Source organism: Crinia signifera, chromosome 1 (genome assembly GCF_055691185.1).
Source record: "Crinia signifera chromosome 1, ASM5569118v1, whole genome shotgun sequence".
NCBI lineage: Eukaryota > Metazoa > Chordata > Amphibia > Anura > Myobatrachidae > Crinia > Crinia signifera.
The window spans coordinates 323,068,239-323,140,327 of NC_139217.1; the positions used below are offsets into that span (position 1 = coordinate 323,068,239).

At 42.9% G+C, this 72,089-nt stretch overlaps 2 protein-coding genes across 2 annotated transcripts; one reads left to right on the forward strand and one right to left on the reverse strand.

The window, feature by feature from the left end:
* Nucleotides 1-22,825: 22,825 nt before the first annotated feature.
* On the reverse strand, nucleotides 22,826-42,885 carry NFIL3 (nuclear factor, interleukin 3 regulated). Its single transcript, XM_083187705.1, has 2 exons — nucleotides 42,467-42,885; nucleotides 22,826-24,714 (listed from the first exon to the last, which is right to left on the reverse strand). The coding sequence occupies exon 2, from the start codon at nucleotides 24,524-24,526 to the stop codon at nucleotides 23,138-23,140; it is 1,389 nt and encodes a 462-aa protein (XP_083043831.1). The 5' UTR covers nucleotides 24,527-24,714; nucleotides 42,467-42,885; the 3' UTR covers nucleotides 22,826-23,137.
* A 632-nt stretch (nucleotides 42,886-43,517) lies between these two features.
* On the forward strand, nucleotides 43,518-52,775 carry LOC146080425 (5'-AMP-activated protein kinase subunit beta-1-like). Its single transcript, XM_083187717.1, has 8 exons — nucleotides 43,518-43,679; nucleotides 45,030-45,321; nucleotides 48,123-48,289; nucleotides 50,464-50,557; nucleotides 50,700-50,814; nucleotides 51,650-51,783; nucleotides 52,480-52,548; nucleotides 52,630-52,775. The coding sequence occupies exons 2-8, from the start codon at nucleotides 45,178-45,180 to the stop codon at nucleotides 52,705-52,707; spliced, it is 801 nt and encodes a 266-aa protein (XP_083043843.1). The 5' UTR covers nucleotides 43,518-43,679; nucleotides 45,030-45,177; the 3' UTR covers nucleotides 52,708-52,775.
* The last annotated feature ends 19,314 nt before the right edge of the window (nucleotides 52,776-72,089 follow it).

A 72,089-nucleotide genomic window follows, 5' to 3' on the forward strand; every position in this document is an offset into this window, starting at 1 on the left:
GGACTTAGAGAACCATAAGTCCCAGCATGCGGGGCATTAAAGGGCCCGCTGGCACTTGTAGTTCCAAAGTATTAAAAATAGTCAAATAAACACACACTGACACATGAAAAATAAAACTTGAATACATCCAAAGCCCTTTCATACTGATACCTATCTTGAGCCCGTAGGTAGGTCCCTGGGTCCGGAGGTCCAGGGGTCTGGCTCCGGGGTCCGCCGAAATCCATAGGGGACCTGTGAAAGTAAATTATACTCACGGGTCGGTACTTGGCAAAAAAAATTATGACATCCCGGCACCAGCGAACAGGAGAAGCGCTGAAGGTTCATCTTCAGTGCCTCTCCTCCGAATGATTCTATTGGCCGCCTATCAGGAGCCGCAAAATTCGGCTTTTTGCGGCTCCTGATTGGCCGCTAGGCGGCCAATAGAATCATTCGGAGGAGAGGCGCTGAAGGTGAACCTTCAGCGCTTCTCCTGTTCGCTGGTGCCGGGATGACGTTTTTGTTTTTTTTGCCAAGTACCGGAGGACTACTGCAGGAAAGAAGAGGACAGATCTACACCGGAGGAGACCCGTGAGTAGAATTTCCTTCCACAGGTCCCCTATGGATTTCGGCAGACCCCTGGACCCCGGAGAAGGACCCCTGGACCACGGAGCCCCGGACCCAGGGACCTACCTATGGGCTCACAATAGGTAAGTATCAGTATGAAAGGGCTTTGGATGTATTAAAGTTTTATTGTTCATGTGTTAGTGTGTGTTTATTTGACTACTTTTAATACTGTGGAACTACAAGTGCCAGCGGGCCCTTTAATGCCCTGCATGCTGGGACTTGTGGTTCTCCAAGTCCCAGCATGCGGGGGAGGCTTGCTGGGTCTCATAGTTCCACATTATTAAACAATAGTTTATTCTTTTTTTTTTTACACCAGATCATCAGCCCGGTGACCACAAGGTCACCAGGGACAGCACCAGGCTTCAGTCTGGTTTGGTAAGTCCTGGAGGGGGGCTTTATTGGGGGGGTCCCCACTCCCCCAGGGCCCCTGGTCAGGCTGACTGGTCGGTAGGGATGAATGCTATGGCCGGAGGGACTTGTATAAAAAGTCTCCCCCCCGACTTTACCCTGCTAGCTGGTTGGGCCTGGGGCTGGTTCTTAAAATACGGGGGACCCCTACACATTTTGTCCCCCATATTTTGGGAACCAGCCCTGGCCCTGGAGCCTAGGGCTGGTTGTAAAAAATTGAGGAACCCCTATTTGCCGGGTTTCCTGATTTTTTATTACCAGCCTCACCTCTTTCAGCCTGGTGCTGGTTACAGCTGTGGGGGGGGGGACCCCACGCCGTTTTTTTATTTATTTTAATTTTTTTTACACTGAAGCCTGCACAGATCTGACTGATCCATGCAGGCTAAAGCCAAATTCGACAGGAAAATGAAGTGTATTTTCCTGCCGTATTTGCCCAGCCATTCGCGGCCGTTTTACGCCAATTAGCAGCTGGATTTTCAATATGGCCGCTTAGTAAATCAGGAAACACCATGCTTTTGAATGGTGATTCCTGTCGTATTCTATCGATGGTGTATTCATTCGTATTTGTGAATACATATACGAATGTCCCATCAATATGAATACGAAAATTCTTATTTTTGGCATAGTAAATGGCAAAAATACAAATACGCCAAAAAAAATCGTATTTTCCTATGAAAATACAATTTTTTTCTACGAATTCATCTTAGTCAATTTCCCCCATTATATCAAATGAATAAAAAAAAAATGATCTACACAAGCAAAGGGAAATTTGCTACAAGAAGCTGACACAAAATCTGTCATTTAATTAATACAGTGTTAATTATGTACACCATTAGCCTTAATTACACCTTTTTGCTCTTTACAACATGTTAATTTGCAGAGAGTAGCTGTGGCTCATTTACGCAATATAGAGTATAGTAGTAATCGATGTAATGTAGGTCAGTTTACTTTATATAGGTCAGTGTGTTGATAGCATTATTGCTGCATTTGCTTCAGTCATCGGTTTACATGACCCGCTAAAATGTTCTTCTGTTGCAGTTTCAAGTTAAATACCAACATATGCAATTTGACACCTTAACATACTTAGTGCTGATCCTTTCTCAGAAGAAGACTAAAGCTAATGAGGCTGTTGATATATATTTTTATCTTCCCTTGCAGAGGAATTTTAGAGCTTATAGAAAGATTCCTTTAAAGCTGCAGTTACATAAACATGTGTCTATTTGCTTATCAGATCCCCCAAGTATAGCTCAGGAGATATTAATGCATGTTCCTGTTTTGCTTTGCAGTGTCATGGTTTGCATACCAATAATACCTAGTGTTAAAAAAAAAAAAAGTACCTAAACTGCTGACAGCTATAACAGAAATTATTTACATAAATATGATTAAACTAAGCATGCTAATTAACCACAGAGTTTGATGCAGGAAAAAGCAAAGGGTTTCTCATCCAGAGTAATTCAATGAAACAGTTTTCTCCCCCTGTGGTAAACATATGATTACTACGCAATAACCCATTAATTCTGTGTAAAATGTAGGATCCACTGGTGTATCTGTATAGTGCACTGTGGGACATGCATTCAGCAGGGGATGGGGGCATCCGGTGCCATTGAACGGCTACCTGCTAATAGAAACAGACCTGTCTGAAATACTCTTAGTGCAACAACTGTTATGCACAAGGTGGATGTTGACAAAAGGTGGACATGCACACAATCATCATTGATCATTGACAAAAGGTGAACACAGGCAAAAGGTCTACATGTTTTGTTTTGTTTTCAGTTATCTTTGGTGTCAATGTCAACACCTAAGCATATTCCCAATTAAAGTCATGAATGGTAAGGTAGTATGACATAGGGTATACATAGTGCACATGGGCACCTGAGTCCAGGAGGGGCCCCCGAGTCCAGTAGGGACCCCCCACTGCACATGGGGAACCAACTTTTTTAATACTTACCCCTCCAGAGTCCCACAACGATGGCAGCAGCGCTGCGTAAATAGCTGGAAAAATTGACGCAATGCCATTTTTCTGTAGATCTGTACATGAGCATTAAGCCCTGTAGTAATCAGACTCTATAGCTCTGTGTGCTGCACTGCTGCCGGCAGAGGGGAGGGGTCCCACTTGGAGGAGGCTGCACATGGCCCTCTTTATATCATGACACACCCCTGGTGGAATCAATGACATTTGTGGTGCATTAAACAGCCAGCCTTTTATCGCTGACTTTTCCTAAACCATCCAGTAATGCCAACTGCTCTTTTTAAATATATTGAGGAGAATATCAGGGCTGTAACTAGGGTTATGCGGAGTGTACCACCACACGCAGTGCTACAGGGTAGAGGGTGCTGTTGGCAGCAATTGTCAATTTATCTGGGGGGGGGGGGGGTGTTAATAAAATCTTTCATTGAAGCATTACAGATCATCGTTTTAGTTATACATAATACATAGTAAACGGTTGCAACAGAATTCAGTATCACTTGTATTATATGTAACAATGAAACATAAGGTGCATTAGTCAAAATAACAGTGTCACAATATTCTGGTTGAACAGATACAGTTACAGTAATAAAATGTTTTAGAACTTGGTTGTGGTTACAATCTGTCAGATATCATCAACCTACAATATTACAACTAGACAAATCTAATTTGTTGACATATAAAGTTGTTTACCAATCCAACATACAGTATATATAAAGAGCCTGGGAGAGGAGGGACAACTTCAATAATCTGTTTTAATTGTAGCTTAAAACAGTAGCTCTGTTTTAATTGTAGCTTTGAGGACTGACATTTCCTGTCTTTCCCTGTCTCCTATCCCTACTCCTTCCATCACTAATACCTATACAACATTGAGAGCTCTTTGTTATTCAGTCACACTTTTAAGCATCCTTTTTTAAAATTCCTCTCCCCTATGTGTAGTAAAAATTTGGAATTTAGAATCAGAAGCTGAGATACAAATAGCATTGTTTTCTGTGGAAAAGAGATAGAGATCTGGGAGAGATTTATCAAAACAAGTGGACATGGTATCCATAGCAACCAATCTACTTTGATCATTTATCAAGTACATTGTATAGAATGATAGTAGCAAGTTCATTGGTTGCAGTTGTCAACATCACCACCTATCGTCTTTAAAAGGTTTATTACAATTTCCCACATTTGATTTATGTAGGGGGAAGATTTAATTAAGGGGGCAAATAAACTGATTTTAGCACATTTTCTAAGCGATCTGTCTAGATCTGGGGTAGCCAACCCTAGCCCTCGAGAGCTACCAACAGTGCATGTTTTGTAGGTCTCCTCACAGAATCACAAGTGAGCTAATTAGCTCCATCTGTGTATCTTTTAAAATGTGTCAGTGATTAATGAGTGCAGCTGTGCAGCAGCTAGGTTGTCTGGAAAATGTGAACTGTTGGTAGCTCTCGAGGGCTAGGGTTGGCTACCACTGGTCTAGATCGTTTAGAAACTAAGCACAAATCGCTTTTGTGTATGCCCCTGAGCAACAGCGATGTAGTCAAGATCTAGTCAGATCATTCTGCATGTAGCTCAAGAAACTGAGTAGCACAGATCACTCAGCACCAACATTTTTAAAGTCTTCACATTTTCATGTGTATAGTATGTCACCTTTTTTAATATTACTATCCCTTTAAAGTTTTGTTATCAAAAGATGTATTATTGTGTCTATTCTGTTTTTCTCGACCTGTCATTGTCAATCTTCATAATACACATCTGCATGATACAAATATAACAATGCATTTCATCAGCATAAGTAACAAAACAAGATAAAATAAGAATCACAAGAAACATGTCAGGAGACCAAAATAAATCCCCAAATCAATGTAATAGATGAAACCATATTTATCTCCGCTGTGAGAACAAAGTACAGTACATGTCATGATGCTTAGGTCATTTTTTATTTTTAATTGCCCTCTAGTTCCAGATGTGAACATATACATTTATAAGGTCGAAAAATCTGCAAACAAACTATCCTGCTATAAATAGCAAGGCAAACAAACAAATTTCCAAGAAACGACCATGTTTTCCGATGAGCTGTCTTTACATCAGTACCTTGCTTTTGTTTACTTATTTACAGTGGCTGGTTAGTCATGGCTTTAAATAGAATTAGCAATAGGCACATATATTAACCCCCCCTCTCCAATTCATTGTAAAATCTTGCTTCTAAAGGAGCTGATACTGAGTTCTCAACGTTAAGGATATTGGGTGTACACACTAGACGATATTGTGAACAATATCACTCAGAAGTCCCTTTCTGAGCGATATTGTTCACAATATCCTCTAGTGTGTATGGGGCGTGAAGAAGAGATTTTTAGAGGACAAGTTATTTATAGCATCTAAATATGACTATTGGTTACATATAACGGTACGTTTCTCAAAGGATTCTCCACATTTGCTTTCTGTAAGTTGGTATTGACCAAATGTGGACTTTTCCTTAAAACAAATGAAGCAAACGTAAAAACATTGGAAACCTTGGTCGTTTCTTGGAAATGTTACCATGTGCTTGACATGATTTTTGAAAGCCTCCTGGTCATTCTTAGGGCGGGATATATTAAGCTGAAAATGTGGTAACCCCCCCCGTTTTACCGCATTTTCCTATGTACTTATACCCCGCCACTACGTTACCGCATAGTAGGGTATCGCCACCTTTGGCGATACCCTATAGAAGCCTATGGGCTTCTTTTCGCCACCTCCCCCGCAACCCCGCCGACCGCCCTCTCCCCTCCCTCCGGCTTACCTTCCTGTAGGTCCTCCTGGACCCCAGAAGGTAAGCCCTTCCTCCCCCTAGCAACGCAGCCGGATGTCCTTCCGGCTGCAGGGGGGAGGAGGCGGCGCCGGGGACAGCCACGCTGAGTTGTCCTGGCGTGAAGGGAGAAGGAGGCGGCTGGGAGGTGACGGAGACACCACATAACAGGTATCGTGGGGGCCTCCGTCACCGCACCTCGATGTCAGCTGTCTATGTTAGTACATATGCGCTGGCATCGCGGCAGGCGGGTGGCAAAGGGCGGCGATGTATATTAATACATCCCGCCCCTAGTGAGTAGGCAAGTAATGCGTTGGATGCCTGTCGCTTACAGTGACAGGCCCACAAGATCCTGGAATCTGCTTAACCATTCCCCTTACCTCCCAGGAAAGCCCCACCGAATTCTACAGACTCTGCATCCTAATTTCACTGTGTTCCTGAGCGCTAACAATTCTAAAGGCATTCGCTGTGGGGTTTATTTACTAAGATGGGAGTTCTATTGAAAATGGGATGTTGCTATGGGCAACCAATCAGATTTTATCTATTATATTCTAGACACTGCTAAATAAATAATAAAAAAAATTCTAATTGGTTGCTATCTTCAATGGAACTGTGAGAGATTTTGGGAGAGATTTCTCAATTGTTTAAAGCAGCAATCAATTACATGGAAAAAAACAACAACCTGGTTTTGCGGTGTAAATGATTGCTGCTTTAAACAAATGAGAACACTCTCCCAAAATCTCTCACTTTCTGATTCTCACACCCTGTTACATTTGACTCCCATTGTTTAATAAAAATACAGCTAATTGCCAATAACAAACTTGACAAAAACATGTTGGGTGAGATTCAATAGGATGAGAGATTCAGAAAGTGAGAGATTTGGGAAGAAATCTCCAGTTTTAAAGTGTCAATCATTTACACTGCAAAACCAGTTTGATTTTGCAGTGTAAATGCTTGCCGCTTTAAATAACTGGAGATTTCTTCCCAAACCTCTCATTTTCTGAATCTCTCATCCTATTGAATCTCACCAATTATATTGTTTGTGTTTGGGCTCTCTTCATCAAAGTTTTTCATACAGTAGAAGATACTCTAGTTGCCACCATTTGCATTCATTTCTTGTAGTTTTCCTGGTTGGCTATATGAATATATGCACATCACATTTGGAGAACCAAGACAAATCTCTGCTTTCACCTTTCAACAACATGTAAGGATATGGTATAATGTTTTAAATCTTAAAGAGCTTTAAAAACAGTATTATGACATTTGAGAAGGTGGGACAGAAACTCCCAGAGCAGCTCACAGAGCGCTGACCATGCTCCCATAGGCAGGACCACACCGCTTTATTGGTGCCGACACAGGGGTCCATGTATTTTAAAGACCCGCTTTTGTTGTTTAACTTTTGCAGTATACCAATATAGTGTTTATAGCATTTACCGCTCAACTTTTTAAAAAAGAGACATGGGTCATGCTCCGCTGGAGGTGCGACCAAGGCCAAAAAGGGGTGTGGCCTCAGGTGGGATAAGTGATTTGTTGGATGGGTGGGGCGGGCCTCACCCCATGACCCCCCTCCAGTTTTGCGGGAGTATACAGTGCTCCCTGAGCAGCTTGTCAGCCCCCAGCTTTCCTCCCCGCTGTGTCCGATGCAGAGCAGCGCACATCACAGGAAGAGCAGCGCAGATCACAGGCAGAGCAGTGGTGATCACATGCTCCCCAACTATCCCCCCCTTCCCGCATGACACTGTTAGTAGGTGTGTCCATACAGAATATAGACAGAAAATAATAACAGCATCTAGAAGGAGGAAGTGGTACACAATATAAAGACAGAAGGGACATAATTTTGCAGTGCAGATCTTAACAAAATAGGAGTATACTAGAAAATGGAGTGCTGCTGGTACTTAGTAAAATGAATTGGCAGGACCAGAGTAATATTAAGAACAGGTGCAGGCTAACAGGATAGCGGATGGCTATCAGATACACTGGAACTGGGTGCCAGGAGTCCAACTTCTGTGAGACTGCAATGAAATATGCTGCGAAGCCAGTCCAGAGCTGGTTTCTGTATAGCACTGGAGATGATGCTGTGAAGCAATACTGGTGCAGATACTGAACCAGGGAACCAGAGTAATGATCTTCAGAGATGTTGTCCTGGCAATGATCAGGTAGCAGTTCTTGGTTTAAATAGGATGTCCATAGAACTGAAGGATGAATCATGTGTCCTGAGTTGCCTGAGACTACTTTATCAGAGCAGATCATATTATACAGGCCAGTTTGGTGGCTCTTATGATACAGAACAGCAAGAACCAAGAAGAGATAATTTTACATATAAGTAACCACAGGTCTCAGGAATGCCACAGGCAGCCATCAGGGAAACACAGGGACATCAGTAAGTGACAATGCAGCACCCAGTATCGGGGAAATGGACACTGATGTGTGACACACAGAGGTGCAGTAGACCTTTTTTTTTAGATCTATGCAGGAGGACCCATTACATTACAGCTGGCAAATAGTATCTAAGTCAGAGTCATTTATGTGACTAATGAGGAAAACCTGGCCGTTGTGTTAACTAAAGGTCTGATGTCACTTGTACTAAATAACTTTCTACAAATATGCAGATTGGAATGCATTTGTAATGTTCATGTGTTATGTTGTATTTTGTGTTACATAACACCTGGTGTTTTTGACAATAGGTGGGAAGCCCAATATGTGGAATGTAATCAGATACAGCCTTGAGCGTGTTCTAGAAAGTGCTCTGTGCTGTCTTTGGGTACACTCTGTGGGAGCACACAATCACCCGTAAACACTGAGCGATTTAGGCATTTTGTCATTACGTAATGGCAAAACGGGCTGACATTGCTCTAGTATGTACTCAGCGTAAGATGCAGATGGAAAGGCACCATAAAATTTCTCAACATTGGTTTATGGGCAGCATGTATGGTATAATGGTTAGCAACTGCCTCACAGTGCTGAGGTCATGGCTCCCAACAAAATGAACTCTAGAATGTCTGTATGTGCATGTACATGTGGTAGGGAATATAGATTATAAGCTCCACTGGGGCAGGGACTGATGTGAATGTTCAAATATTCTCTGTAAAGTGCTGCGGAATATGTGTGCGCTACATAAATAACTGTTTGTAATTATATATATATATATATATATATATATATATATATATTTGTTAACCTTACAACATACTTTGTTTTATCATATTTTAGTTGTGGTTGTCCTTCATATCCCAGTTTGTTATTTTTACTTCAGAAAACTGAATGTGCTTAGTAAGCATAGACCTTTAATAACCCATACATTCCCTGTAGCAACTGTTTTCTATTATACTTTTTAGGTTACAGCAATTAAGCTCACATACAGCCTGTCAAATTCAATTCAATTAATATATCTTCTTCGTTAAAGACCAACATAAGGAACAACAGTAGAGTAATCATGTAACTAATTGGGGTTCTGCAATAGAGTGCAGTGGTGGCAGTTAAACTGTGGTCCTCCAGTTAAATATAAAGTGCTTGTCAATAACGCGCCTCTGTGGTGCAGAGTATGCCAGCAGTGCCAATACTGTTGGTTGTGAGGGAATGGTCCTGTTCTCTGCTGGATACCTGCTTGCTCAGGGATGGTGTGCTGCAGAATCCAGGTAATACAGTATTTGCTTTATAGGCAAAACATGAAAAGTAGTCCTGTCACTATGCAAAATAGTAGTAATAAGGCATAGTCAATTTTTTTTGCAGTTACTGTTGACAATTGATAAAACAAGTAATAAGCCACTACTTATGGTACTGTGAGACACCACTAGTAGTACTGCTGGAGTGCTAGTGAGCAACCATAATAAAAGCAGCACCCAATAATTAAGCTGTAGTAGTGTCTTATAATATGGCAGTAATGATTAAGCCACTAATATGTCCCAAAAAGTCATATATCAAGGTAAATGTCACAGTTAACTAAGATAAATTTATATTCCAAAATAGAATAAATACATATTTATCTCAAGATTCTACACACAATACCCCATAATAACAACGTGAAAAAAGTTTTGGGGAGATTTTGGTAAATTCATTAAGAATAAAAAGCTAAGAAATTATATGTATATAAGTATTCACGGCCTTTGCCATAAAGCTCAAAATTGAGCTCATAATTTAATAGCTTGGAAAGGCACACACATGTCTATGGAAGGTCCCACATTTGACGGTGCATATCAGATCACAAACCAAGCATGCAGCCAAAGAAATTTCTTGTAGACCTCCGAGAAGGGTTGTTTCGAGACACAAATCTGGGGAAGGGTACAGAAAAATATCTGCTACTATGAAGGTCCCAATGAGCACAGTGGCCTCCATCATGCATAAATGGAAGAAGTTCGGAACCACCAGGAGTCTTCTTAGAGCTAGCTGGCCATCTAAAATTACCGATCAGGGAGAAGCGCCCTAGTCAGGGAGGTGACCAAGATTGCGATGGTCACTCTTTCAGAGTTATTGCATTCTTTTGTGGAGAGAGGAGAGCCTTCCAGAAGGACAACTATCTCTGCAGAAATCCACCAATCAGGCCTGTATGGTAGAGTAGCCAGACAGAAGCCACTCCTTGGTAAAAAGCACCTAACAGCCTGCCTGCAGTTTTCCAAAATGCATCTGAAGGACTTCCAGACCATGAGAAACAAAATTCTCTGATCTGATGAGACGGCCCTTATTCTGATCGGTGCGGCCAGAGCCGATTATGCGGCCAGGACCGTGCGTGCGAAACCCCGCCTTCCATACGGATCGCCAACTCCGTCCGTATGCGGTAAGAAGCTGGCCGAACGGACCGCACGTGTATTTTTCACGGAATACCATCGAATGCAGGACCGAGTGCTCCACCAGCACCCGCAACCTCAGACCACACAGGCATTTTTCCGTGCAAAAGCAGGGATCTGGGCGGGCAGCTGACATCCGGCGATGTCATATGTCCGCCCCCTACACGTGCTTCACGGCCGCATTACCATACGTACGCCCAGCGTTTTCATGGGAACTCCCATGAAACGCGGGGCGTATGCATATGGTAATGAGCCCAAATAGCCCTTCACGCCCCTCTCCACCCCCTGTTCGGAGTGTTCACATATCATGCGGGATTTGGCCATACGCCCCGCTCGCACATGCGCAGAGACGCCTCTGCACATGCGCAGACACAAAACATCGGCGGCCCGAACGCACGCGGATATATCCGCACCGATCAGAATAAGGGCCAAAGATTGAACTCTTTGGTGTGAATGCCTGGCGTCAGGTTTGGAAGAAACCAGGCACCACTCATCACTCATCACCAGGCCAATACCATCCATACAGTGAAGCATGGCGGTGCTGTGGGGATGTTTTTCAGCAGCAGAAACTGGGCAACTAGTCAGGATAGAGGGAAAGATAAATACAGAAATATACAGACATCTTGACCTCAGACTGGGGAAACATTTAAAAAGAAGGAGGAATGGTACTGTAACTCAGTTACCAAATAAGGCGCAATAGATGAGTGGTTCTGCCAAGCTGCAGTGTACAGAAACAAGGGTTGTCACACCCGTACAGATACAGAGAAAAAGGAGAATGGTTGTACACTGCACTAATAAATTAAGTTCCAAAATGGAAAATATTGTGGTGCCAAGTTATAGTAGGCAATAAAAAGACAATTTAATGAGAATTTTTTAGCATGATAAAATGACAATTAATGAAATTTAGTTAAATAACTAAGAGCTGCTCAGTAACATTAAATTAAAACGCTGGGACCTATATAAGGAAAAAATGTGAAAAACCTGCTCTGGACAGTTTCAGTTCCCATGGTGTAGTCCAATTGAATTCCAAATTAGTCACTTGTGTCCAATGTAGACCAGAGAGTCCTGAGGGGTTTCCCAATCTCGTGATGTGTTTTTAGGAGTACCAAGAGGAGATCCTCTCCAGGGTGCGAGAGTACTTGGAAGGTCACCAAGCTGACCACTGGGGGTTTCCTGATCCAATGGTGGACTGGTTTGGCCACAGTGGGTCCTCCTTAGAGAATACTTATACTTGGTCGTCGTGGACGATTACCCAGTGGGGAAAAATTAAAGTGAAGAGTCCAGATCAATTTGTAGGTTGCAGTTAAGCCAAAGTAGGTCCCAGCAGTGTCACCAACACGTTTCACCCATAGATGTGGCTTTGTCAAGGTGTCACCTTGTGAAGTCTTCTTCACAGGACATTTGGAAGGATGCTGGGAATTTGTTTGTTGAGCATCATCCAAAGGGACATCTTCGTCTTTGTTCATCATTACCCCTTTGCATGTCACTTTAACAACAGGTATTGTTACCATTATCAGATGTTAACATAACACCACAATCAGTTATTTCTCTATGTCCAGTGAGTTAAGTAACTTGAATTACTCTTTCTTATATATTGTAATGAATCTTAGATTACTTTCTATATGTTTGAATTAGTGTGACATCTGCAGGTGTGGGCTTGTGTTCAGTGATTTCTTTCATATAAATCTATTTATTGACATAGAAAATGAAAACAGTGTTGGGTACAATAACACAATGAAGTACAATGCGCACGGACCAAAATCCAACAAGTTATGCAATTATATTAATTTATCACAAAAACATGTAAGGTATTAGAAGAAAAAAATTCAGCCCCATCACTGGAGGAGACACAGACATCAGTGGCAATATCGCATGCGGTATATAGAAATGGAGTCTTTTGCATGCAATGTATTGCATGCAATCCCATACCCCTCTGCTGGAAAGCTGCCGTGTCAGAGGTTGGAGCTGCAAGCAGGAACTGCACATCGCATGAGATGAGATGTCAAACACATCAGATTTGTCCATTTTTCACCTGATTTCTCTGCCCTATCCGTCGGAATCGGATGAGAAGAGGCCAATTCAAACAAGTCTATGGCCAGCTATAGCCAACAGGGTTAGAAGAGTGTGAGATCATTGTATGCAACCGATCTCAGAAGGACAAAAGAGTTTGAATCATACTTTATAAATCAGTGACAAATTTTAACCTAGCCCGCCCACCTCAATGAGCCCCATTAAGTGCAGTGGCTTTGCACTGTAAGTTGTGTCTCCTACTCACATGTGGTGTTTACTTCCCTGGTACTGTGATAAGCGGAAAGTTAAAAAAGATACTCAAGTCCAACCTCATCAGACAATAACAATTATTATAGGACCCCAGTAAGTTACCACAGATTCACAGTAGCATTGCAGAGACACAAAATAAGTGAAGTGACTGCTAATGTGTGACAGGAAAGCAGTTGGTAATGGGAATCGGAAGAGGGAGGCAGTTGGTGTTTCCCCTGTTCCCTCCTCCACAGACACATTACATAAAGTCTGTGCTCAGTGCTGCAATCCTTCTTCCGTGCTGCTGCTTGTAAGAACCAGCCCTCCAGGAGCCAGAGGAGGACCTCCCCATGCTGCACTTACTTAAAATAGGTTCTTCACAGATCTAAAGTCCTTGTTATTGGAGCTGGTTACTCTCTGGCTGCGGTATGACTGTTTTATCTGTAAGTTTCCAACAGCTCAGAAGCCCCAAGACCCAGGAGTGCCCTCACTGCCAGTCATGTGTATACGCATGTAGATGAGGGATCTAGGAGTGGCAGCTGCTGGGGGGGGGGGGGGGACAGGAGAGGCAGGGCAATGGAGCGGATGACACCTTGAATCTCTAAGCCAGTGAGCCAAAGAATCTAAAGTAACAGAGTTTTACTGATTTTTCAGACTCCTTGGATCCCTGACTGAGAGGTAAAATGAGCATGATGCATAGCAATATGAAGTTTTGTCCCCATGCTGAGATGGTCATGTTTCAGAGTTTTAGAACCACTGAGTATGAGACTACAGCTCATAAAAATGCAACAGATGTAGATTGAAACACTGTAGATATTTGTTATTATAACCAATGGGCAGGCCATCTAATCCACAAACTTTCTGTGGAGATAACGAAGTGGCAGACATGGAAAAGAAAGACCCGCTAGCCTAGATATATGTCCTCATTTAGCAGTAGAGGTGTATTGTGGTCTGTATTATTGTTGCATCACAAGCCTCATCAATAAATGCAAAGGGGCTGATGCTAAGCTGATCTTATTCCAGTTTTAGCAAATACTCAAAAACTTTCTGAAGGGAGGCCACACATACATGCAGATTTGATGCTTGTGCCTATTTGGCAAATGGAAGAGCCTCCTATTGCAGGATGAGCACAGAAAATGCATGAAATAATGACATTGAAATGCATTTTACATCTGATAAATAGGACACAAATACAGGGCCATCTTAAGAGCAGTGTGGGCCCCTGGGCAAAGTAATGCACTGGGGCCCTTACCCATTCTCCCCTCCTAGGGGTGGGGGGTGCTGCAGCTTTGATGTCCCATGGGTGGCAGGGGGTGCTCTATCTTCCACTCAACATGTAGGACCTGGAGCAGTAACTTCTGCTAATTACTCCTTTACTGCACAGGTGGTGGGAGGGAGAACACTAACGTGTGGAAGGGTGCACTGAGCTGAATGAAGGGTCCCTTGTAAATGACTTCCAGGGAGGTAGGGGGTGTTTTGTACACAGGCGAGGGTTGGATAATGGAGTGGGCTTAATATTCGTCATTTTCCGGTGGAAGGGCAGCTTGTTTGACTGCAGCTTTCGCTATTATCTGGAAATAGATTTCTTAGCTTTCAATAGTATAAAAACCTAGAGTCCCAACTTTCAGGCGGTGCTGGAAACTTGGGGATCAGAGATCAGGAGCCAGAGCAATCCATTGACAAAAATATAAAACTGTACACCAGACGTCTGAGCTGGACCAGGGACCGGCTGCTGGGAGACTGATATCTCTGGTTCTGGGCATGATAGAGACAAGGCGCTAGTGTCACAAGAAAGGGGAGAGTCTCTCAGAAAAACTCTAAGTCAGAGGCAACCTGAGAAATATGACTGGTAATTGCAATTAACAAGTCGGATGTGGACTGCTGCTTTGAAGTTGGATATCTCCAGTTCCCCAGGGCCGATTTTCAAAATTCTCGTATCCCTGGAAAAAGGGGATCCTCAGCTATCAGAATAGTGCCCTTATTCACCTGGGGCCCCTGGGCAAGTGCCCATTAAGCCCATATGAAAAGACGGCCCTGCACAAATAGCTACCATTCCTTGTGCCATGCTGCAGTGAATGAACAGAATTATTGGATGTTATTATGGATGTTAACTTTAAATGTTGCGGACACATTTAACCCTTGACAGTGTAACTCTTAGTTCACTTTCTTAACTAATATCTTGTGCCTCCACCCAAGCTTTTGTTATAATGGGGGTTATTCTGGTTGAATCGGTCCGCTACATGAGTGGACGGAACGCAATTTTTATCCACTGCCCATGCGTACCTTTCGCAATGCGCATGTGCGGCAACAGCACACCGCTAGCGGACGGGACTCACCAATAAAAAAGACGAGTCTGATCATAGATGGACAAAGTGGGCGTAATGTGGGCGTTTTTATAGGAGAGGCTAGAAAACAGGGCGAAACTGGGCGGACACGGGGGTGTGTACTGAAACTGCATGGAGGTGCATCCGCTTGGCTCGGCAAGCGGTCGGGACACTTTTGCCCCAAAACCATCGGTCCGCCAAAAACTGCCCCATAGCACTCCGGCTGAGTAGGTCCGCAATCGGTTGGCTAATTAACGTGAACCACACCTAAAATACTGACACCTGAGCGCAATACTAAGCAATGCTGCAGGCAATTTACTATAATTACCCAATTGAGTAACTACAAGCCATACACACGCCAGATACACATTGGAAGGTTCACTTTCTACACTTGCCACAGTTCCAAGGTAGGATTATGGATATATTTGTAGTAGAGTAACGTGGCGCTTATTGTAGAGGATCTGCCTGATCTGCACCGTACGAGCTCTCCCAAAAAGAGCCCCAAAATTAACAATGGTAGAAATTACTGGGTGGTGCTGAATACTGGGCGCTCCCCCTTGTTTGGGAAAAAAAAAATAAAAAAATATGAAATTTCAATTCGACTTCCCTTTTCAATCTTGTCGTGGACCTCTTCGGGTGTCTTCAGAAATTGTGATGTCAATGTCCAGATTACGAGGTACATGAAAAAAACAGTACACACAATTCACAAAAGTCGACATGTGTCAACACTCACACTTGCACCTAAACATACTTCACGTCATTAAATTACACACCTCTATCAGATCTAACAACACCACTGATGTGTTTCTAAGCCTCTTTTCCTTTCAGTGGTTTGGAAATAGGTGCCTTTACTCTGTCCTGCTCATGCACACATTAGGGGACACAAGTACCAAGCTTACAAATTTTTAACTGGGACACTGATAATCAAGCAGCCAATCTGCTCCTAACTGTCTTTTTCTAACTCTGCATGTAACATGGCAGGTAGGACCTGATTGCCACCACGTATCTCTGGTTAAGACTTTCTACATCTGCCCACCACTCTGTAACATGGAATTTGGGAGCTGTTTAGATGGCTGTTGAACACTCTCAATGTTTACACTTTTGGAGCAAACAGACATCTGGCCCTCTACCACTCACTCTCACCATCCATCACTGCTGTTTGGGAACTGTGCACACATGTTTATTCCTCTCTTACAAATGCCACATAAACCCATCACTTCATCCACTTGAAGTCCCTACACAATGTGTGTGACACATACACACAAATAATAAATTGATGTTCAACACTGCACAGTAAACATTTTACATCAAACTCGTTGACTTAACTGTTTTTTAAGCTTTTATTGCCGTTAAGCTTCACAGCAGAAAATATATATACATTTTTAATAATAATATACAAAATAAAAATAAAACCAGACAGAACAAAATGTGCCATTAACTGAAACATCTGAGACACAACAGCTGCGTGCTGAAATGAAAGTCCACCCCAGCATAGGATCTGCATAATCCAGGAATTATGCTAGGCAGGATACACAACATCAAAAAAAGACCTTACATTTCCAGAGTGTGAACTTGGGATTTTGGTACCCTTTGCATGGGAATAAAAAGAGTTTGCCCACAGCAAGTGGCCCTCTGCAACAAAGGACAAGATTTGGGACAAAACCATAGACAAACTCAATAACGTGGCACCACATTATTTCTTCCGCCCTTTTTTGCCCTTGGGTGGTGGGGACTTCGGTGTGGCCGGTCTGAGCCTTCTTCGGACAGTGGGGTTAGGAGGCTCAGCTGCTGAGGAAGGGGGTGGTTGTGTTTCCCTTCTAGCAGCATGGGGTGGGGCAGCTGGTGTATTGGCTGCGTGGGCCGCTGGTGCAAGGTGTGTTTAAGCATGTGTACGCCCGTGTAGATGTTATAGTCTGGCGTAAATGTAAACACACACGCATACTGTTAATATTGAAAGGATTAATAAAGTTTATACCAAATAAGAATGTTTGCAACCAATCAGTGAACATAACTTATATATGTACCTGCAATTATATGCTGCGCCATTGCCAATATGACTTCCATTAGGGCCACACCCTTCTCCCAGAGGGAACTGGTCGCCCAAGTGGAAGTAATGGGCCTATAATGCGGCCCGGCGCAGACTACGTGCCAGCACGGCGTCAGGTGTACCGTCGCTCAACCCGAGCGGTGGTGGTCAGATCTGAGGAGGAGACAGCCGGATCTGCTGGGAGGATCCGCCTCTATGTCTGCCACTGTAAGTAATGTAAAGAGTTCAAACATTATGTACATGCCAATGTTTGCAAATGTATGCAAAATACGTGTGTATGTGTGTGTGTATGTATATGTGTGTGTATGTGTTTTTTTATTTTAAAAACGCAATAATAAAATATGTAAACACGAAGGGATTTATTATCCGCACAGGACCCTCATTATGTTGGAGGAGAATAGGTGGACCCCCCTGATGAGTATTATAAACCAGGTATATTCCTTTAAGCTTTAATTCACAGGAGGTGTGCTACCAATAGACAGTAGTAGTAGACTGTTTTTATATTTCGCTATTTTTAAACCACGTTAAAATATAGGTGCACCTATATATAAGACATACTTTTCTTTCCCTTTTTCAACAATAATAAAATAAAATTTATGTTTGTTGTTTGAATTAATGGTACTTGTTTCCTAGCACGGCCACAATCGCGGGCATCGTGTGTCATTTTTAGTGGTATACGACGCGACCGACGCGATGCCCCCGATTTTCCCATTGAAATGCATTGAAAATAGTCAAAATCGCGTCGGTCGCGTCGTATGCGGCTAAAAAAGCCTTAAATGGTCCAGACGCGATGCCCACGATTTCCCCATAGGAAACAATGTTAAATGGCTCAATGTACCCGCGATGCCCCCGATTTCTCATAGGGAACAATGTTAAATACCTCAATTTCACCAAATCATCATAGGGAACAATGGTAAATGGGCCAGAAAGCCCCCAAAACACCCCAGAACAGTAAAATGTCCCCCCAAAAGTACTTTACGCCACCCCACGATCAACGCGAACCCGAAGCGTGGCGAGCGCAGCGAGCCCCGCGAGGGGACGCGGATACCTTCACAGGTAAACGCGTCCCTTCGCGGGCTTCACAGGTATCCGTGTCCCCTCGCGGCCTCGCTGCGCTCGCCACGCTTCGGGTTCGCGTTGATCGTGGGGTGGCGTAAAATACTTTTGGGGGGACATTTCACTGTTCAGGGGTGTTTTGGGGGGTTTATGGCCCATTTAACATTGTTCCCTATGATGATTTGGGTAAATTGACCCATTTAACATTGTTTCCTATGGGAAATCAGGGGCATCGCGGCTAAATTGAGGCATTTAACATTGTTCCCTATGGGGAAATCGCGGGCATCGCGTCGCGACCATCGCACCCGATTTTTTTAGTGCTTGCGATGGCCGCGATGCCCCCGATTTTTCCTCACGATGCCCACGATCATGATCGTTGCGGCCGTGCTAGGAAACAAGTACCGAATTAATAAATGTTTTTTTTTTTATTTCATAACCACCACCTTCAATAACACTACAATCAACATTCACATTGCAGCACGCACCATGGCACACATCCGGGCAGGAGAAGCTCAGGAGCAAGAGGAGGAGGAGGAGGAGGAGGAGGAAGATGAACCAGCACCTGCTGGTGCCCACCCCATCTCCCCCTCCCCTACCCACACTCACTCCTCTATCCCCATCCACTCTCCACCTCATTTCCAACCCCCTTACCACTCCCCACCACCCACCCCTACCAATCCCCACCACACACCACAACCTTAATCCCTACTAACATCCCTGCCTCATCCTTTATTGGTCCCCCATCCCCAAGCAACCCACCTCCTGGAAGTGGCCACATTTTGGAGGAGAATGTGATGATGGATGTGGATGGCAGACGTAAGTAAACAATGTGCCTAATGTTGTCATACACATTTACAGACATTTAAATTCACAACACCCCACATATGTCCACTCCAAAACATTGGTAGTCCCTCCACAACACTCCAGGCCCACCATGACCCGTTGGGTGTCCACCTTCACGAACAATAGGTCCCTTGGTTTGAAGTGTGGCCATGCATCACCCCTTCGGTGATTGACACACCTTAGATCCATAGAGATCATAGAGCAGTGGTGTTAAACTCATGGCCCTCCAGCTGTTGTGGAACTACACTTCCCAGCATGACCTGTCACATACATTTAGATATTGGCTTGTTAATACTGTGGCAGCCCATGCTGGAGCATGCATTTCCACAACAGCTGTAGGCCCATGAGTTTGACACCACTGTCCTACAGTTTGAGAAGGATAAACCTGTAAAGCTGTACTTAGCTATAGTGATACACGTCAGGACTTGAGACTTTGACACCTCATTTCACTCCATCTGGATCCGGAACAGTGCTCCAACCACTCGGACCCTCTTCTTAACACCACCAATATGGAGAATACTGCTGCTATGCATTCCGGAGTGGAATAAATCTCCAAATGGTTGAACTGTGGTAACTATATCTTGCCGCATATTGAAAGACTGTTACATTGGAGTTTCTTGTGGAACTGTAATTCTGGCGGTGAATTTAGGAACGGATCCCATGCAATTATTCTTCCAAGGTGTTTCAAATTCATTATTTGAATTTAATGTGTTTATCATTAAATACCCAATTTATTTTAAGTAACTCATTGGTGTAGTAGCGCTACTTTTTCTTCTTCTTTGTACAAGTACAGTTGATGCAGAACCACATGTAGCTCTCTTACATCACTGTCTGCAGGAAAATGATAGCTAGGGCACTTCATAAAACTGTTCTTTCAGGAGGGTGGATAAAATAAAAAATATTATTTAGAAAGCTCAGATGAAATCTTGTCAGGAACAGAAAGTCTTTTGCTATCGTCATTAACAATATACTGCAAATATGTGTGTGTGTATATAGCAAATAAATGCATGGGGATTTTGTTCATATTATGATCCAAACATTTAAGGATACAGATTGTCCCAATTCCTTGCAAGTTTCTACATAGGCATCAGTCTCTAAATACAGGTACAGCTAAATGCACTCACCTCTCAGGTACAGAGTGTAACATCTATACAAAGGCTGGCTTGTAAGTCACACCCAACTAGGCCTTAGGCCTAAAGCCCCGTACACACTGAGCGACTTTCACCTTAAAGATGCTCAGTTTAATCATCTGAGTGGCTTTCAGCATGAAAGCCGCCCAGTGTGTACGGGGCAGCGATGAGTGATTAATGCTGCTCTGTGGCATCAACGCTGCTGGCTGCCGCTCATCTGCTGGTATTACCAGCAGATGAACGAGGGAGTGGACGTCTTTCCATAGCGTCCCACTATGAAAAGCCATTCACCCCTGGGGAAAAATCGCTCGGCAGGGGAATAAACCCAGCTTTTCAGCCCAGTGATATTAACCATCATCGTTGTCCATACACGCTGGGCATAATCGGCCAGTGTGTAAGGACCTTAAGTCTTGACTGGAAACAGCCATGATAGCATTAAGCAAACGTTTGACAGACAATCTTGTCCAGAGTTTGTATGAGACCATCATGAGAAATGGAGAAAGGTTCTATTGTCTAGTGAGACCAAGTGGACAATCCTATTCGGAATTATGAACTTGAGGTGCAAATCATTGCAGAAGCAGACAAACGTTATGGTGGCCGAGATTCACACAAAAATTTTCAATGCCCTACAGGGCTCTGACCACTTTGTAAGAAATGGGGTTGGCATTAAAATACAGAGACACATGGTAACCTTTGTGCTGAATAGGACTGAACCCCCGCCCCCCCCCCCCATCACCACTCTGAGAATAAATGAGTCATCTTCATCACTTACACTGCTCATAATCAGGACACACTCCTATAATGAATCATTGTGGATCAAAAGGCCTGATTTAGAGATAGAGGCAAGTAAAACGCCAGATGCAAGTGCCCAGTGTTTTACCAATGTAAATGCATCACAATGGTTGCCACCAGGGGATGCAGATTAAAAATGCATGAAAATCAATGCAATACAGATGGACATTCCTAGGTGGTGAAGGGGGTTGGGGTGGATCAAATTAGTAATTCCACCAGCAGCCAAATAATGTTGGACGTTCCAAGCAATCGTAGGATTGCCCAGTTGTTCAATGATGCAGCTGATGTTTGTTAAATTGTGTGCTTTTGTGCGAACCAGGGCAAATGACAGCTGCAGCCAGGGGGCATCTCCAGACAGTAAACAGCCCATTGGTTGCAGCATCATCAACATTTTGCAGTAGCAGATATGATGAATCACAGCTGTTACTGCATAGTGTCCACCTGTAAGTCAAGCTCATATATTTTATGAATATACTTATCTAATTCAGGAACTGGAAACTGGTCAAAATAGAGGTCAAAATGCATGGTTTTTGATTAGAGGAATGGAGGAGTCCCTGGAAAAACAGATGCATTGGGGTTGCCCCTTTGGCTCTGTCAGTGAGGTTGTTCTTGCACTATCATCTTTTACTAAGTGGCAGCGTAATTTTAAATATTTGAGCAATAACAAATCATACTAGAAATAACTGAAATTTATGTTAACATTAAAATGTACTGAAGAACACGATGGCTGGTCTCTCTAACAATTAAACACAATAGTGTTGCTTGCTCCACACAACATGCGTTTACAATGTCAATATATGAAATATTCTGTTGCTCCTGGTATAGACTACCTTTTATTCTATGCTCTTAAAATTGGGATATTTAGATAATCATGACAAAAGTGTGCTAGTCAAATGTACATTAATAAATGTATAACATTCACAACTCTACCAGGCAATAAGTGCACACTGGACTCATATAGAAACAGAAAATCAAGTGTAATGTTATTATTCAGAGTTTTAGAATTCAGAAACCAATAAGACAAATCTAAAAGTCAGATTTAGCTGTAAAGGAGATTTCTATTTATTACACTTCAAAACTGATGAGCCATCAGTACAAATTTCTGTGCTTTTTCATATACATGGACCCACTTTCCTTTTAATACCATTATTAGCAATATTTGATTCATCTTTTTACCTCAAAGGTTATTGTTGTCTTGAGGTTTTGAACGGAAATATTATTCAGGATGCCTTACAAAATATGATCATTAAATCTTCCTTCCTTCACTTAATTGAGACAACCGCTTCAGTAAATGGTATCCGGACAGTAGATAGACAGTACATAGATAGACAGTTAATAGAGTCGACACCAGAAGGTTGCCAGGCAATAGGTCAATATTGACAAAAAGGTCTACACATGGTTTTTCATGATTTTTCAGGTTAGGCACTTGGGGAGGGTTAGGATTAGGCTACCAGAGAGGATGGTTAGGGTTAGGCACTAGGGGCATGTTTAGGGTTAAAAAAAAAAAAAAAAGTGTTGACCATTGGCATTTCACCGGTCAACCTAAAACCATGTAGACTATTTAACTGTCGACATTTTGATTTTGTGACTTATTGACTATGTACTGTTTATCTTTCAATCCACAATTTGAGTAAATTTATCAAAGGATACAATATATAAAACAATTCTACCTTTTAAGACCTTGTAATATTTAACTGTAACACCATTCAATATTCACTGATGTGTCACATATACATGACACAAGACTACATAAAGGCCATTTATACATTGAGGATATTCACACTGGTACATTTGTAAACACACATACACCCTGTCTGTTGCACTTGAAATAGACAAAGGTCCCTTATTTGTCACCAATACTTTATTATAACTGGTAACTTGCACAGTTTATAACAGACCAGCAAAAATAATGTTTAAAATATTTACAACCTTGCAATTGCTACGTAACTGTACACAAGGCAGAGTGATCATCACACAATCTAGTTTTCAGAATAATTGTGCACAAAAAAAGACAATATTTAGTCGACATCATTACATGAACAGAACAGTAAAATGACATCACAAGTCCAGTGAAAATGAGCATCTTACAAAACATATCAATTTACTGCAAACAACACTCTTTACATTAAGCATCTGCTTTCATTTCAGTAGTAAATTAGCTGGAATCTGAAGTACAGATTTCTTGGGTAACTATAAGTCTTTTAAGTGACGCAACCTCAGCAGATAAATTTGCTATACCTCGCTTTAAATACAAGTTCTCTGGCTCAGGAGCTTTGTAGACATTGTCTGTCATTCCAACAATTCCAGCAGTTTTGCAAATATTTGGCAGTCTATCAAGTTCCTTATGGTGCCACTGTCCTGATTTTATGGGCCAGTCTGTGATATTAGTCACTTGAACTGACAAAGGTGACAACGATGAATGTACCAGGGTTTCACTACTATGTTGTTCAGGAGAAAAGTGCCTTTTTGAGGACATGTCTATTGGCAAAGGCAGTTTTTGTGTGGCATCAAACACATTTTCCAGTGTTTCCATTTTGACCTGCATAGCTTTTGTCTTTATTCGCAGTTTGTGGGGCAGTGCGGAGGAATTCACCTCTGGGACCTTTATGACTGTTGTATGACCATTTTTCAGCTCAACAGGGGAGTGGATTGGACCTTTAGGAACCTGCTGCTCATCCTCCACATCAGAAGTCTTTCCCACCACTCCCTCATCAACCTCCGATGTTCTCGGAGAGTTGCTGGAGGAACTGTTAATCTGCAGCAGAGGAGGAGAATGTGAGTATGCAGGAAATGTACTGCCAATAAAGTTCCGATAGATTGATGTTGCGTAGGAGGGATTTTCCTCTCTAGGTTCCCGGGAAAAGTTCTCTATTTCCATAGGTTCCTGCTTTATCCTTTGAAACTTACTTTCAGAAGTTCTGCAGTTGTTTTGGATGGGGTTTGGTTGGACATGTTCTCCAGAAGATACCTCTGATACATCTGAAAGAGAACTCTGGGGGGAGTGCTTGATTACAGAAATACAGCTACTGCTTATGAGAGGATGTTCATGGTCTTCGGAGTAAGACCTTACACTGGAGGTGGCATTTCCGTATTCTTGAAAATACATAGCGGTAGCAGTAGTAACTTTTTGTATTTCTTGAGCATATGATGTAGAACTTATCAAACCAAATTTAAGTTTTAAGGACAGAAGTTCTGTTTTCAGGGTTGCATTTTCCTCTCCCAATGCAATTAGTTTATTTTCAAGAACCATGTCGTTTAACCTGCGCTTTTCCCGTGACCGCTTTGCCGCTTCATTATTTTTTCTGCGTTTCTCCCAGTACATAGCATCTTTCTTTTCATCAGGAATAAATTCCCTTTTCCTGCGACATGATGAGGACTTGTTTTTTCCTACCATTCCCTCGTTGTACAACATATCATTGCTAGAGTCCATTGATTCGGACATGTCAGGCATACTAGAATTAAGCACAAGTAGGTTCTCCATGCCGTTCCTTGTATCAGCACATTCCTGCTCTTTTTTAATGGTAGGCATTTTCCTCAGCTGCATTAGCAACCACTGGAATTAGAAACAGTTCACAGTTGCTAATGAGAAGTGTTATATTCTGTCCTTTAAACTGTGTAAACATTAATACATTAGTTATATGAATTTCCATCTGCTGGTAATACTCCGTGCTAGACCATGGAGAAGTGAGTGTGTGACCATCCTCAGGTTGTTTCTTGTATATCCCGTGTCACCTGCAAAAGAGGAATACAAATATTTAACATAAATATGGAAAAAATAAATTGTCAACTACAGTATGGCTACACAATACTACAGTTAAATCAATGTCAGGGTCTAGTCTATCTGTGACTTGTACGAAAAATTTATTTTGCAAGGAAGAAGTACAGCAGCTACATAAATGTTGGTTTTGTAGTGTGACCACAATCACAAACACTTCTGCAATTTTACACGCCAAATTGTAAAAAAGTCATGTTTGTGGTTCATTTAGAACACCGATCAAGTGCAGCAATATTTTGTTATTAATACAGATTTGTTTTAACAGAGTTTCCACAAGCAATGCAGAATGGGGACATTGCAGGATGTAGAGTACACACGGAACAAAGTCTGAGATACATGATTAATTGGTACTTGATATTTAAGAGAAGTGGAAATAGTGAACTTGAGTGGGGAGGAAAAAGCCCCTATGACTGACAAGACCATATATTTTGCAAACCAAGAAAAAAAAAAAGATCTTAATTTCTACCTCATATTTTATAACATTTTAGGCAACAGATGCCCCATACAACATAACACTATCATCAATCTAATTTGCGGGTAATAAAAACAATAAACTAAAGTGGATAAAGGGATCTCCTTGTCTATGCACAAAATAAAGCAGGCTATGAAGAAATAATTAAAAACATTTAACAGCTTTTCTAACAAATGTGTTATTTTATGCTCATGTACTTATGTATTACAGCCCAGTGCTCATTGTCATGGCTATAAATGTACATAAGTATGAGATGATAGCACACATGGACAGTTCAGAGCTTGTTAAAGTGCTTGCATCTTGAACACATGGATTAAGAAAACTATCTTCTCAATTAAACAATTTGTGATTGTCAGATTTTGTAGGAAGAATTAAAGTAGGAGTGTTCTGCTGTGCACACTTTATAGTAAAACTTGTTACAATTAAAGATCTACATTCTAAACAATGATGTCAAATTTCAGTCATGTATAGCATTATACTTATCTAGTTAATATGTTAACATTATTTATACAAAACAAAAAAGCCCTCCCTATGACTCAGGCTGACAAAATATGGCAGTATGCAAGTTTACACACATATAAACTGAAGCAACCTCCTACTTTGCTAAAGAAAGCCAACTATTAAGTACAGTAGTATAATGAAGGGGGTGGGGGTATTTCGAAATGGCCTGCTTTTGCCCATCATGGGAAAAACAATATGTTTTTGTTTTGGTTAGTCAATTGACAAAACTGCTAAGTGCTTAAAACAGGTGGCTCATGTCTGATAACTAGCTCATTCGCTGCTAATTAAAAAATACCAAACACTAATAACGTGAATTCCATCCACAGGCAATTCATACAAGAAATGATTAGCCGGTACATGGAATGGATGACTTGCTGACTGTGTCTCTACGCTTGGCAGAAAAATGATGCTTCTGTTTTTGTGATTACTCACCATGGTTTGGTAGGTTTTCAGTGAATCAAAAATAGTAAAAGAACAACTGTTCATATAAATATATCTAGCCAGATAAACTCAGAGAGAATGCTGCCAAGGTACACAAAGGCAGCCAACAAGGTTAGCTTTTCACTCACTTACAATGGCTCATTAATCTAATTTTATCTTTCGCTTTGAAATATAAAGACTTGAAGACAAAAAAAAAGAAAAAAAACATTAAGGTGAGGGTATATACAAATATGCATGCGGGATTAAAAAAGCATCCAGTTCATACAGTATGAGACATTATATAAATGACTTGTGTTGTAAATGAGATTTGCTAATTACTACAAACCGCCTCTCTTCTTCTGTCTACCATACAGTATAAACTAAAATTTAGAATGGTTACAAAACTGACTGCTAATGTACTTACTGAATAGAATACCAGGTTCTGATTTACCAGTGTAACCTATATTATCATATGACACTACTTTTCTCTATCATGTGTGAAATTCTACTGGATGTAGTCCCTGCAGTGCCCTTTTTTTCTTTTTGTATTAAAATCTGTCACCCATGGGATAATGGCCACTCTCAGGAGAAAGGGCATAAAAATTGCCGGTACTTCTGTATTATCTGGGCTCCCGTGTTAAATGCACCCCATTTTTTCATATCCCTACTATCCAACTACACATGGAGTTGATTTTATATAGTGTGGCGAGCGTAGCGAGCCACCGTGCCCGAAGAGTGGGGACACGGTCTCATAAGAAAAACGGGAGCCCAGATATTACATAAGTACCAAATTGCCTTTTTCATACATACATTGCATTCGGAACAACTATATGCACAACGCACACACAAAAAAGTAAATATAGACCATATGTACTAATTGTTCAAATATTAAAAATTACAGATGCACTAAGTGGGGTATTCAATTAGTTGCTGGGTTTACCCCATGATTGCTAGCACCGCAGGAATTTAATTAGTGGCGAATACCCCACAAACAAGATCCCTGCAGTCGAACTAAACCTTGCAGGTCATGGAGTTGTTCAAGGAGCAGTGAGGTAAAGGCTTTGGAAAACCCCACAAAATTGGGTTGAAAGTGGGGGGGGGGAAAAAACAAAAACGTTTATTCTGCAGTTTATGCACACTCAAATGGTTTCCACACTTCATGAGTCATCATTTTTCAATGGGAGAAAATGGCTAATCCTTTTCCTACACCACAGGGATTGTTGCCGACAATAACTCGTGGGTAAACCCTGCAGCTAATTTAATACCCCTAAATCTTTGGATAGTGAAGTGGAGAGAGAAAAAGTACCAATCAAACAGGTCCTGACTGTCATTTTTCAAACACAGCCTGTGTTGTGACTGGCTGATACTTTAACTCTCAGCACTTTATTACACTCCAAGGTATCATACATCTCCCCCAAAATATGCCCTGTTAATGGATGTATTAAAAAACAAAGTGTATATTCATTAGATGGGGAAATATTATGATATAACATTATCATGTTACCAGGACACTGCTGAAAGGCAGGTCCAGGGAGCAAGACAAAACTTGAATTTTGTCTCCACTATTGTTATGGGAGTTAATTGTAGCAGGATTATCAAGTACTGTTAAGGGGCCTACACGCAGGGCGACACTGCTGTAGCGATCTGAGCAATGTAGATTGCTCAGCACCGCAGAGTGATGTGTCAGCGCTGTGTCAGGGCCAGTGTTCACCAGAGACATAGCGATGAGTATGGTATTACAGAAGGTTCTATATGTGCCACATAAAACTCAAATTTGGAAGAAAAATCAACACAATGTTATTTCCTATTAGTTAAAAGCCTCATAAAAGCATAAAAACTCAGTCATGAATGAATTTGGCAGTTTTGTTGTGAGATATAAAGAAGCAATGTTATTTACAGGAACTAAGAAATTTCTACAAAATGTGGACTAATGAATTCCCTAAAACCTAAGAGAGGGTCTATTAAAAAAGTGTATAAATACATTATCATAGCACATTTAAAACATATTTGACTGTAAAGGCCTTGTAAAACTATGGCTACAAATAACCACTGACTACATGTCAGGTGCCACCATCTTAATTCTTGTAGATACCACTCACTACATGCCCACTGACTAACGGATTTAGAATGTGGCATGGTGCCTCAGTTGTATTTTGAGCTCTGTTGCACATCCAAACAACTGCCTCACAGTGTGTCACATGCATTTCCAGTCATTGAAGCAATTGTGACCTACTTAAATGACATGACTGAATCCTGAGCACTTTCTAGACTTTTACACATTGGTTTCTTTTAGTCAGCATCTGAGGGACAGGGAGCATTCAAATATAATTTTTAAATAATTTTATCATCATTGAACTTTGCAATTTACCTAATAAAAATAACACACAATCTATATGTAATGTTTTTGTCATGATGCAACTCACTTTCAGCATTTTGGCTCAGACTTAATAATGCTCCATAATAATCATAGTGTGTTGTTTATCAGTGATTACAAGCTACTCGCGCAGAGAAGCATACTAAACAGGATGGAAATATTATCAAAACACTACTGTTTTTTTTTAAATAAATAACTTGAATCCTGGAATGGATTGTGGAAACCAGCACAGTTACAATGATTACAGTTATAATAATAAAGGTGAAGCTATAAAATCTAATGTGGGATCATAAGACTCTTTCCTCTCTACACTTATACAGCTTGGAGCCTGTGATCCCATCAGATATGCTTTGTGCTAATCCTTCCGTCATATATATCTGGTTCACCGATATCCTCAGTAGTAATTATCACCAAATAAAATCTGCAATAATCCAGTAATAAAATTCTTATTCTTGTGCTAAGAAAACCCCTACCTGGATTTAACATGTAAATAAATGATTATCATTTACTGCACTGATTCCTCATAAAACAGGTCTAATCCCTTTTCATATGAGTCAGTGCTGCTTACGCTTTTATTTAGTTTGTGGTAATGACAGTAAGAGCAGTTCAAACAGTATAATAGCATTTCTTTCAACAGTACTTTCATTATGTTTTATCACAAAGACTCTAAATTACCAAGCACATAAAGTAATATGCATACACATACAGAAACTGGGGCCTTTGGATATTTTACTGCAAACCTAAGCTGGTTTTGAAAGATTCTCCTTTGGACAGCATTTAACAATGAGCTGCTATAATGAAGCAGCCCAACATCCATGGACTGAAAGAACAGAGTCATTTTATTTCTAACTGTTGTTATAGGTTGGGTGGAAATATTCATTCAGCAACTGTGGATCATTGTTTTGGACTCATGTACCAAAGACAAGCGCGTCTGTAAGTATAGCATAGATTTTATTACAAGCCTTCCTGGGTTTTTACCATGTAACAGATCATCTCAGCTCACCAGACCCCGTTCACACTGCACTTTGGACCCAGGAAATTCCCATGTCTGCCCCACTCACACTGGTTCCCTGGTCTGCCCTGCCAACAAGTATGAGGAATCTAAAGAGCAGCTTTGATTGGCTGACCAAGATGATGTCGTTTAAAGAAGACTTTTTCCAGCACAAAGAGGTGGGTGTGGAATGCACACTGCATTGCTTTAATCATGGCCGAGGAGTTACTACCGAGTAGCCTGGAGTTCCTAGTTTATTGCACTATTATTTTGGAGATGTTGTAGTAGACTGTGGCATCCTTGACAGTGCCAGTCACTTGCTTATTTATTTCCTCCCCTCTCACAGTCAGCAGCTACAGCACCTCCTCATCCCTCCTGTGCACCATGTCTCCTCTGCTCTCAAGCATTAAATAGATGTTATATGTCACCTTATCTAATTCTCCAATCAGCTCTTTTTTCAAGTCCTGTGTGAAAAATCAGAGTCACACCTGTTCACACTGGTGCATACCCATGTAATACATGGGAATAAACCTGCAAAAGTCCGTGTGTGGTATATAGTCCCGACAGTCATTAACCTGACTTCGGGATCCCGACTGCCCGGACTCAGACAGCATGGCGAGCGCAACAAAGCCCCTTGCGGGCTCGCTGCGCTTGCCACCTATTCTATTCTCCCTCTATGGGGGTTGTGGACTCCCACGAGGGATAATAGCCGGTGGCCGTCGGGACCCCGAGTGTCTGGGTTTTGACTGTCGAGATCCTGATGTCTGGGTAATGACTGTCGGGATCCCGACTGTCGGGAAACTGTCCGGAACCCCAAAAGTCCTGCGTGCAATTCCCGGGTTCAATAGACATGAGAATTTCACTCACACCAATTCAGACTGAGGACGGGATGTATTAAAATACATCGCCGCCCGCCCTGATGCCAGCACATATGTACTAACATATGCGGCTGGCATCGCGGTGCGGTGACGGAGACCCTCCGCGATACCTGTACTGTGGTCTCTCATCTCCCTGCCACCTTCTTCTCCCCTCACGCCTGGGACAGCTAAGCAGGCTGTCCCCGGCACCTCCTCCTCCCCCTTGCAGCCGGAAGGACGTCCGGCTGCCTTGCTAGGGGGAGGAGGGGTTTACCTTTTGAGGTCCAGGAGGACCTGCAAGAAGGTAAACTGGAGGGAGGGGGGTCGGCGAGGTGGCGGCGAAAAGAAGCCCATAGGCTTCTATAGGGCTTCTATAGGATACCCTACTATGCGGTATCGGTGTGGCCGGGTTTTAATACATAGGAAAATGCGGTAAAACTGGGGTTTTACCGCATTTTCAGCTTAATGCATCTCGCCCTGAGACACGACCTAGGAAATTACCACTTGCCCCACCAATATCCCAGGTTTTTGCAGCAATAAGAAATGGGGTATTAAATTAACCAATATAAATGAACATTTTCAGCTTAGTAACTATCCATCAAGCAAATATGTACTGTACATGTGCTGTTTATGGCTTAAATCCCTTAGGGTGTATTCAATTAGTCCAGTGTTGTCACCTAGGCAAAAAAAAACTTGACCATTTCAGCACTTGAGTATTTATTTGTCAAAGTTTTTGCCCATTATTTAAGTCACCCCCCCCCCCCCCCCCATACCTTTGCTTTTTTTTTTTATTGAAAAGGCAATATAACTAAAATCCAGGTGAAAACGCCCGCATTTTCTCCCGAAAATAGGCAAAAACTCATGAATTCATTGATCCACGTGTTTTTCACTTCTGCAGCAATTAAAGTTACATTATTATTTAATGTGTGTTATTCTATTGTAGGCAACATCAACAGCAACCACACAACTAAAGTTGCATACACAATGGGTGTTTTTGCCCATCACGTATGCACAGCGATGATGGGGAAAATCGCAGGGCTGAATATGGCTCAGTGCATATACAATGAGCGATTTTCACCCCGTCCAATCAATTTTCACAGGGTTGTAAGGCTTTCCATAGCAGGACACTATGGAAAGCCGTCGACCCATTTCTCATTCGATGGTAATAGCAGCAGAAGAGTGGTGGCCGGAGATGATGCGGGAGCGCACATCAGCGCTCCCTGCCGGATCTCATAATCCAACTTTATGCCATGTGATAAATTCATGTTTGTAGCATGCAAGTAACATTAATTTGTGATAACATTTTGGATTATATAAATTCTGGGCAACTCAAATGGAAAACAGTTCAATGTGAAAAGATTCATTCAATGTGTTCTTTTTTGTTTACAACCGAATCATGTAACTGTACATAAAGTTATTTAGTGAAGAATTGAAGTTCTAAAAGGAATATATCTCAATGCTTGGAGATACAATTGTGACAGATAAAGTACTAGCCAATCAACTTCCACCTTTTACATTTTACAGGTTGTTTGCAAAATTAAAGTTAGAAGCTAATTGGCTAGCACTTTATCTCTTACAATTTTATCTCTCATAGCTTTGATAAATAACCCCCTAAGTGTTACTTAAATTAGACAATGATGACATCTGAAGTCATTTCTATTACCAGGAATGTTATTTAATGTAAGTCACTGAGTACATAAAAAAACCTTCAACCTTTAAGGGTTTTATGGTGTATAACTAGTGCTTTGTAACTTCCTTGTAAAATATATTTGGAATCTCTTTAATGCTTTGCAGATTTACAAACCGAAAATTACTATTTTCTCCATTTAATGAGCACAGTAACAGATACAATAAAGTCAAACATCAGAAAAGAGCTAAATTTAAATATAAGGTTGAAGTAGGACTGAAGAAAATATATGTAAAATGTATAACCACCATAAAGTAACACGTCATTAAATTTTTCTTTACTACGGACTGTGACACTGGAGTAATTCTAACTTGAGAGCAAGGCAAAAAACAAATAAGAAAAAAAGCAAATATCTTTGAACCTTGCTAAATGAGTATCCTAGGTCAGCCGCAAGTCCCCGGAATGAAGTTATTGGGGCTTCCCTTAGTAACATCGATAGGACTCCCATATGGCCACACCCTATTTCAGGTAGGTGCACCTTTGGTGCGAGCAGGACATATTATGGCATCACCAGGTGTCACAGACACTGATTTTATTTAATTTGCTTCCAACTCAAAGTCAGTCCCATAGTATTTTATCAGGGAAATGACATATAGTAAGATTGGGGAATTGTATTTTTATTCACCTGACATCCTGAATGCAGACTAAAAATACAACAACAGCAATATTTTGGTAGCAGACAGTGGTCATTTCTATGAAATAATGTAGCAACAGGTGAAATTTAAATATCTGCAAGAATACAGTAAGTTTACCTACCCTTTTACTGAATAGACATTTATTGCATACTTCGTATCTTTATCCCTGTAGCTGTAGGGGCCTATATATTAATAATCGTGGATTTGTCACAATTATTAACACTTTAGATTGTGGCAGATATTTTTAGTTTTAATGAAAATATGCCCGCTATGTACATAAGGAAACCCACAAGGAAAGCAGTAGTGATCACCACTGTCCCTACTTTATTTGGAGTTTTTCCACATTTTTAATCCGACACTGCGCATGTGCATTTGTGTCATTTTCTGGGATCGAGCCTGCACTGGACGGAGACTGTAGGAGGGGCTTAAAAGAGCTTTCTCCTGCTACTATTCCTCTGTAAGCTTAAAGAGCTTACACCATCTGAAGATGGTCATATGTGCTCATTTGCATGGAAATTTCTACCCTGCATGATGTTTAACTGAGGTACATTAAATATGCCTGTTTGATTAATCATTGAGGAGTCTCATGTTGACTAAAACACATGTCCAAACAACAAGCGACGTGTACGTTAATAGTGTTCACTCTAGGTTTTTGGTCGGCAGGGCGCCGGGGGGGGGGGTCCGGGCCAGCCGACATCACACTTGTTGGCGGTCCCGGGCCACCAACGTCACAAAAGGGGCGTGGCCTCTGCGACGTCATGAAAAGGGGCAGGCCCAGCCGCCATCACTACAGGGGGCGGGCCTGGCCCCGCCGAAGGTGCCGTCACTACAGGGGCGAAGGTGCCGTGATGCCGGGGAAGCGCCGGGCATCGCCGTCTAAGGCGGTACTGGGCTTCCCCGTGCAAGCAGTTGGGGCAGGCACCAGGCTGTTTTAGCGGGGTGCTGCTAGCGGGGAAGGGTGCATTTTGCCCTTTTGCACCCCACTAAAACACTACGTTAACACAGTAAGGAAGTTCTACTTTTTACTTAACACTGCGTTAAATCCTACTGTCAGACAGTCATTGAGGGATATGCTGAAAAGCAATTAAAAAAAAAGGGTGATTGGAAGCGCCAATTAAATGTAGGTCAGCACAGGTATGCAATATCACACTGGGACATGCAATACTGTATTGTGTGTACCAGTACTGAATACATTAACATAATGCTCTGCCATGGTCTATATTACTGTACTGAGCTATGCAGCATATACAATAATATTTGTAATTAACTGGGTCACATCTCTGAAAGTGGTTTACCTGGTACAGAGCTCAAAAACAGGATTTCTACAAACAGGATGTTGTATGAAGATAAGCTATATGAAAGTGAAAAAGGTATTCATGCCTTAGGAAAACACTACACACCTATGGCAGTGTGGCACAGTTTAAACTTAAATAAACCTGTGAAGACCAATAGGAAACCACAATGTAAGTATAGTCATATCAGGCGGAGGTGTGAACAGTGCCAGTGTTCTGTACTGTTGATGTATTTTAGGGAATACAGTCACTAGGTTGACAAGAGGAAGGTTGACATGCATTGGGTCGACCACTGAAGATAGACATGGAATAAGATCAACATGGGGTTAGGTCGACACAAGCATTAGGTCATCATGGGTTAGGTCGACATGGGGTTTTTCACACTTTGTTGAGCCGAGATGTGCCGACAGGTGGTATTTTATGCCCTACTATCCACTAGGGCGTGGTGGGAGAATAAAATAGTGAACCAAGCACAGCTAGGCATCGTGCCCGAAGCATGGTGAGCTCAGTGAGCCATGCAAGGGTACGAGGTGCACTTTTTTAATGTCAATGACATTCGAGATAAAAAAGTGAAAACCCCATGTCAACCATTTTTGACCGTTGACCTAATGCTTGTGTCGACCTAATGACCCTGTCAACCTTCAGACATGTCGGCTTTGATGCATATTGACCTTCAGTGGTCGACTCTCCTCATGTCGACCCATACCCATATTTTAGTTAGTAGGTCCTGCAGACCCCTTGTCACAAAATATATATAAATGATAAGGGTAGGGTTTCAATAAAGAACATTTATCCCAAAACGAATTTCTCGTGTCATTCTGGAAGGGGACAAGGATTTGTCATATCAAGTGTGATTAATAATATTTTAATGACTGCTGTTTAATTGACTAGGTGGTACTAAGTCCAGCGCTCTCCGATAAACCCATCTTTTTGTATATAAATGATAATATTAATAATAATAATAACCTCAAATCAGCCTTCATACAGGAATAAAATGCTCAGTTTGTAGTGTGCGGTTGGTAAATCCTGTGTTAGAGAACACCATGTTAGAGAAATATGCTGTTGGCATGCCCCATGTTAGTATAATAGTTGGATTTTATGTTTAGTGAATCTGAATGAATATCACATTTAAAGGATCACAGCCGGAGCACTAGTAACAACAGGAACACCACACTTGGTCTAATTTACTGCAAGATATATATAAACAAAGTGTTGTTTTCAGGAGGGCAGTTTGTGACGTTTGACCCTTATTGGCAATTGGACTCTATTATGTAATATCATGTGTAAAATATTCTTGGAGCAAATACAATTAACCCCAGTCATTGAGAAACTTTGGCCAGGAGTCCCTACAAGTGTGCAAAAGTATGTTTGAACAGCGACAGGCAAGGAGTGGCTATACTTCTGCAGCCATAACATAGACAAAGAAATAATTCCTCTCGGCACAAATCCTTAACCAAGCACAAAGCATTACGTAATTTGATGGAGCTTCAGTGAAGCCTGGCAGGCAGCTAGTTACGGATAGAAGATGAACAGTCATACAATGGAATATCCTCACAGTACTTTATCCAAACCAGTTCTGCCACTGAAGGAGGAAATCCCACTTTCCCTTTACAATTTTATTTGTAGAAATGAAAGCAACAATAATAACCAGTGTTCAAAATGTTATTTGTCTATCTATCTTGGACTTTAGCGGTTAAATACATCAGCTAACAGTGTATTCCATAAATAATATGAGACTAATTACAGGGCAGTACGGATGGTGTAATGGTTAGCATTACTGCCTCACAGCACTGAGGTCATGGGTTCCATTCCCACCATGACTCTAACTGTGCGGAGTTTTTATATTCTCCTTGTACTTGTGTGGGTTTCCTCCGGGTGCTCCGGTTTCCTCCCACATTCCAAAAATATACTGGTAGGTTAATTAGCTCCCAGCTAAATTTACCCTAGAATGTCTGTGCGTGTGTACATGTGGTAGGGAATATAGATTGTAAGCTCCACTGGGGCAGGGACTGATGTGAGTGTTCAAATATTCTCTGTAAAGCGCTGCGGAATATGTGTGCGCTATATAAGAAACTGTTAATAAATAAAAAATAAAGAGTGACAATCACAACATAGTATGCTGCAACTGCATTGCAATCCACTTTTTTGACATTGTCGACCATATTTTGTATTATATCAGCCCAATTCATTGCTGAGTCATGATTACTGCTGTTACCAACCTCAACTAGGACAGAGTTTAAACAATTGAGCTGAATACAAAAAATGAAACTTTGTCAGGATTTCAACTGTTAGGGGTCGATCCTATTTGGTGCGGATGATTCCCGACTGCGAATCATCATGGCACGGGGTGCACTTTATCGCGGGCTGAATTTTCTTAAAAGCGTTCGCACCTGGGTGGGAGCGATTTTAACCGAATACGACCCACCGAAGGGTGCGAGATCGGCCTGAATCGGGTGCTGTTGCCGGTGTTTAAACACATGACACCTCACACCCTTCGGACCTAATAGGATCAACCTCTTAGTGATTTGTCGCCATGATGCGCGCTACACTGGGAATTCCGGTAGTCCAACACGTCATTTTCTACATGCCACTCTGGGGTGTTGTGAGATGCCAACAATTTAGCAAGTTTAAATTCTCCCTTTAACTAATGTTCTTGGGCAACAGATGACAAACCTTTTGTCACCTATTTATAGATAACATTTTGAAGGACCTATTTCAGCGTTTCCCATAAACAGTCCTCAAGGCAACTTAACAGTCCAGGTTTTAAAGATTTCAATGGCTCAGCACAGATTGTTAAATCAAATTAACGGAAGTATTAATTAAGTAAACTGTGGCCAAGCCTAATTAATTATACAAGATGTATTTTCATGGGGAATTCAATACTGCATAATGGCTGGGATGTGCATTCCGGAAAATCAATGATAATAGACTGCATGCATGTGAAAAACATCCTGTTGGGTTGACATAGTACATGGAAATATATTCATCCACACATTGTAACCCAACTGCATGCACAATTGAATTGCCCCTTACCAAATTTCAATAATATCATAAATGATAAAGGTTTGCCTATTTTTATAACATATTATTTAGTCAAAAGATAAATTTACGTTCAAAACACTGAATATTTAGCATTTGAAGTGCCTCATATCTTTACTGTGTATTACTAGTTTCCCTGGAGCTAAAATTGTTAATATATTGTTGTTGTTTTTCTGTAATAGTGAGACAAAGTTTTCCTTGCTCCCTTCTTCTGTAGATTGCAATGTTAATGAACGACTACACACAAACATTGGGAATACGTGACTGGTAAAGCATCTCTCCCTCCTCCAGGGCTGCCTTGCCTCCTCTGTACAAACAAACAGTGTTATCCTGTCTCCAAGATCATATTTCAAAACTGATTAGCACAGGGTGATCCTGAGCAGTAACCACCAGACTGGAATGGAAAATGGATGCTTGCAAGCAAGCTGCACCGCCTGCTGTCAATACTAGTTACAGAGCAAAGTAGACTAGATTTATCCTGCAGACCACACTAATGTATTACCTTCCTTACATCGTATATACTATAGCATCCAAATGAAAGGCTTGACAATCCCTCATATACCTGCGCTGGCATTTAATGCTTCTTTTACTGAAGTTTAAGGATAATTTATCAAAGCTGCATTTCTGGTGCACAGTGCTAGCACCAAAAATTGTATTTTTCCTGTGGGATGCATCAGTGACCGCCAGCATGAACAGTGGCTTTGAAAGGAGCACATCCCTGCAATGTTCTCTGAGTACTGCAAGTGCTTTAGCCCATGAGTAGTCCCACTGACTGCATATGTGCAGCGCCACTACCGAGGAGGGTTCAGGGGGGACTGCTGCACCTGCTACTTCTTTGATGCGTAGCCCATAGGTTACAGCGGGGGCTTCCACCATCTTCAGATGGCGAGGGCCAATCTTTAGAATTCTGCGTGGAAATTGGTAAATCTGGCAAAATTGTTTCCTCTATAGAAACCTATGGCAATTGGGGCCCTAACAGAGTTTAATCTGTACTATAAGACTTATCATTAGCTAGAACATACAAAAGATCCACAATATTGCTTGGGTGTAAAACATAAATAAATGAGTCTCTAAAGGCTTTTTTTACAAATGGTGTAAAGACCTTGTATCCTATTTAGCACAAAAAAAAGTTTTTGCCATTTATAAAAAGCATTATGCTCTTCAGAAATGCTGCCCTCAAAGTGATCAATAAGTCACAATGCAAGACTATTGTAAAGAAAATAAATCTAAAGATGACAGTTGGGGCCTGGTTCAGCTATGTGTGATGGTATGCAGCAGCTGTGTGTAAATATGCAAATTTTGCATCCCACTGGATGCAGCATGGTCGCAGAAAAGAAGACACCTGAAACACTGTAACTGCGCACAGGAGGCTATGATATGCCCCCAAAACAGTTTCAGCACACCCATGTATGAGTCACTAATACCATAATCTCCAACAAAAGCTCCTTGCCTGTCCCAGCCATCGCAAGACCATCACAGCACATGCAGTTTTATACACGCACAGTGGCAAAACATCCCTCCACAGCATACAACCCTGACATTGCATTCATTGATGGATCAGGCCCTTCGCTAATTCCACGGAAAAAAAAACAGAAAGAGACAGTCTCAAAATGTAGGGGTGGACATTGTAAGCTAATAGTAAGCAAACATCAATGTTTCTGATCTGAATATTTTCCACCAATGGCTGACCACCTTGTATAAAGCTGTGGACACCCAGAAGTGGTGTCTGCAGCTCAGCTTATGTGCACATGCAAAGTGCTGACTGCTTCCACACACATTGTAAACATCGATAGTTGTATCATCGAATGGTTTTGAAGTGATGGCTAGTAACCACTGCATCATTTGATGACGTTGGAATCTGAAAGCATATGCTCATTGGGCAACAGTCAGGTGATGTAGTATTTTGGTCTAATGATTGCTAAACAAACAAGTGTTTTCCTTTCGGGGACAGACCTTTAAAACAAGGTATTTTACTGCATTAACAAAATATATAAATACTATATTTGCACTGAAAATGTCATATTTAGCATCAAGATGTTTATTTCACAGACCTTTAAATAGACCGCTAACCTGAAAAAAAAATGTGCTGAAGGTTTTAGTCAATCTTATGAAATCATTACTAAGATTTCAGAACATGAATATTAATAGAAAGTAACAAAAAAAATCTGGTGATAAACAACATGCCATAAAAATGAGAGATCACTTGAAGTAACATTGTGAAGTATGTCAAGGGACTGACTCCAAAAGAAGCAATATCTACTCCACCAAAAGCATATGGGAGGGTTGCATCCTGGGGCCAACAAGTTGGATTTGTTTCCTGCACTGATATGTGCTTTATCATAAGGTCATGTATCAACTATTATGCAACAATGTAATAGCTTGGGGACTACGAGCTGCGTGCCCCATGGGGTTCTAACGCCAACTTATATCTACATTGCTAAATCAATTTTAGCAAAATGGTACACAAAGAAAAAACATTAATTTAAAGCACAGATAACCCTGCAGGATAAATATTGAATCCCCTAAAAATTACAATAAAAACTAAATATAAGCTGTGTCATTGTAGACAAACACATGCTTTCTATTGTTTTATTTTAACAATATATGTGTGTGTGTGTGTGTGTGTGTGTGTGTGTGTGTGTGTGTGTGTGTGTGTGTGTGTGTTAATAGGCTGCATGTTTTTCATATTAGCTAAATGCTTGTCATGCATTGATACTTCTGCAGTTCTTACAGCATTGAATACTTTGTATAGACAGGACTTAATAATATGTTATCTCAATTACAATTAGATTTTTGTATGTTTTAAATACAATTTTGAGAAACTTTCTATATTCTTTAAAAAATGAAAAGAAAACTTTTTAGATGTTTTTGTAATGACATCTACTTATAATGACTTTGAGTGGGTTATTAGTGATGAAGGAAATAACAATGTATCTCCTTTCCCATACACTGATAAAAGGACACTTGTACAGTGCTAACAGTACCTATATTAAATATACAGAATTTAAACACATACAAATTGCAATGATTTGTAATTCTGTGTGGTGACCTTAACATTAAGAAGTTGTCTCCTACCACTGTAGGTGCATCAAACAGTAAGTACCAAATGAGCAAATATTCTATTCAAATGGGGTCCACAAAGAACTGAAGTGAAATAAATGCACCTTAACTAGGCTTGGGTAGTCTGTGGTCCTACAGCTGCTTCCATTCTGGAAAGTCATAGTTTCCCCACCTCTACCTAATCTACAAATAGGCAAAGGGCACTTGCCTAACAGACGGGGTTATTGGTGAAGTAGTTATTACGTTATGCCCCAAGCGCCGATATATATCGTATGCCTGATCTCCAGCACATAACCTGGAGAGGACCAGGGTCACATCACAGTCCTGTCAGCCTAATGTTTTCTTCCCACTATGCCCAAGTCCAAGGCTATGTGACAATTAGCCCCCCTGTCGCACAGCAGCCGCCCCCGCCCGGACCGACTCGGCTGTACGATGCCCTGCAGGAGAACAAAGGAATGCAGCCCCCGCCCGTCCGCCTCCCATTCACAACACGCTGGCCGCCCGCCCGCCACATGCACACACACACACAGCGCTGCCGCCGCCGCCGGGCTCATGGTCATGTATCACCGGCGCTAATGTTACTCGCGGCTCACACACTCACAGCAGCCTGCACACACTACACAACAACATCAACAGCAGCAGCCTGATGGGACCCCACGTAGCTCATTCATAGAGTCAGAGCCAGCCCATGGAAATGGGTCATCGGGAGGCTGTTGGTAGAGGGAGGTGTTTGTAGCAGCAGCAGCAGCAGCGGCAGTGACAGGAGTGAGAGGAATCACGTATATGTAGAACAATAGAGCAGCAGCCTCCTCTCTGCCACACACACATAATATAACCCCGTACAGCAGCAGCAGCAGCAGCCTAATGACGATCCCGCTGTCAGCGGCCAATACACACGCGCGGAGCACTGAGCCAAATATAGAACCATTTTATTTTTACACAGCATGGCAGTGCTTCAGGAACATGATCTCACCCCGTCATTGTCTGCTCTCATTGCATTATCCAGAAATGCCCACATGGCTGAGATTATTCCCCTCTTTCATTCTGCGCGGAGATCGTCCTGCTCCCATTGTAGCCGGCTTATAGAATCGCATAATCAGCTACACACACACACACACACACACGGGGGCTAATGCTGCTGAGGTTACATAATAATACCCAACATTTCCAGGAACTCGTGTGTCTGCGATCTGCCACTGACACCCAGCCTGTCCCGGGGGACAGGGGCCAGCACTGACACACAGGTGGCAGACAGACAGCACACACAGGGGACAGACACTTACTGACAGATAGATCTGCTGAACTAGATCAATCAAAGCATCTGTCATCTGCATTTCAGAACTATCATTTTACAAAATGACCATGCAGCTAAAGTTATACAATCACAGGGCTGACTACACTGCACACACACGGCGGTGTCACTTACGTATGCACTAAAGACCCAATGTAAACAATTGTGACAAGTTAATTAAATAAGGATAATACATGAGTCATTAGACTGGCAGAGGAAACAAGACAATGGCATAGTAAATGCAAGCTGCACTTCATATTTATACCTGGTGGCTATTACACCCTGCTGGGTGGAACTATGGATATATTGAACGGATAGATCCCTGCACCAAAGGAGACAATCAATATACAGAACAGCCCCGAGCCCCGCCGCCACCCAGCACTGTACACACCGCCGCATGGGTTATGTAATGTACGACAGAACAAGTCATACATAACCCCCCCCCCCCCCCCCTCCCCCGGCTGCCAGACAACAAAAGGACACATGAATCCACAAATCTCACGCATCCTGTAACTGCTCACCTATGGCCCCATAGCTGTGTGTATACATAACTATACAGATAGATAGATAGATAGATAGATAGATAGATAGATAGATAGATAGATAGATAGATAGATAGATAGATAGATAGATAGAGACACGTGTGATCAATTACAGTTCGCGTTCAAGTTTACAGTCAAATCCATCCCTAACAGCAGCTAATGCCCGCAGTAGCAGTGGTGGCTGCTGGTCACACACATGTCTCCGTTCATAACAGCCCCGTTCACTGACACATCACACACACTAATATATATATATATATATATATATATATATATATATATATATATATATATATATATATGTATATATATATATATATATGTATATATATATATATATATATATATATATATATATATATATATATATATATATATATACACATACACACAATAGAATGTAGGTAAGCAAGTAAAAGTCCCTTTCCCAAATTACACACACCGACCCCAGCTGCTGTGAGTGACACCATCACATATACATCTGCATACACACAAAGCTGAGCACTACACACAGCACATGCCCACCCAGCCAGGAAATCATGAATTACCTTAGTGTGTCGGCATTACAGCAGGAGGTATCCCTGAGGACATTCCACTATGCCCAATCAGTGTAGCAGTGTGCCGGCGCTGGTGCGGGATGCAGCGCTAGCACACAGGCGGGATGAGCAGCGCCTCCTATGCAGTGTGTCACAGCCAGCAGCAGCACTGTCCCGCTCCAGCCAACTGTCGCCGCCGCCGTGCGCTGTGTGTATGTGTGTGTGAGTGTGCGGGGATCTGTGTTAGTAGGTCAATACTCCTCAGTGTTACTCTCTGTGCACTTCCAGGCTTGCTCTGACTCAAGCAGGAGCTTCCCGCAGCCAATCAGCTCGCCGCCGTTTGGCGCCGGCAGCCAATGAGAGAGTGGTACTGGAGACAGGGGGCGGAGCGTGTAGGGAGAATGAAGAGCTCTGCTTGTGCTTGCGAACAGTGTGTTACTGTAGAACGTGTGGCGGCAGCAGCAGCTTTGTCCTGGGCATTGCATAACCAGCGCCGGGGGGAGCAGGGTGGGGGGGGAGAGTGTGGGCATTTACGTAACTGGCCGTCATGAACACGGCGGCAGCAGCGGCAGATTAACCCATTGCTTGCGCTTCAGTTCTTAGCCATATGAGTGATTCATCACTGACACCGGCTCCTTCCACTACGGAGTGTCCGGGGCCGGTGCCTACTAGCAGTGACACACGCGTGGGTACAGGCGGGTGTCAGGGCAGGGTGCAGCGGGTAGAAGACTGCTCTGGATGGTTATTTTGCTACATACACACACACACCAAAGTACTGGGGAATATTCATAGGCAGAGAATTGCCCTGCGTTACACTGGGCTATTCTCTGCTCAGTGCTAACCACAGAGTGGGCTGCCAGGGAGAGGTGCCCCAGCTCCCTGCCCGGATCGCATCACCGCACTAGCACGGTGAGTGCGATGCATGGAAGCCCCGCTCTCCTCTTCTCCAGGGAGCTCAGGTGCGCCATCACAGCGGGTGGCATAACATGAGCACCACCACCTGGCTCAGTGAGCGTATACGGCGCTGCCTGGCTGTGCCCTCTGTCTGCCCGGCACTGGCTCCGCCCCAGTATCCCAGAAGCCCCTGCAGCCTCCCGGGACCTCTGCCGCCGGCGCATGCGCAGAAAACTCCTGCCTTCCCACTCCGCTACTCTCGCAGTGCTGCCGCGGCTGGAGAGAGACGTCATCGCTGGAGCCCTGGATACAGGGTCGCGGCGCCGGAAAGGTGAGCACAGTGTAAAGTAACAATTCACTTTCTATATGACTAGATCCCAAGGGCGCAGTGTGTGTGTGTGTGTGTGTGTGTGTGTGTGTGTGTGTGTGTGTGTATGACAGTACGCAGCAGCATTACATGGTCTAGTCACACTGTGTTCCAGGAAACGGACAGTACCTGCCCTCAGCTGCTATATACAGCCACCAGCAGGCAGCACCCCCGTCACATAATAATAATACTCTTCCCCCCTCCCTGTCCTCATCTCAGCTTTCTCCCATTGTCAATAAATGTCACCATCTCTTCTTCAGAACCGTGTGATAAACTTGCTTAGGCAATTTACCGAGCTGCATTACGTAACCGCCTATGTATAACACACACACACACTTTTATGCCCAGCAAACCTTTCCCTTGGTTTTATTTTGACTAACTTATGCAGAAGTATTACAATGTCCGGGAAAAGCAATCAGCGTTATGCAATCATATTGCATGAAACATATTGAGCGTATCCAACTCTCCCATCTACAGAGCGCATACACAGCCTACGGAACATCTTTGTATTTGATGGGAAACTTGTATTTACAAGCAAGTACTAATTGGATCGCACAAAGTGGATCAGAGCCGGCGCTGTTCAGTTGATGCCCTAGGCAAGATTTTGGCCTTTTACTCTCTGGCACCGTCAACAGTTCCGAAATAGGACCCAGCTCCCCTCTCCCAGCACAGAACCCATCATCCAGCAACACAGATCACAGCAGCAGTCTACACCACCCATCATCACCCTTCACCCATAGAAATGCCCATCCACAGAGCCATAACTTAAACATTTTGGAGCTCTGTTACAGAAAGACTCCTATATTTTAGATAGACAGAAAGGGGTGTGGCATTGCTGGGAAGGGGTGTGCCCACACAATAGTACCGAATTGAATTATGTTGCACAGTACTTCAATCTCATTCACATAGTGTCCCTTATTTATGGTATGTTACATGGTAGTGTCCTTTATTCACATTACGCAATGTAGTGTCTTATTCATGCTTTGTCACACAGTAGTGTCCTTTAAGCACATTACATGAGGTGGTAACTCTTATTCATGTTTAACCACACAGTAGTATCTCTTTACCTACATGTTAAACCCATCCCAGTTTGCCGTTGCTCACTGTTGAGGTGAGCCGGGCCTATGCTGGGAAAGCATGATGCAAGGCATTCTAAATGCCCTTGGCATTTCCTAGTTCACCTATGCTTACGGCTGGCCAGTTAAATAATCCTTGTTTGTATAATAATGTTCCAGACAAGGAATCTGGATTGGAACCCCCCCAGCATACATATTAAGAAAATAATTACTGTGTCACCTTTTTCTGTTCCCACAGCCACAGTACTAGCAACCACAGTGAGGCAGGAACAGTGCATGTCAAGTGCTGAACTGCCAGAAACAGGAGCCAGAAGTAGCAGAGACATAAACAAAGTTCTTTAGGAGCACACTGGCCTGCAGTCAACGAGGTTCATCCTAAACATAAAATGGGAAACACCAGCAGTGAACGGCCTGGTCCCCTGAAAGGACGAAGGGACAGCAGTGGGGGCACCACGAAGGGAGATGACAGGGCCAAGATTCTGATGGACAGCCCTGAGGACGCAGATATGTACCCGGCCGAGGAGAACAAGGTGAGTGGGGTGCTTCTGTTGCCCAGAACTGCAGGGGAAATCTACTAAGAAGGCTGATTACAGCCGATCCCATGTACAAATGGATGGGCCAAAAATACGACCAGAGAATATGGCAAATTTGCTAAACTGCCATATACTCTGGATTTGTGTTTTCCGATGTCGATGTCATTCGTATTTGGCTGCCGAGTTTGACAGCAGCCAAATACGTATGTGTCTCGAAGCATCGCACAGATTAGTCAGATGTGAGCTATGCTTCTCTGTGTAAAAATCAGAAAATTTAATTAATTTAAAAAAAGGCATGGGGTCCCACCTCCCACGTATAACCAGCCCGGGCTCATTGAGCCAGTCATGGTTACATGGGGGGGAATTAAATGGGGTCCCCCTGTATTTTTATTATCAGCACTAGGCTCTTGGCCCAATCCTGGTTCCCAAAATATGGGTGGCAAAAGGAGTAGGGGTCCACCATATTTTGGAAACCAGCACCGGGCTCCAACAGCCAGCAGTGCCATGCCACAGCTGGGGGACACTATTTATATCCCCCCGGCCAAAACATGACATCCTGGCTGGTTAGCCCGGGTCCCTGGGGGGAGTGGTCCCCCCCCCCCTCCAGGGGGACACCTGGCTTTGCCTGAAACCCGGGCTGTCAGTAGGCAGTGGACGCCAGGCTGATGGCAAACCAGGACTGGCTCAATGAGCCTGGGGCTGGCTATACTCACGGGCAGAGAGACCCCACTATTTTTTTAATTATTTATTGAATTTTCTATTGGTTGCACAGAGAAGCATCGCTCGGATTTGACCGATCTGTCTGGAAAATGTTGAGCATTTTCCATTCGGATTTTCTGCTGAATTACCTGCCGAATTCAGCAGTACAAATGTTAGTAAATGAGCAAACCACCACAGAACTTGTGGCCTTATACTTATGTAGTGTGAGGATACGAGACAAAAGTTTGCCATGGGTACCAATTCCCGTATTTCCTAACATTTTCCTAAATTTTGTATCTTAGCCGCACACATTTGCTTACAGTGTCTTGTGTGCTTGGGATTAGTGTTTTAGGGGCCCATTTATCAAACAATATTTGCAGCTATTTCCCCCAAAACACCTATTTTCAGGGGATAGCAACAAATATAAAGTATCCTCTGAATGAAGGAGGTTCGCAACAGGTATATGTGATCCCTCCATTGCCGCCCACAGCCATGTCCCCCATCAATTCTTTTGCCTACCACAAACGGATCCGATATGTAATGCAGGCGGTCGGAATCCCGACCGCCGAAATCCCGACATGGGGGGACGTGGAGCGCCCCCCCCCCCTTGCGGGCTCGCTGCGCTCGCCACGCAGCGGGCCCGGTGCCTCGCTACGCTCGCCACGCTATTTTATTCTCCCTCTATGGGTGTCGTGGACACCCACGGAGGGAGAAAGTTTCATGATTTCGTCGGTCGGGATTCCGACCGCCGGCAAATTGACTGCATCCCCTACAAACCTGTGGTAGCCTATGAGCTACACTTTGCGAGCTGTAGTTCCCATAGGGTTCCATATGAACCCTCCGCTTGGAATGGTCCCTTTGCATGGCTGTCAGAAAAACCTGGACGCGCACTTGGCACATCAGAGGGCTAGTCTCCTTTTTGGAGCTCCTGCCCCTGTTGATGCTGGGTGATCCATTCACCCAATATGATCACATAGTGCGGTCCTTGGCACTAATATTGCCATCCTGGGCACTTATATTGCAAATTAGATAACTGATGAATACCCTTCTTAGTTGCAAAGGAATTGGAACAAAATTGCAGATTAAGCATAATAAGTAATGTGCAGGCCATTGTAGCTTTTGTAGTGTTCATTCTAGCACCCTGCAACTTTCAAAAGTTGTGCAGTTCCTCCTTCCGCCTGGGGTGCCACTCTCTGATATGGTTTTTCTTGCAAAGTCTGTTCTATAGCTCAATACAGACCAGACTGTACTAAAAGCATTGGAGATTGAAGCTACAGTACATGTGGCAGTGTCTGAAATCAGGGTGTATCTGCATTGTACTATTGTTGCATTAGTCATGCAAATAAAATGTATATTATGGGAACAAGTTTCCTTCAGGATATTCGATTTGGCTGTGACTGTGCGGTAAATAGGGGAAGGAGGTGGATCTTCTAGCACAGACTGATAGAAGACAATTGTTTTCTTTAAGGGTCTATATGACATTATACTATTAATACTTTTAATTTGTTTATGTTGACAGACAGAAGTAAGTAAAGCTTAGAACAAGGACATATCAGATGTAATAATAATCATGGTGGGCCAAAGGACTTTTATACATTCTTGGTATAATATTGTTCTGTTATAACACTAAACCAGTATGTAAAATGACATATTAAATTGATCAGCTAGTATTTATCTTGTATCAGTATTTTATGCTTCCTAACTGAACCACCAATGGAATTGTATTTATGAAAACCATTGTAACTGATGTGAGGGGAAAAAAAATAGAATTGAAAAAGACATGCTACATTAACACTTTCATAGGTATTAATGAAACCATCACACAGACTAGAAGGCATATTATATCTTGAATATCTAAATTTCCATCAAACATTAAAAACTGCATATGGTTGCTCTTGCCTAACAGGAACAATATGTACAGAGAATATAGGCATTACTACAGATAACGCATGATGATGATTTTAAGTCCACTATTCATGCCATATTATTTTCCTATATATAGATAAGTCAACGAAACACTCATTTTGATCCAATTGAACATCTGGATATTTGTCAGTTGTACTTTTCTTCGGAAACTACTACCCATGTATTTCTTGCAGGCTACCATGGAGAAAGATGAATTCCTAGCATGGCAACATGATTTAGAAGTGAATGATAAAGCACCAACACAGGCGCGGCCAACTGTCTTTCGCTGGACCGGGGGCGGGAAAGAGATTTACCTATCGGGGTCATTTAATAACTGGGGCAAAATGCCTCTAATTAGAAGGTACATGTTATGTTCCTCTCTCTACTATCAATAGAGTTAAAATGAATGTTGCATTAAATTCTGTATGTTTCTACCATGAGTGTACATCCTTTCCAAATTATATTGGGAAGCCCAGTGACGTTACTAGGATATCCCCTCAATGAGAGGCAGGCTGAGGGAAGACTGTTGGAATCGTGCTTCCTTAGGCAGTCTGCTCTAATATATCCCAAAAACATGGCTCGCTTACTTGCTAGTTCATGTCTACTGGAAACTGGATGTACAGTAAGTGCTTGTTATAAGGAAAACCAACTTTTAAATTTAAAAAAGCAATCCATTTGCATGGATGTGTAATTTTCCTAAATAGATGTACGTGCAAATATGTTTTCATACATCTTTTGCCGCAGTCTTACCAAATTGCCCCTTTTGTCATGCCAGGTCGCATGAGAACGTCGACTGCTTGTTTTTGAAGAAATTGTGTTATTTTGAATCGACTAGGATGCACAAGGCTTAATTTGATATAATTGTACATTTATCTTTCTGCAATTGATATCGCTGTCACACACCGTGCCGTATCTCACTCAGAATTTTGTACATAGGCCCATCCCATGTGTGACCGGCTTATTGATGTTACTGTCGGCATGAGCCGGCACTTGGAGATGAGATCAACTCCAAGTGCCAGCTGTTCCCATAATGTGTTGTATTGACTTGGTTTACCCATTCATACTACACCGCAAGCCTGGTTGAATCCATATTCAATCCTGTTGACTATCCAGTTTAAAATGCCGGGTCGCTGGACTCTGTTATTTCAGCTGGGTGCTTTCATGCCGCATGATATCCCAGGTTGCTGCACTTTCAATGTGAAATAACCACGGGATATTGTTGGCCATATGAAAGGAATATAGGTCTCTAAATCTGAATATGAAGTGCTACTTTGTAGCAGCTGCAGCATTTTTCCAGTACAAGTTATGTTTTGCTCTGTATACAGACTCGGTCACACACAATATACAAGAGTTCTATATCAAATCAGTATGGTCTCCTTGTACGTCCTAGCATCTGTGCTTTGTAAATCACTCCAGATGTGTCCTCATACACGTATCCTTTTTGTACCATATGGAATGATTTACACACTACACCATGAGAAAGGATTCCCGTCCCTAAATACTTTTTCCCCTGAATTTTGCATTTTAATGTTTTTTATCATGTACTAATTCAGTAGCATTGTACTAAGCACTGTGCTTAGGGTAAGTATTTTTTAGTTGCAAAGGAATTGGTGTAAATGGTATTAAGCATATTAATGTGGCTCAGGTGACTTGCTGTATGCATCATTATAGTTAATCTGATACTTTATAGCACACCTAAAAACCCTAAGCACAGTGCTTAGTACAGGTTAGTAAAATACAGAATAAAAGGTGCATAGGAATCGTTTCCTGCATGCGCGAACCAAAATAACGACAGAAATAGCAAAAATATTTAGTCACAATCCCTTCGCAATTTGACAGGAAGCCGGAGTTGGGTGGCACACCTGCCGTTTTCTGGTAGTGTCAGGTGTGCCCAGGCATTTTAAAGAAGGGTGTTGTGATATCACTGCTTGCCTAGATCAGCGTGTCTCTGTCGCAGGGTTGTGGAAGGGTCAGACTTCCTCACATTTGCATAGACTGGAAAAAAAATCAATCAATAGTGAGTGAACTGCATATGTGCGACAGGATAGCAGATTGCAACATTTTAGCAATTTAGTCACAGATTTGCACAGGGTGGGACTTCACATTTTCTATGTTTACACTGATTACGTACTTTTTCCTGAATTTTGTGTCTTAATTCACTAATAGTTTTAAAGGTGAACATAAACCTGAAACATCTGCGTAGACCTTTGTATTGTGTATGGATCACAGTTGTAAGCAGTAACATGTCCCTAGAATGGTTGCAACTCATCTCATCTGCCACTACTGCCTTGTTGCCTCTCCCAATCAGTTCTTCTTTTTGTTTACTTGTATGCTGATTTTTTTTTTAAATGCTTCCAAAAGAAAGCCCAACATGTCTAAATATAAAACAATAAAAATACATACAATGTACATTTTGTATGAGTCAAGTACAAAAAAAGTTCAATGAACCTAATGCATCTGTAATATGTAATAACATGTCTGGTTCTGAACTGTATAATGTAGTATTTAGTCTCAAACAAATCTATTGTATTACAGCCAGAACAACTTTGTTGCAATATTAGACCTTCCAGAAGGGGAACATCAGTACAAATTTTTTGTAGATGGCCAGTGGACTCATGATCCTGCCGAGGTATTTTTAGTCTCCTTTGTGTTTGTGAATGAGTTGGCAAATTTGAGTTGCTGCTGTATGAATTGTTAGTGAAATGTATGGACTCTAAAGAATAGCTCTCTCAACCTACAAATATTATTTTCTCATTCTGTTTCCTTTCTAGCCAGTAGTAACCAGCCAGCTGGGCACTATAAACAATGTCATAAATGTGATGAAAACCGATTTTGAAGTTTTTGATGCCTTAATGGTTGATTCTCAGAAAGGCTCTGATTTATCAGGTATGCATTCTCCATCTATGTTTGTTGGATGAAACACAAATGCCTGCATGCATTATTACTGGAGATACAGTTATAGAAAATAGATAACCCCTAGTTCTTCCTTGTTTTTTTGTGTAGTATTATAATTTTTAATCTAAGGTTTTGTACACACAAGTGTTCTCAAAGCCTCTTTAATGTGCTCTGAAGTGAAAATCCATAAAATGTGAGTCTCTCCCTCTCCCCCTCTCTCCCTCTCTCCCTGTACACACTGGGCGACTTTGAGCTGAAATTCACTCAAAACAGCAGGTTTTAGCGGCTTTCAGCTCAAAGCTGCCCAGTGTGTATGGCCCGGCGGTGAGCACTGCTGCGCGCTCCCGCAGCACCAGCAGATGAGTGGCTTTCAGGACGGCTTTGCATAGCGCTGCACTATGCAACACCACCCCCCCCCCCCCCCTTTCAGTCGCCGCCAGGCAGGGGGAAAGCTGCTCAGTGTGTATGCACTGAGCTGCTTTCCCCGTGCATCATTGCTGTCCATACACGCTGGGCATAGTCGCCCAGTGTGTATGGACCTTTATATAGATTCAAATAAAAAGTGTTGTGTAAAAAAAGATTATATTTTATATAAAAGGTAAACATTACAGGTCATTATGATGAATACAAATGTTTGGCAATTTTCACACCTAATTTCCAAAATTCACTTGGCACTCAATGAAAATAATTAATTCTACATTTTGAACAAATTTATAATATAAGATTAATTCTAAATTGGCAACTAGTGATATAAATCCAGGTATCAGAGCTGGCTAGACAGTGCATTGCAACATAAAGTACTACATTTCTTTTCTTGTCTGAACAGAATTGTCCAGCTCCCCGCCTGGTCCTTACCAACAAGACCCGTATAACTGTAAACTTGAAGAACGTTTCAAATCTCCTCCTATCCTCCCACCACATCTACTTCAAGTTATCCTTAATAAAGACACTGGTATTTCAGTAAGTATAGAAGCTAGTGACTTCATATGTAATGAACAGAGATGGGATTCTGTTTGACTTTGGTGTTGGAACGTTCTAGACATTCTAGGTTTGTAATATATAAATTTGGTATGGGTCGACACAATTTAGGTCAACATGCAGTGAGTCAACCACTGACCTGTCAGTACATGTTAGCTTAAAGAAAAGGTGTCGAACTTAGCCATGCCGACCTTCAGTGGTCAGTTCAATGCATGTCGACCTAAGGATGTATCCCCATAAATTAGCTCTGAGAGAATCTTGGGTTCTCTTTCCCTACGCTTACACATACGTTCGCATGCGCCCGCACAGAGGAATTTTTTGTTTTCTCTGATCGCAGATTGAAGGGCTTACTTTAAGACTACATGCTAATGGCTGGCGTTACGTCATCCACCTGCCCCAAGCAGGCAGGGGCCTGCCCAGCATTTCTATGGACACGCCCACCATGCTCCTGGGATCAGAAACTATCTACAATTTTATACAATGCTATCTTTTTAAAACACCAGTACATTCTCAGTGCAAAATGCATTTAAATGTAATATTTAATCTATACATCGCCCTCGCTTTTACCTTGTTTGGTTTGTTATTCCTCTAAAAGGAAGATGTTTAAGAAACCTTGGAAAAGCATTAGATGCAATATGTATTTTTAATGTAACCATAAAAACTTGTTTTGTCTTTCAGTGTGATCCAGCTTTGCTCCCAGAACCAAATCATGTTATGTTAAATCACTTGTATGCCCTTTCCATTAAGGTAAATACATATTTATATGATTGGTTGAATGAATATATATTGGTAGAAAAACAATATATTTATATTGTATTTTACTTTTAGGATGGAGTGATGGTGTTAAGTGCTACTCATCGATACAAGAAGAAATATGTAACAACATTGCTGTATAAACCAATATGACCTGCATCCCGACACTGTACTGATTACACCTTGTCCACTTTTTTTACGTATTAAATACTTAAAAATAAGCTATAGCTGTCAGTAGTGTATTAAGCATTTGTAAAGGTTCACTAGCTAAATCTAATATTGGCAGTGCAGCACTTGCTGTAGTTTGTTTGTTTTCTTGCACAGTTACGTGGTGAAAGTAGGAATACAAATGCTTGGATATTGTTTATGCACTTCCCAGCCTCCCAGTGTGCCTGCGTGAGTTGGGCTTGGGACTGCATTAAAACATCCAGCAGCCTCTTGGATACGTTAGAGATCAGGGTTGCAGAAGGGGCATTATGGGCAATATAGAGAGGCCTCTGCATCGATTTTCTGAGTACACTAATTATAAAGGCTTGGTGCTACACTACTGAACTTTGACATGTAGGGTTTATGGCTCCTACAAGATCACTTGATTTTTCTGATTATTAATTGTTTTTCTTCTCATGGGAAAAAACAATGCTGGGTTTCAGAAGATGAGCTTGAGGAAAGGATGAACTTGCTCATTAACAGCTATTCTTCCATTGCACAAAAGAACGCCATTAGTTAAGATACATGAATAAAGGGCCGTACACACTATGCCGACACGATATTGGCGGGGCATCAGCAAGGGCGCATACACGTTTGCTGATGCCACACATAAAGTGAGGGCGACCATGGCGGCGGAGCGACGGTCATACTTCAGCATGGCCGTTGTTGACAATGTGCTCCCTCATCTGAACATAGTGGACGAGGGAGGGGGTCGTTAACAATGATATTGTTCGCAATTTCCTTCAAAAAGCCCTTTCTGAATGATATTGTGACCAAAATCGTCTAGTGAATATGGGCCTTTGTACTTTTACAATAGATATAATCTGCAAGCTCGTGCGTGTGTTCCAGAAAGACTTGGAAGGAACAGAAAGATGTAATTTTAATATTTCCTTTTCCCTTGCCAACATCATAAAACTCATTTGGTGTATTTCATACATGTGTGTTTTAATGTACAGTGTATTTATCCATACATATATATATTTTTTTTAAAACAATACAAAATCTGTATAAACATATATAAAAAAATCACTCTTACATTTTTTGTATTTTAATGTTTAGTATGTAATATGTTTGTGTGGACACATCTGTTACACCATTCAGTTTTTGATGTACATTTCTCTCACTGTCAGTGCCGCCATCAGGGGGTGACCGCCAATACTCCCGTACTGGGCCCAGACAGTTCAGTGAGCCTGGCTGCTGGCAGAGTTAATTGTTTGATTACTACACTTAACAGCGCAAGATGCTGGCGCTGGCCAGAGTATTATATGAATGACTCATCACACTGCTGAGCTGTGTGTGTGTGTGTGTGATGTAATTCATAGACTCCCCAGTTAGGCTAGTAGCACATGCACTGTAAGACGCTTGATTCCCTGCAGACATGTGATGCATGCTGGAGGTCAGGCACACAGCCTACTGCCTCAGGAAGAATGTTACAGAAAAGTAAGCTCTATGTTCCGTCCCTACCACCTTGAATGTCTGTTCTCCCCCGTTTGCCTTTAAAAAATATAGCTTAGTACATTGCCTCTGCCCCTTTCCCTGCCTCACAGCATCCTAAATGTACCTTGGCATGCATTAACTGTGGGCTCAGCGCATGTACTGTTGATAATCATTCGGTGGTGACCGCATCTGTGTTAAGGCCATTGTAGCTCAATTCATATACTAGTCTATCCATTCTAAGCTCTATTCAAGGTATTGAATTAATTGCAGGTGGGAAAAAAACACATTAGCCATCACAGAGGAAAAACACAATTTCCGCCCGCAGAAAAAAGGCACACACATTAGCTCCCACAGGGGGAAGCCCCGCACATATTTGCCTAAATTCAATGATTGCTTCTACACCCTGAGCAGCATTAGAGAAGAGCCCAACACACCAGTAGGGCCAGGCTATAAAGGAGATATATAGAAGAGGAGTGGTGGGTAGTTCTGCGCTAACCTTCACCACTTAATGTGGGTGGATACAGAAATCACTGACATTTGCGTCTAAGAAGAAAAATTGTTTTATTTCTGATTATCAAGTAAAATATAAAATTACCTTTTTATAGGGAGCAGTAATAATGTGTGGCCTAATACCGGTATACTAACAAAACAAACTCACAAACATACACATGACATATAAAACTCCTTTCTTCTGTATAGATATAAGGAGGGGCAAGAATGTTCTAATGCCAATGAGTGCTGAATAAGTCTTTTATGGTAGTCCAACAAGGAAAAGGGTTTCCTACCAGTGGGGATGTTTACCGTGCACCGGTAGTTGCGGTCCCCAGGGAACAATCTGTGTCTGCCGGCTGACTGTACCTCCTGTCGCAGCATCGGTGATAGTAGAGTGGGGGGATCGATTTCTCTGTGATCGACGTGTTTCGCCTGTACCTCAGGCTTCTTCAGGAACAAGTCAGAGTAGTCCATTCCTTCCCCGGGTTCTCCTTTTATCGGGCTGCAGTACGGAACATCACTTCCGCCCTTCATATGTACACGCTGTAGTAGGAAAATTGATGGAAACACTCTTTAAACAAAGAGTTGTAGAATATCTCAAAACCAGCAATTTACAGGATCCAAAACAGCATGGGTTTACTGGGGGAAGATCATGTCAAACAAATCTTATTGACTTTTTTGACTGGGTGACTAAAGTAATAGATGAAGGTGGGGCTGTAGATGTAGCTTATCTAGACTTTAGTAAGGCTTTTGACATCACATCGCAGACTGTTGAATAAACTTGAAAGCTTGGGATTGGATTCTAAGATAGTTGAATGGATAAGAGCATGGTTGCAGGACAGAAAACAGAGAGTTGTAGTAAACAGAGTACGGTCAAAGGCGGGAAAGGTTACAAGTGGGGTACCCCAGGGATCTGTACTTGGATCAGTGCTTTTTAATATCTTTATTGGTGATATTGCAAATGGAATTGAGGGTAAAATGTGCCTTTTTGCAGATGACACAAAAGTATGCAACAGGGTAGATACACCAGGAGGGGTAAAACAAATGATTGAGGATCTAGGTAGATTAGAGGAATGGTCAAGAGCATGGCAACTACAGTTTAATGCCAAAAAATGCAAAATCATGCACTTGGGTTGCAAATATCCAAAGACTAAATATAGTATAAATGGCACTATAATGGAAACTACTGAGGAAGAGAGGGATCTAGGTGTCAGTATTTCAGGGGACTTAAAGGCAGGTAGGCAATGTAACAAAGCAATGAAGAAGGCAAGTCAGATACTTGGTTGTATAGGGAGAGGTATCAGCAGTAGAAAGAAAGAAGTAATAATGCCACTGTATAGGTCATTGGTACGACCTCACCTAGAGTATTGTGTTCAGTTCTGGAGGCCATATCTCCAGAAGGATATAAATACATTAGAGACTGTACAAAGAAGAGCAACTAAAATGGTGCATGGCCTACATCACAAAACGTACCAGGAAATACTAAAAGATGTATACTTTAGAGCAGAGAAGGGAAAGGGGGGACATGATAGAAACTTTCAAATATATCAAGGGTTTTAACAAGGTACAGGTGGGAGACATTCTTCACAGGAAGAGGAGCAACAGAACACGAGGACATGCACTGAAACTAGAGGGAGGAAGATTCAGGGGAAATGTGAGGAAGAATTTTTTCACAGAAAGAGTAGTAGATAAGTGGAATAGCCTACCATCAGAGGTGGTAGACGCAAATACAGTAGTACAATTTAAACATGCTTGGGATAGGCATATTGGTACTTGTGTAGTTTCACGGCGCCTGATATATCGGATGCGATATCGGCCGATATATCGATGCGATCCGAAGCGATTTTTGACCTGTTCATAACCCCACTATCCACTACGCATGGAGTTGATTTTATATAGTGTGGCGAGCGCACCGAGCCCGAAGCATAGCGAGCGTAGCTGATTACTGCGCTCGCCATACTATATACAATCAACTCCATGCGTAGTGGATCGCATCAATATATCAGCTGATATGACATCTGATATATCGGGCACCGTGAAACTACACAAGTACCGGCATATTGATATTCTTACAAAAAAATAAGGATCAAATATGGTTTCAGGTAACATGTTTAAAAAAGGGGCAGAATAGATGGGACAAGTGGTTCTTATCTGCCGTCAAATTCTGTTTCTATGCTTCCGCCCATGGTATTTTCATCTCCCGTTTGATTCCACCTTCATCTCGTTGGAGACGTTGAGAGCGTGGGCATCGGATTCTTCTGGCTTCATGCGGTCATATGGATAACAAGTTTACGGGTGTCATTTTCAATACCCCATGTATGACATACAACCTTTAACATATAGTCATGTGTACTATATTAAAACGATATAATATATTTTATAAATGGAACGATAACTGGGTGCAAACATTAGTTAAAAAAGAGCCTATGTTCAATAAAAGAATATATAAGTACATATTTAAAATGTGTGTGGTCAGTAAATTTATTCTAAAGACGTTTGGAAATAAATATATATATATTTTTTTTTATATTATTCATCTGTTTAACAGAGATGCCAGTGAATACTTACAGGGAGGGAGGGGTAGGAGAGAACAAGGTAAGTTGAGAGGATGATTCTGCAGAAATAATTGGGGAATGGAGTGGGGGGGAGAAGGGTAAAGCTGTGTATACACGGGGGCGATAGGGGCTGAAATCGCTGGGAATATGGTCGCTGGCAACCATATTACCAGTGATGGGAGTGTGCCCCGGCGATAAAATGTCGGGTGCGCGCTCCCGTTTTCAGCCCCATTCTAATCGCTGGTCGCAGGAGCTTGCTCCTGCGACCAGCTGATTACCTCTGCGGCACCACCCGGCAGAGGTTCCCTTTCATCAGCGACCATCTCTGGTCGCTGATGAAAAGGAGAAACTGAGCAATATATCTCCCCCGTGTGTACGCACCTTTAGATCAGTTGGTCCCAACCCTGGTCCTCAAGTACCCCCAACAGTGCATGTTTTGCAGGTCTCCACAAAGGATCACAAGTGCTATAATTAGCTCCATCTGTGGATATTTTAAAATGTATCTGATTAATGAGTGCACCTGCCGGGTGACCTGGAAAACGTGCACTGTTGGGGGTACTTGAGGACCAGGGTTGGGAACCACTGGGTTAGATGATTACGCTCACATTCTTATTTTACTTTTTTATTCCTTCAAAAAGGGTGCAATTTCACATCTATGTTCAGTCTTTTTTTTATATATAAATATTCTTTATTGGTTTCTTTTAAACATATAACAAATAAACCCCCATGGGGTATACCAAATGACAATGAAAATACACATTGAGATTTCACCCAATATATCTATTTCGGTATATCCCAGGATCCGCCACTTACCCTCCCTCGCCGCCTGGTATCACAGGTTGTAAAATGTTAATTAAACTTTTTGTTCCTGGTTATCCTGCCTAATGGCATCCGTCTTCTAGTCTTTTGGTTGGTCAGATCCTAACAGTGGCTGTGCTGAACTAGTACCACTATTTCCCGGCATTCTACATACCTAGCATAATATAAAAATAGATAGACAATAAAAAAGGGAGTTTTTGGTGTCTTTAGAATACGTCAAAAGTGAAAGTGAAAAGAGGGGAAAAATATTTTCCATTTAATTTCAAACTTTTTTTTTTTTCTTTTTTTCCTTTCTCCTTCCTTCCCCATTATATTCACTCATCTTTATTAAAGTGTCATGTGCATTTATTTATTCCAGCATAACTTGTGTCGGACAAATTATTCATGTGTTCCTAACTTTATATCTTGTGTTGCTCTATATTGAGCCGTGCTGCTTCAAGTGTTGTAAATCTATCTCTTAATTCTATTGAGTATAATTAATTTTATTTCCTAAGTTCATATGTCTATTTATCTAACTACTAGGGAATAGTTCAGTCCATCGGTGCCAAATTTTGTGATATTTATATAAATTATTGCGACTGATATGGAGAGATTTTTCATGCTTATGTGTATATGTAACCAACGCCTTCCAGCAGGCTAATTTCGGGCCATTCTTCGCCATCCAGCCCCTGGCTATTATTACTTTTGCCAGGGCGCAGAGATTGGTGACATATTGGTGGTCCCCAGGTTCTAATTGTCTTGTATCCAAAATATTTAGCAGGCAGCCTCTTGCAGACAATACTGTTCCGGGGATGCCTGAGTCTATTAGGACTTGTATAACCTCCGCCCAAAAAGTCACCACCGTTTGGCATTGCCATAAAAGATGGAAAAAGGTGCCCTCCTGTTGGCTACATTTGGGACATAGTGTTGACGCCCTTCCCTTAAATTTTGCCATTCGGGTTGTGGACAAATAAACTCTGTGTAGTATAAAATATTGAACCTGCTGCACCCTAAGTGCATTTGTGGCCTGGACCACATTAGAAACCGTGAAGCGCCAATCATCATTCTCTATAGGCCCAACATCCTGTTCCCACTTATACCTCAAGGCTTCCATACTTTCTTTCCCCTTGTCCCGGTTAAGTTGCTTATAGATCCTACTGACCAATTTTTTTGGGCCACCTACCCTTATCATGATTTTAATCGGGGATTCAGCCAGTCTCGGGGGACCTGCTGGGAACTGAGCCGTCATTGCCGATTTTAGCTGTAAATACCTATAAAGATATGATTTGGGTATCCCGAATTCCATCTTTAATTCGGCAAATTTTTTTATACGGCCTGAATGATATATTTGGCCAAGGGTTGTTATAGAGTACCTGTTCCATACTTCTTGGACTTGAATTGTTTTCAATTCCTTAAATGTTAGGGGGTCGTCTATTGGATAAAGTGGGTCGATTGTCTGTGTGTTCACCATGCTGTCCACCTCCTGCCAGATTTTTATGGCTTGTTTAACTAATGGTGGATCTAAGGGGTGAATACATGATTGTAGTATTCTATTTTTGGGGAGACAGCATAGGGAAGCCACTGTGACCGCCGCCCGAGCCAAATCGCTATCTTCAGTATCCAATAACCAAGGGCGTAGTTGGGCCATTTGCGCAGATAGATAGTATAAACGAAAATCGGGAAGCCCCATACCTCCTGTCCCCCTGTCCATTGTTAACTTTGTCAACTGGACTTTTGGTCGAGTATTATGCCAAATAAAAGAGGAGAGATTACTATTAAGTTTCCTGAATATTTTTTTAGGGAGAAAAACTGGGGATTGTTGAACCAAATATAACAGCTGTGGCAGCAATACCATTTTAACTAGGTTGATCCTGCCCATAACTGACAGGGGCAACTTACTCCATGATTTAAATTTGGCTTCCATTTTTTTCAAATTTGGAGAGATGTTAAGCTGTATATAATCCTGTGAGTTACGTGATATCTGAACTCCTAAATATTTAAACGAGGTTGACCAAACCAATGGAACAGGGGGAGGTAGTTCCTGGGGCGAAGTGGTGCCCAAATACAAGATGTGTGATTTGCTCCAATTTATCTTTAGGCTGGAGAGCTCACCGAAGTCAGAGATTAATTTTATAACCACGGGAAGTGAAGCCCTGTAATCATGAAGCTATATTAACACGTCATCTGCATATAGGGAGACCACATCTAGGCCCTGGGCCATTCGCAATCCACGGATTTCACTATTAGATCTTAACATACAGGCCAGGGGTTCTATTGCAAGAGAAAATAAAAGGGGAGAAAGGGGGCACCCCTGCCTAGTTCCTCTGTTAAGCCTGAACGCGGATGATGTCCATCCGTTCAGAGCAACCCTGGCTGTTGGATGTTTATACAAAAGTTGCACCCACTTAATAAAATTATCTTCCAGACCAAATGCCTTTAGTGTAACCCATAGGTATGACCACTCCACCATATCAAAAGCTTTACTGGCATCTAACGATACTACTGCCGGTTGACTCTCCAATTCAACGGGTAGTTGTAAATGTGTATATAGCTGACCGATTTATCAGGCATAAAGCCTGCCTGATTAGGGTGGATTATTTTAGATATATACTTTTTCAATCTATTGGCCAAGATTTTTGCAAGGATTTTCACCTCATTCGAGAGCAGGGAAATAGGTCGATATGAGTATAGGCTGCTTGAATCTTTACCGGGTTTTAAAATAACTATTATCTTAGCCTCAGTCATTGACGCAGGAATCTCACCCTCCTCGAAGCATCTAGTCAAGGTTGAGTGGAGTTTGGGGGCAATTATCTCTATATGTTTTTTAAAGACCTCCGCTGGAATCCCGTCTAACCCAGGGGCTTTACCACCCGGAAGCTCTTTTATGGCCTGGCTCACTTCATTTATTTCTAACGGTTTTCCAAGATCTTGGGATTCAGTTAGAGAAAGGCTAGGTAACTTAATACTGTCTATCTGGAGTTGAATCTCCACCGGGGTGATCTGAAGTGCGGAGGTATACAATTCCTGAAAATAGTCACAAAACATACCCCCAATCTGGGGCGTATCAGATATCAACTGATCCTGGGCGTCCCTAATTGGGCCGATGCAGGAGGAGGGGGATTCTGCTTTTGCAAGATAGGCCAGATATCGACCTGTTCTATCGGAAGTTTGGTAGGCCTTGCAGGACTGGTGGATCAGTAGTTTAGAGTTTTCGTCCTGTACAGCCTTCAACCAGTTTTTTTGGGCTTCTTGCCAGTTCAATCTAGCTGTTTCAGATTTATTTAATATATAATCCGACTCTAACCCCAAACATCTGTCCTCCATCTCCTGCAGGCGCTGTTTCTTAGCCTTATTAATTTCTGCTATTCGTTTCCTATAAACCCCACGCATAAAGGCTTTAAACGCGTCCCATTCAGTGGCGGCTTTCGCGGACCCCTGGTTAACCTCCCAAAATTCTTGCCAAAGTTTGACCATACTATCCTCTTGCCCTAGATAATGCAGCCATGCCGGATTAAACTTCCAAAACCCCTGGCCTCTTTCAAGTTTGTCGGAAAATTCAATAGATATAGGGGAATGGTCGGATATACCCAGTGGTTTGTATTCTATATTCCTGACCAGGGAGCTAAAAGAGCCGTATGCCAACGCTAAGTCAATTCTAGAGAATGTTTGGTATGATGGGGAGAAACATGAGAATTGTGAGGCATTAGGGTTGCGTTCCCGCCATATATCGATCCAGCCCAGATCTCGTATGAAATTAGAGGAGGTCCCCGCACCCGAATCTCGGGTGTGGTTGCCTCTCCATCTATCCTTTGATGGATAAGGGATATTATTAAAATCCCCGATGCATAACACGGATGCAAAGGAATTACCTGCCGCGAATGCAATCGCCTTAACCATTACTTCATACGAGAAAGGGGGCGGGATGTATACTGCTAATAATACCAGGGGTAGGGAGTTAATGACACAGTCCAAAAAGACATATCTGCCCCCTGAGTCTATCTCCACCCGGTTACTCCTAAAGGCCGGTGTTTTCCTTATGAGTACGGAGACACCTCTAGAAGAGGTTGTAAAGGGGGCATGGAATGCCCATCCTACCCAACGCTGCTTAAGAGCCAAGAGTTTCCCACCTATAAGGTGGGTTTCGGAGAGACAGGCAATGTCTGTCCCATAGGAACGTAACTGGTTCAGAACCAGGGAGCGTTTGATCCTATTGTTTAAACCCCTGGTGTTCCAGGCTATTAACTTAATCATTTACAGGTTCAGATTATATCTTCCCGATAATTTGTGGTACCATCTAAATCTTTCGTTCCAACCATTACAACATCGTAATTGAATTGCCGAGAGGCCATCAGCAGGACAAATGAACAAATTCCTGTATACGTCATAACCTTTTCTAGTATTACCTGTTACCAAGCGCCTTGCCCCCACCCCCCACCCTGTATACCCATACCCTGTAGGCATACCTATCCCCCCTCCCCCCATACAGAAGAAAAAGAAGTATAAAGCCCACAAAAACAAACAAAGTACTAACCACACTAACAACACTGAGAAAAAAGGCATCCCGCTGTGAGGGCTAAAGAGATGAGACATATAGGGATACCCTTGAGCGGGGACAGAGAGGGGGGCTCCCCAGCAGGTTACATCAACTTATTTTTATATGTATACTAATTTCCACACCGGCGTCATTTATCAGTGTGCTGGGATTCTTGTTTCCAGCCACTGGGCTGCCTCTGTGGGGGAAGTAAAGAAAAGCGTTGTGTTATTGTCCACGACCCTAAGTTTGGAGGGGAACATCATGGAATAGCTAAGATTAAGTCCACGTAATTTTTTCTTTATGTCTCCAAATCTTGCTCTGTCCCTTTGCACTTCGAGTGCAAAGTCGGGAAACACAGAAATCTTATTTCCATTGTAAAGTAGTGGGCCATTGGTCCGGATTGAACGCAAAACAGTGTCTCTGTCCACAAAGCTTAAAAATTTAACAATGAAAGTGCGCGGTGTTGCTCTAGGAGGAGGGGGTCTAGGAGGGACCCTATGTGCACGTTCTGCCGCAAATTGGGCTGTAAATGCTGTTCTGCCCACTGTGTCCAGCAGCCATTTTTCCACAAATTTACAGGGATCTTGTCCCTCTGCATGTTCTGGAAATCCCACAAATCTGAGATTGTTGCGTCTCAGTCGACCCTCCATCTCTGTAATTTTAGCTTTTAATTCGGAGGATTGCTGAGTGACATTGGATAATTTCTTGAGGGATTGGGCGTTAGTATCTTCTAACAGCGATATACGCTTCTCTACCTCATCCATACGTTCAGTGATAGCTTTAAAATCAGATTTTATGGAGAGGATTTCGGATTGCAGATCTTTAATCTGGCCGGATAGACGGTGCTCAGAGCTAGAAATAGCTTCCAGTATCTGTTGTAGCGAGGGATCTGGAGCCTTCTCTGGGCTTGTGCTCTTTGTGGGGGTGGCATGTGGTGTAGTAGAGGGGGTCTGCGGGGGGTTGACAGGCTGTGATCTGGCAAATTTTTCAAGCCGGGCTGCGGCTGTGGCATTGTTGGTTTTGCCTATATTGTTTAGGCAAATCGGTCAGACCTGGATTTAATACTGATAGAGTCTAGTAGTCTGCCAGTGATAGGGGGCCGTAGACCCAGGATACCTTGCCCAGATTTGAAACGGTGCTGTTTATATTTAATTACCCCACTTTGCAGAGATTGGGCTTTAGTGAGGAGTACTATCAGAGTTCTGGATCCAACCAAAAACCCTCACAGTGTGACCACAACAGTTTCCAGCAAAGAAGCAGTGAAGCAAAGGACTATAAAAAAAAAAAAAAAAAGAAATATTTCACCAGCTTCCTGCGTTTTCCGACCGTTAGTTAGGTATCCTTAATAGATTCCCCTTCTTCTGGGCTAGTCTTCAAGGCTTCTCCTTCTCCTAACACACTGTGCAGGAGCTCACTGGTTATAGCAGACTGTGACCCGCAGACCAGAGCACTCGTTAGCCACCACTCTTCTCCACACCCCCCCAGCACTCTGAGGCCGTCCGTTGAGGCAGTCCTGCCAGCCGGATTGATGATACTACGGCGTCCTAGACTTTACTGTGACGCTTACTGGCTGCAGCGACGGAGGCCACGAATCTCCTCTCACTCCGGCGTTGGTCGGGGCAGCACCTGGACGTCACGCTCCCACAAGGCCACTCGGGCGCTTCCGTCACCAAATATGCGTGCGGGCGCTCTTTCCCCGGCCACCCTCTATGGTTTGCCGCCTGGTTTGCAATGCTCCGGCACCGTGCAGTGAAGCGGGCTGCCATCTCCTCAGTCTCCCGGCACCACCGATCTGCTGGCAGGTATCAGACAAAGTTCAGCGCCATGTGTGGGAACGGAGTATTCATTATCCCTGCTGGGGAGCGCTCACTCCACACTCCCTACTCCCGCGCCGCCGTGGCCCCGCCCTCAATATGCTGCATTACTGGTGCTACTGGGAATATGCTGCATTACTGGTGCTACTGGGAATATGATGTTCAGTCCTTTTAACTTGTAAATGGCCTTGGTTTCCTCCTTAGTAAGAATCGAGTCGAAGTCTCCTCTCCATGGGATCTGTACTTTCTTTAGGCCTATAAAGGTGAGGTTTTTAGGGTTAATGTGGTGGTTCTCTTTGAAATGGATAGGTATGCTGTGGTTGTCCCTTTCATTTTGAATGTTGCACAGATGTTCCTGTACTCTCTCGTGCAATTTCCTTTCCGTCTTCCCAATATATTGGTATCCACATGGGCACTGTAGCATGTAGATGACGGCGCATTTATTGCATGTTATTCTCTCCTTGATCTTATAAATCAATCTGTTTGAGTAGGATTCAACCTGAGTTCATATCTTGGTGCTATTGTACTTTGTACAGCATGTAGGAAGACAAAATACGATAACACCAAGATATCTACCCTGCGGACCGCATCTACCGGTGCACTGTGAACATCCCCACTGGTAGGAAACCCTTTTCCTTGTTGGACTACCATAAAAGACTTGGGGGGGGGATTTACTAAGATGTGTATTCTACTTCACAAGTGATGTTGCTATGGGCAACCAATCAGATCCTGTCTACTATCTTCTCGAGGGTGCTAAATAAATAAGAAGTAGATTCAGATTGGTTGCCCATAGCAACATCACATGTGAAGTAGAATACACATCTTCGTAAATTTCCCCCTTATTCAGCACTCATTGGCATTTGAACATTCTTGCCCCTCCTTATATCTATACAGAAGAAAGGAGTTTTATATGTTATGTGTATGTTTGTGAGTTTGTTTTGTTAGTATACCGGTATTAGGCCACACATTATTACTGCTCCCTATGAAAGGCAATTTTATATTTTTCTTGATACTAAGAAATAAAAAAATTTTCTTCTTAAACGCAAATGCGTCCGTGATTTCTGTATCCACCCACATTAAGTGGTGACGGTTAGTGCAGAACTACCTACCACTCCTCTTCTCTACATTACCGGTATAGGGTATTATGTAGTATACCCTGAGTAAATCCTGCAGCAACCATCTATACCACTAACTCAGCACAGTTGTTATCTACACTTTTTTAGCTATAAAGGAGATGCACTGTGGGTTAGGGCCCCGTCATCAGTAAGCATGAAGTTTTCAGTAATTGCAGATCCTCCCTCGCTATACCCATGGGTCTAACAAATCTCAGTTTCTTCAGCAACTTCCGTATACTAGGTCCATTAACAAGAATTCAGTATACAGTAATTCATTGGCCTCAACAGTCACCAGATCTCAATCCAATACAGCACCTTTATGATGTGGTGGAATGGGAGACATAAGGTGCGTACACACGGGGGGCGATTTTGTACGCACGTGTACGCACATAAGGTGAGTGTACGCACATAAGGTGCGTACACTCGCGGGGCTCGCTGCGCTCGCCACGCTTCGGGCTCGGTGGCTCGCTGCGCTCGCCACACTATTCTATTCTCACTCCACGCCCTAGTGGATAGTAGGGGTATGAAAAGTAGGGGTATGAAAAGGAGGACGCGTACCGCCGCCCCTTGCGGGCTCGCTGCGCTCGCCACGCTTCGGGTTGACGTTGATCGTGGAGTGGCGTTAACAATTGGGGGGGGGGGGGGGCATTTAACATTGTTCCCTATGTGAAATCGGGCCAATTGGGACATTTAACATTGTTCCCTATGTGAAATCGGGTCAATTGGGACATTTAACATTGTTCCCTATGTGAAATCGGGTCAATTGGGACATTTAACATTGTTCCCTATGTAAAATCGCGGTAATCGCGTCGGTCGCATCGCATGCGTTTTTTTGTCAGCCCGCGACGCGACCGACGCGATTTTTTTGCTTGCGATGCCCACGATCAAAATCGTGGGCGCCCAGATAGGAAACAAGTACCAAATGTTCTTGGACATACAGTAGTATTATTATTAACCCTTTGAGTGCCAACGTTGCTGTTCAAAATATCCACGAAGAATGCCAAGGCCGTAGTCGAGGAATGTGTCTCACTTTAATTATTGCTAGCAAATGATCTGAAGCAATTTAATTGCAGTTAAGTTAAACATTGCGCCAAAATAAAAACCAGCCGTTGTGAGCGAGGCTGGCATATTTAGCGGATATTTTGCACTTCTCTAACAGCAACGTTGGCACTCAAACGGTTGATAGTTTCTTATCTAGCGCAGTAAATGATGTTGTGGTTCACAATTGAAAACAGTGATAAAACAAATAGTTACAGACAGTCAAAATAGTAGAATGGCCCTGTTGTTCGTGAACTTACAATCTATAGTATCTTAGTGAGTCTAAAGGCCCCCATACACTATACAATTTGGGCACGATTTCACCCGATTCGGATGAATCGGGCCATGAAATCGGCCCAAATCGCCATGAAATCCGCCCAAATTGGCCCAAATCGCATGCACATTGGATCGGAGTCCGGCAGTCGGACCGGCTGTACATAAGATTTCCTAAATCTTATGTGCAGCCTCCAGGCGGGGGACACCAGAGCCGGGCAGGGGGAGAGCCGGGCAGAGTCAGCGGTGGCAGATGCTGGGACGGGGGGGGAGTCGCAGGAGAGCCGGGCTGGTGAAATGAATGGGCAGCCAGTGATTGGCTGAGAGAGCTCTCAGCCAATCAGCAATTGGCTGAGAGAGCTCTCAGTCAATCATTCATTTGTATTGTTTTTTTCCCTGGCTTGCAGTGCAGAGTGAGTGAGTCCCCGATCCTCCTGCCCAGCTCCCTCGTCTGTTCACCGTCGTCCACCCCTGGGCGCTGCCTCTGTGTCCCCAGCCCGGCTCTCCAACGCCCCCTCGCCCGCTGCCTATTTGACAGCTTACTATGCCCGGCCCCTCGCCCGCTGATTCTGCCCGGCTCTCCCCCTGCAGCTCCCCGGGAGTTTCATATGATAAATTGCATGGCGATTTATCATATGCAAAACTTGGCACATCAAGTGCCTAATCATGTGTGAAACCTCCCGGGGAGCTGCCGGGGAAATCAGGACAAGTCGGGCTAATGTATGGGGGCCTTTAATCTTTGGGCTCCAGACTAACAATAAATTATTGTAGAAAGAAGCTACTCTTTCACTGAGGCCAAGTTTAATTCAAAGGATCCCCAGTGGTTTGCAGGAGGTAAGGACCATCCATAAACAATCAGCAGGGTGCGTGTTTACAAACATACACAATTGCAGCCAGTAATCCCCACGGATACTGTCACTGAATCAATCCCTATGGCTTGCTGTCAGTGGCTTTACCTAATGTGTAGCCCCAGAAATGTATCATATCTGGGGAACAAGATCTGGCACAAGGAGAGAGATGGGACCTAGAAGTGGCACATGCCTCTATATAACTGCTATGGGATATTAGAGATAATGATCCCTTGATTTGCCCTGTCAGTGAGAGGACTGGAGTCATACAGCTCTGTGTGATTGGCCCTGTCAGAATAATATGTGCTGAGCGAGACACAGTGGGAGTGCTGTGGTAATGTCAGTCAGAAGGGCAGGCAGTTTTGCTGTGAGATATGTTTAGGACCCAATATTTGTAGACAGACAGCATTGTAGATGATTGTGGTCCTAAAGCTGAGGTAGAGACAGAGCCATGATCTACTACAGCTGCTGTCTAGACTGACTTTTATTTTTCTGAAGGAGAGAGAAATCATTCAATGGTCGGCTACAATCAAATGCTTTCTCTCCCATAGGACAGATGCAAGGGGTTGTGTTTGCCTACATCCCCTCACATGCTACCGAGGGATTTGGTGGGGGCGTTGTTCAACCAGGTGGTTGGGGCTCCAGAATAAACAATATAGTGCATACACACTGACAGATATATTGTTCACATTACCAGTGACCCTATTTTTATGATAAATGTATGTTTATCATTTGTACACACTGAACAATATGGACCTAGGGTACTTATGTAGTAACTGGGCTGCCGATTTTGAAATCGGGTCCATCGCATCGCATCGCACCCGACCATATCGCATGCGATGCGATGCGATGGACCCGATTTTTCGATAGGATTCAATGTTAAAATGGACTGAGTCCATTTTAACATAGAATTCAATGGGAAAAGGGGTCCTTTTCATACCCCTACTATCCAAGTGGGCATGGAGTTGGATATAAACCTGTGGCGAGCGTAGCGAGCCCCGCGAGGGGACACAGAATACCGTCCCCTCGCGGGGCTCGCTTCGCTCGCCACGCTTCGGGCTCGGTGGCTCGCTACGCTCGCCACAGGTTTATATCCAACTCCATGCCCACTTGGATAGTAGGGGTATGAAAAGGACCCCTTTTTCCCATTGAATTCCATGTTAAAATGGACTCAGTCCATTTTAACATTGAATCCTATGGAAAAATCGGGTCATCGCATCGCATCGCATCGCATGGTCGTATGCGATGCGATGCGATATCGCATCGCATCGCATCTGATTGTATGCCTTAACTTAAGGCATACAATCAAAAAATCGGCAGCCCAGATACTACATAAGTACCGGACCTAGTCATAAACAACAAAATTTGACTGCATGTATTGTACAGATGACGGGGGGGGGGGGGTGTGGCAGCTCACATCATTAACGATATAACGGGTACACACTACAAAATATACATAACAACATTGTTAATTATATCATTATTGTGCATATTGTTAGGAGATATATTGTGTACCTAGCTTTTGAACAGAACAGTGCTGATACCGGCACACAAAATAGAAGCAACGACATAAGTGATATAGAGGCAGCGACGAAGCCAGCATAGCACAAACACAATCTAGGAGTCACATTCCAGCTTTAAGCAAGGTATCCAGTAGAAATGTCTACAGTGTCTAAGGGCAGTATTCAATGAGAAAAATTCGCTGTGATTTCTGGAGAGTTTGTGCTTTTCACATGGTGGAGAGAGGTTTTTTTTCTCCAAAGGCGAGCCACCCTATTCAATGTGAAATATTCTCCGTCTTTCTAAGTGATTCTCGCCGTCTCTCTCCGTGTAGAAATTCTCCATCTTTTGATGGAGAGCAGGAATGTGAACTTTTAAACTAAAAGGGTGTTTTTTTTAATTTTGGTGTCAAAAAATCAGGTTTTTTTTTCTGTGAAGGGCCATGTTATTTTTATTCATGTGCCTATAGCACATGAATATATATTTAATTTTAAAAAAAATATTTTTTTACATTTTTTTTTTTTTTTTTTTTACACAGTGCAGCCAGCAGGGGGCCGGAGCGCTCGAGCCGCTCATTAGATATTCATATATTCACTGCACCCGAAGCACGTTCGGGTACAGTGAATACTGGGTCCCCCGCTGGCTATAGGGGGGGCAGCCTGTGCTGCCTGGGTCCAGGGGAGCCCTGCTCCCCTCCCCATATCCCCTGCAGCAGCCAAGAGAGACTTTAATCTCTCTTGGCTGCTACGTCCCCCGGCTCCCTGACAGCTCCCTGCCGCGGACGCTCGTCCGCTGCAGGGGTTAAGACTCGCCGCGAGTGGCGGCGAGTCTTTAACACGTTGAATAGGGGGAGCAGGAGTGGCAGCGAGCCCTCCGGAACACGGAGAGTGCACGGCGAGCAAAAAAAAATGCTCGCCGTGCACGGAGAATATCTTCATTGAATACTGCCCTAAGGCAGCGGTCAGCGACCTGTTGCGGTAGCGATCCAGGTGGCTGGACCACTGCAGCCACCCAACTGTCCCTCCCATTGCCCGCCGCTTCCCTTCTGAGTGGAGGAGAGGGCATTGTGTGTCTTTCCTTCCCTTCAATGTGTAGCCCTGTGACTGCTCCATCAGCCAATCAGTGCTCACGGACAGGGCCGGTGCAAGGCACCGGGGCGCCCCAGGCGAGTCGGGGTGGGGGCGCCCCGGTGCCGGGGGGGGGGTACCTGTCCTGCGGCGCTGTGTATTTCAATCTGGCGGCAGAGGCAGCGGGGGTCCCTGCAGTCCATTAGAAATAACGAGCGCTATCTGCCGGGCTATGCGGAAGCGCTTCTAGGCCTTTATTCAGATCTGATCGCAGCACAGATTTTTTTGGAAAATGGGCAAAACCATGTGCACTGCAGGTGGGGCAGATGTAACATGTGCAGAGAGAGTTAGATTTGAGTGAGTTATTTTGTTTCTGTGCAGGGTAAATACTGGCTGCATTATTTTGACACTGCAATTTAGATTTCAGTTTCAACACACCCCACCCAAATTTAACTCTTTCTGCACATGTTACATCTGCCCCACCTGCAGTGCACATGGTTTTGCCCATTTTCCAAAAAAATCTGTACTGCGATCAGATATGAATAAGGGCCCTAGTGTGAAAACACTGGCAGCACGCTGATTGGCTGAGATCAGCGTGCGCCGTGCTGCCAGAGTTTTCACACTAGAAGCGCTTCCGCATAGCCCGGCGGATAGCGCTCGTGATTTCTAATGGACTGCAGGGACCCCCGCTGCCTCCGCCGCCAGATTTAAATACACAGCGCCGTAGGACAGGTACCCGGGCGGCACAAAATGCCGCCCTCCAGTGGCCGGCGCCCTAGGCAAATGCCTAGATTTGCCTAGTGGTGGCGCCGGCCCTGCTCACGGACCGGCAGCCAGTCAGGAGCCGGCCCGTGAGCTTCGATTTTCTGAAAGCCTAGTCACAGGGGAGTGAGGGGAAGGAGAGACACGTGATGTGCTGTACTCTCCAACCCTCAGAAGGGAAATGGAGGAGGTGGAGGAGGACACGGAGACAGACAGCCAGCTGGCAGGGGGACACCGGACTCTCCTCCCCCCGGCAGCAGCAGGAGCAACAACAGCGACTTGTGCTGCTGCTGGGAAATTGGGGGCATGTGTTTCTGGCACAGTGGGGGCATACTTGGCACAGTGGGGGCATACCTGTTTCTGTCACCATGGGGGCATATCTGGTACAGTGAGATCATATGTGTATCTGGCACTATTGGGGACATGTGTATCTGGCACTATTGGGGGCATGTGTGTATCTGGCATTATTTGGGCATATGTATATCTGGCACTGCACTATTGGGGCATATCTGTATCACACCCCCATTTTAATTGGCTGCACCTCATGTGGCTACACCCATTTTTGGAGTACCACGATAGGAGGTCATGCCCTCTTACTTAGATGTCCCTTCTCCTCTGCCTCCAGTGTTGGGAGGTATGTATGCAGCATATTGGACATTGCAGTGTGTGGCATAATGTGTCAGGGGCATTACAGTGTGTAGCATAATGTGTAAAGGGCATTGGGCTAGATTCTCTAAGCTTCAAAAGTGATAAAATGGAGAGCCAATCAGCTCCTACCTGCCATGTCACAGACTGTGTTTGAAAAATGTCAGGTAGGATCTGATTGGCTGGCTATTTATCACTCTCCATTTTATCACTTTTGATGCTTAGAGAATCTGGCCCATTTTCGAAATGTTATGCAGATTTTTTTATTTTTTTTATTTTAGTAGCTCTTCAGGTGGTTTATTTTGTCTTGAGTAACTCAGACCCCAAAAAAGGTTGGAGACCACTGGTCTAGGGTGACTTTTAAAAGGTTGAGTTTTTATTTGGACTTTTTCTTACTTCCACCTGGACTCTGATTGGGAATGGCAATAAGTGCTGAGCTTCACAGTAGCA

Excerpts from the sequence above, each read along its gene's own strand:
- NFIL3 (XM_083187705.1), bottom strand. The coding sequence starts at position 24,526 with ATGCAGCTGAGGAAAATGCCTACCATTAAAAAAGAGCAGGAATGTGCT.
- LOC146080425 (XM_083187717.1), top strand. The coding sequence starts at position 45,178 with ATGGGAAACACCAGCAGTGAACGGCCTGGTCCCCTGAAAGGACGAAGG. Across the intron at positions 48,290-50,463 it reads AAAATGCCTCTAATTAGAAG|CCAGAACAACTTTGTTGCAA; the intron begins GTACATGTTATG and ends ATTGTATTACAG. Across the intron at positions 51,784-52,479 it reads ATAAAGACACTGGTATTTCA|TGTGATCCAGCTTTGCTCCC; the intron begins GTAAGTATAGAA and ends TTTGTCTTTCAG.